Raw genomic sequence first — 72,089 nt, forward strand, 5'->3', positions numbered from 1 at the left:
TCAATGGTTGTATTTATATATATATATATTTGTTAATTTATTTATTTATTACTTTTTTTAAAGATTATAAAATTTTATACTTCAAGGTGATGGTGGAGAAAACAAGTGGGTTAAAAAATAATGATTAAAACATTAAATATATGTAAATTTGAAGATAATTTCTTATATTTTTTAATTTATCTATCTTTTTTACCAAGCATCTGATTCCAAATACTTTTGCGGAGATTAAAAAAAAAAAACTGTATATATAAAATAGAAAATTTTAATTTCTTTGATTGAAACTAATAGAGATGAATATAAGTTTATTGGTGTCTATCAATGATAGAAACTAATAGAAGTCTATTATTGATATTATGTGATAAACGTTGACAAAAGTCTATGAATATCTATCAGTATTTTTTCTTTTTTTACTGTTTATGTAAATAGTTTTATATTTTTCTTTCTGTGAAAATTTCTCTATTATTGTACTATTTAAAATTTTTTTTCTTATAAAAAGTATTTTCTCTTACTTTTGAAATTCAAAAGACGTTTTATTTCCTAACGATAAAATGATAAGATAAAGAGTTGATTGACTATAGAATTTTATTATATTCATAAATATTTTGATTCATTTTCCTCTATTTAAAAATAGTCATTTCTTTGTAAAATATGTCATATATTTAAAATTTAGCAAAAAAAAAATTCAAATATTTCTCTTTTTTTTTCGTATCAAATTTTCAAGTGCACACCATTCAACTTTGTCGCAGTTTTATGAGATAAATTAAAAAAAAATCCTTTTTTTTTTTCAAAAGCTCCCTGCATGGAAGATAATGAAAAAGAATTTCCAATAATTACTTAAAAAAAATTCTCCAGTAAAAATTAAATACTAACAATCCCCAACAAAGCAATAAGCCAATAATATTATAATCTCAAAATTTTTTTGTTGGGCTAATGGAGTGGTAATTCCAAAAACAAAATACTACTACAACAACAATAATATTAATATTATTTAAAAATAATAATAATATTAATATTACTTATATTATTTACAAAAATAGGTAAATTTATTAATTAAAAATTTAAAAAGAAAAAATTGGCATAGAGAAAAAAAGCATATAAATCATTAATGATTTACTAAGAAAAAAAAAAGAAGTATAAAGGATTATTTTTAAATATAGAAAAATAACCCAACTTATTTATAATTATAATAAAATATCATTGTTTTTTCGTGATACTGATACACATCTATTATCAAGCATCTATCACTAATAGACAATGACATTTTGCAATGTTTAAATATATTTTTAATAATTTTGTTATTTAAAACAATTACTTAAATATAAAACTAACACAAACGTATATCTCTTTAATTGGTCTGAATTTGAAATATTATTTTCCCTCTCTTTCCCTTTTTCTCTTTCAAACGCTACAACTAAAAAATTATTCTAATAACAACGATGATGGCAATTTTAATCGTGTTATTATAATAATAATGAAATTAAGATGTGCTTTTCCTTTCATATTCCTTTATGTAGACAATTCCTTCAAGGCTTGGCAAACCCATAATTTTCTTTTCTTATACCTAAAATATAATATATAATATTTGGTCATAATAATTACCATCATATACTTTCAAAATAGAATAATAAAGTTTACCTTTTTTTTTATTGTTTTTTGAATAAAATGTATATATATATATATATAATAAAAAGAACCGTCTACCCACTATTAAATTTCATTTGTATTTTAATATTTACGTCTTCTCCAGCGGATTCCAACCAAAACGCAAAATATTTTATATACTTTTTAATTCAAATAAACTATTATATCACTTACGAGAAATATTTTAATATACTACAATATATAATTTCATTTCTCACTCTCTCTTATTATATTATTCCTCTTAAAAGTTTAAATCTTATTTTACGAACCTACACCATAAACTTTAAATTTTATATTTTTTTCACCTTAAAAAGTTTTTTATTAGATTATTTTCAAATATAATAAAATGAATAGAAATATTTATAAATATAATAAAATATCACAGTCTATCGATGATAAATATTAATAAACATCTATGAATATCCATAAGTGATAAGAGATAGATATTTATCAGTGTTGATAAATGATAGCAGACTATTAATTTCTATTTATGTTTATTACTTATAAAAATAATATTTTATTATAATTTGAAAACGTTTTCAACCGTTTACTATTTAAAACAATTTTTTTTTATATATATATATTACTAAGGCTTTACATTCACATAAAACTTATTTTAAAGCGTGAAATTGAAATTTTAAAGTCAATCTACAAATTTTATGTAAATCTAACACCAAATACATATAAATCAAATACGATGTTGTGGCAAAATAGTTGATAAATCAAGTAACTTAATAAACAAAATTAAGAGAACAGTTAGAGAGACACGAGGATAGACAACACAATTTAGTGTAGTGTCACCTATTGATTTGGAGGTTATATGTTCGAGGGAAAGAAACTTCACTAGATAAAGAGTCTAATGATTGGAAAAAAAAAAAAAAAAAAAAAAAAAACTCAACTAATGGACTCACTCTTCTGCAATTCACTAACAGGGCTTATCACTTTCAACTTAGGCTCTCCTTAAATTTGAGTTTCCTCTCACTTTCACATGCACAATTCTAATATGTGTTGAACAAAATTTCCTAAATACAACATCAACTATTCATCAGGAGTTCTCACTTACTCTCTAAGTGATTTACTAAACTCACAAGGTAACTAACCAACCTAGCCTAATCGATCCTTGGTAACACACCTAACAACAAAGTATATCAAGTAAAAAGCAATAGATAAGAGAGTTGATACTTGAATAAACTCAAAACCTTTACTGCACACACTTTTTATTTCGAGAGACCTAAACCTAAAATGAAACAGAAGACACAATATAGATCATAAAGTAAAGAGAATATTCTCTGCAAAAAAAAAAAAAAAAAAAAAAAGAAAAAAGAAAAAAAAAGAAAACATATCATCAAAGCCAGGCGGTCAAGAAAAAAAAATTTAAAACAGAATCAACAAGATACAACACAAGTTTGTCAGCAGAAAATATCACATAAAACAAGACACATTGCCAAATTTTGTTGATAATAAAATCAGTCAATCATACTACTACCACACAATTAATTTCATGTTAATTATTATTTTAAATGGTTGTTTTCAAGTTTAGGAAAATGAACCAAAATATTTACAAATATAACAAAATTTTATATCTGACCGCAATAGACCACAAACTATATGTGTCTATTTGTGCCATGATAGACACGGATAATACTCTATCACGATCTATCATGATTTATCGAGGTCTATCGCAGATAGATGGTAATATTTTGTTATTATTTGTAAATATTTTTAATAGTTTTGTCATTTAAAATAATTTTTTTATTTTAATTTTTTTTTGTTTTTTTTGTTTATACATGAAGAGTGGAGAACATTTAATCTTTGACACGTTTTTTTTTTTTTTAGAAAAAAACTTTGGTACATATTTTAACTAAATAATTTTTACTAGGAACAAATACTTTTTTTTCTTTCTTTTGAGCTCACTAACAACAAATACTTGTTAATATACTATTTGTGAACAAAGAGTCCGCTAATTTGAAATTAAGCTACAGACATTTACCTCCTTTATTTGAACACTCATACTATGTTCTTGATTTAGTGTTCAAAGGAAAAGAAAATTTAAAATAAAAAAAATAAATAATAAACCTAACCTGTCCCCTTTTTCTCTAGAAATAATTTATTAAAAGAATAATTACAAAGAATAAAATAATATTTTTTATTCAAAACCCATACAGTAAGACAAAGTATTTAATAAATAGCGTAATATATAATATACAAATTAAATTATATATCATCCTTAAAATGGATGGTTAGATCTCATTTTTATAATTGTTAAAATTAAAAAAAATTGATGGCTAAAGTGAGTTTAGCACAACAATTATTGACATGAGTGTTTCTTTGTACGGATGACCCTTTTAGAAGTGTCTTTATGATTGATGACCCGCTTCTCATAAACTATGAATCTAATCTTTTGCTTACGTCAATGCACTATCGCATTTTATAACTTATCACGTTGTGGATGATCATGTTTATTGTAGTCTTAATGCGATGACCATCTCTATTTTTCTAAAAAAACAATAGATTATTAGAAAAATGGAAAAAACACAATAGAAAAATAAAAATCAAGATAAAATGGTCATCTATTAAGGCTACGATATAGTATATAGTCAACCTTAACACGATACGTTGATTAGATTTTACATATTTGTGGGAGATGAGTCATTAATCATAAAAAGACACATGAATGGGTCATCTGTACGAAAGACTCTTGTCATGATCTTTCTTCCTAGAGTTCAAAGGTTATATTCCGAAACCCTATAGTTATTGAATTGAAAAAAAAAACTAAAAAAAGATTGAATTATTTTATATATTTTAAATCTCAATTTGGAGAGTCTCAATTAGCTTAGGCAAAAAGATTTCCCAAGCTCAAGTGAAGAAAAAGAAAGTTATATAATTAAAGAAATTACAAAGGGAAAAATAAGATCTCTGTTTTTTGTCTTAAATTCTGATCTCTGCTATCAAAGCACAAACCAGAGCAGAAGTAGAGCACTCTCAGTCTTTGTATTTTCATTTTGCAGGTCAAATCCAAATCCCCCATTTATGGAACCTTTTAATTTCTTATCTTTTCAAATTGCTTATTTATTTATTTATTTTAATTTCATTCGTTCTTATTCCATGGCGAATTGAGATGGAAAAGAAATTGGGTTTTGTTTTAATTACAGAAAAGTCCACAAAGATTTATGGAGGGAGGACAAGAGGATGCCGGAAATGGGATTACAACGGCGGCTGGATCAAATCCTCCGAGATCCGAGACAGCAGCTCCACCACCGGAAGGTGGTGGTCCGGCAGGTTCTGCAGCGGCGTCGGTTAAGAAGAAAAGGGGGAGACCGAGGAAGTATGGGCCGGACGGAAAGTTGAATGTGGCGGCACTGTCGCCGAAGCCGATATCGGCGTCCGCACCGGCACCGGCGGCAGTGATTGATTTCTCGGCGGAGAAACGTGGAAAAGTGCGGCCGGCGAGTTCCTTGACCAAAACCAAATATGAAGTGGAGAATTTAGGTAATGAAATTTGACTTCAACAGCGTTTAGTTTGTGTGGACCTTTAATATATAGAGAGAAAGAAAACCTATGTTGATTCAAAATTTTGTATGATCACTAACAATTATTAGATATAAATTGGAAGTTTATTTGTGAATTATTGATTAAAGTTCACTCAATCCCTTGATGTTAATGAAAAAGTCTCCCTGTCTTGATGCTAATTCTTTTTAAAAGTTGTCTTGATGTTAATTAATTAGTGGTAATTGAAAGTCCAAATAGATGAGTTAGTTAATGTGAATGATTAATTAGTTCTAACGATATGAGGTATGATTAACATATATCGATTTCGTTGAGAAATTGATTTTTTTTTACAGTACATGAAATGGAAGAATCGAAATCTCTCATTTCGAAATTGAAGCACAAACATTATGCTAATTTCGAAATATGTATTCAAGACGGTTTGAATACATTATTTATAAAAAGTAAATCTAGATCGAACCTTCAATAAATAATATATATTCAATTTTACTTGAATTTTGAATGTTTATTACTAACAATAGTAACATTTAAAACGTTCTAGTTTAAAATTAAAGGTATAATAATATAATTTTAAAAATATCTAGTCAATTTAAAACCAGGGTTGAAACAAAAAGAAAAAAAAACACTAAAAATATGATTTTATTCTACTTTTGTGACTATTGACTGTGGTTATTTTTTCTTCTTATTATAGGTGAATGGGTACCTTGTTCTGTAGGTGCTAATTTTACACCCCACATCATCACAGTCAACACTGGCGAGGTAATTTTGCTTGAATTTTATATATTTTTTAGCTCAATGTTTAATTAGATTAGTATTCTAGGTTTCGATTCAGCGACAAGATGTTTTGTGTGATATTTTTAGGACGTTACGATGAAGATTCTCTCATTTTCTCAACAAGGGCCTCGAGCAATTTGCATTTTATCTGCTAACGGTGTGATTTCAAGCGTCACGCTTCGTCAGCCTGACTCCTCTGGAGGAACATTAACATACGAGGTTTTATGTTTAATATTTCCCTTTTGATGCATATATAATTGAAAAGAATTAAGATATATTTGAGAGTGATTTAAAAATGGTTAAAATCAGTTTTGTCATTTTTAATATCACTCTAAACTATAATTTTAATAATTCAAAACAAATATTGATGATCTAAAAATTTTATTTGAAATTGTAAATTTAAATATTAAATTAAGGGATAATTGCAAATATAGCAATCAGACTCTATAGTTGATCTAGCACAATGCAAAAAAATTTGCAGGTATAACAAAATCTAGGTCCAATTCTTGGAGTCTATAGTAGTAAACATTCTATTATAAGAATCAATCAGTAGTCTATCAATCAATAGTCTCTTGGAGCTCTCATAGTCTATATAGTAAGAGACTATCAACAATAGAGTTTATCATTTATAGATTTTGTTATACTTAATTATTAGTCCTAAAGATATTGTCTATTGCAACTATCCCTAGGTTAAGGCTAAATTATATAAAATACCCCTACACTTTGTATTTTGTATTGAAAATACTTTTGAACTTTAAAAAATTTTAAAAATAGCCTTAACTTTCAAAATTTTTTTTTTTTTTTTTTTTTTTTTTTTTTTGGTTGAAAAAAAAAGCCCTTATCCTTAGTTTTAGATGTTAATGGATAGTGTTTTGTATAAAAAAATACTCTTAAACTTTTAAATATTTCAAAAATACTCTTAAACTTTTAAATATTTCAAAAATACTCTTAAACTTAAAAAAAATTAAAAAAATATTCCTAGTGTTAGTATATGAATTAAAATCGACTGTTTTACTATATTTTCTTTTTTTTTTTTTTTCTCCTAACTCTTCTTCAATACACTCTTGCTTTTTTGTTAACCATTGGACATTTGTTTATCTAAAAGAAAAAATAAATAAAACTTCTCATTTGAGTTGAGGGATATGAACTATAATGGTAGGAGCATTTTTATTTATGAAATTTTATAGTTATTTTTACATTGAAGTTTGACTATTTCTGTTCAATACTAATGGTAAGGATGTCTTTGAACTATTTCACAAAGTTAAGGCTATTTTTCAAAACTTTTAAAAGTTCAGAGTATTTTTTATACAAATTACAAAATTTAAGTGTATTTTTTTTTTAATTTAATCTAAATTAATTTTGAGTAATTAAATATATATTTGGAACTTATATTTGAACCTATAATTTTAACAATTTGAAAATCACTGTCATTTACAGGGGCGTTTTGAAATCCTTTCATTGTCGGGATCGTTCATGCCGAGCGACAGCGTAGGAACAAAGAGCAGAATCGGTGGAATGAGTGTTTCCTTAGCAAGTCCAGACGGACGAGTTGTTGGTGGTGGAGTTGCTGGTTTGTTAGTAGCTGCTAGTCCAGTTCAAGTACATGCCTCTTCTTTGTCTATTCATTGTTTCAAACTTCATGCAAAACCAAATTTGTTATTTGAGTTTATATCGATTACTTTGTAAAATGCAGGTGGTTGTAGGAAGCTTTATATCTGGAAACCAACAGGAGCAAAAGCCAAAGAAGTCGAAACACGACGTCATATTACCCGTTTCTGCTTTTCCAATCTCTAGTGTTGAACAGAAATCATACAAGACGACAACGACGACGACAACATCTTCGCTTCGTGCTGAAACTTGGACACCTAATTTAGTTCCAGATTTAAGAAGTCAGCCTACGGATATCAATGTATCATTAACTAGTGGTTAGTAAATATTAGTGTTGTATTGTTCGACCGTCGATGACCACATCGTTGTCGAGCTTCAATTTGAGTAGACGTCATTGTTTGTTCTTACATTGATCGATGATTGACTATTTTTTCTTTTTTTCTACAACTAGCAATTAGTTTGTATTCTTGTTTTGACATATTACTTTAGTTTTAGATAGTACTTGAGATTTATTATTGTCTAGGCTTCGACTATGTTATATAGTGTAGAATATATAGTTTGATCCGCAAAGTTCTAAATTCAATCTTCTTTTCATTTGATGGATTCAGATTTATGTTTCCCTTTTCTTTAGATGTTCCAAACTTCTATGCCTCAAATTCGTTTACTTATGACATTTAAAATATGCTTGCAAAATGAAATGATTGTTTTTATCTGTTATATAACAACAAATTATTGGTTTAACTAAATAATGAAATAAAATAAATCGACCTTTTCTTCGTCATAGGTCGACATATTTTGTCCATTAAAAAAATTTCATATATGGATAACACATTCTATTATATATGGATTGAAATAAAGGTTATCGATACGACATAGAGTATTCATGTTACACACAATGTGTCAGCACTTACAAGAACAACCATAAAATAAAAGAATACAAACATAGAAAAATAATATAGAATTTGGTAACCCAGTTCAGTGGTATACCATCTACATCAGTGGAACAACGTGGTCGTATAAAGATACTTGTACTAATAAAAAGTCAAGCAATTATAACGTTGTAGCAAATACAACGACACACAAAATGCTCGACTCAGTGAATGTTTACTTAGGCTCCCTTAAATGTGAGACTCTTTCTCAAACGTAATCATTCCACCTTTTTGTGAATGCACCTTCATTTGAAGAACTTAGGCTCTCACTAAGTTTGAGAACTCCTTCACGAGTAATAATGTCTTAGACTCTCCCTAAGATAGAGAATCCTTTCTCAAGTATTGAAGTCTTAGGCTCGCTTTAAGACCTAAACAATATTTTGTTAGCAAAAGCTTGAACGATGAATTACAACTTCAAAGTAAGCCCTCTCTCTTTCCTAGAGTTATTTAAACTTAAGCTTAAGGTAAATGAATTAAAGGGAAAAGTCAATATTATTGACCAAAGATTAACCCTAACTAGGTACCTAATTTTTTTCAAGTAAATCACATATGGTAAGAAAAATTTATAAGTATAACAAGGAAGAACTAAGTATTCATGTCACCCACCGTTTGGTTCACTAATTATTAAAGAGATTTATTACCTCGTTATTCGCATAAACTCACATATCTCACTTTATTATTCGTATCAACTCTTTCAATGCGCACCAAATGCCCTCCAAGAGTCCAAGTAAGAAATTAAAATAAATCATGTATTGTTTGGCAATGGATACCCGAGAGCAACTATGTGAGAATTTCACCAAAATTGTGAGATAAATTTCAAGATTAAATTGTGGGTTATTAAGGGAACTTCATGGTGAAATATTTGGGCTGGAAATTAAATGTGATATAGCAGGTAAATGGGCTGAAGCAGGAGCGGGAAGTCTCTCATTTGCTGAAAAGTGGGCTGGGCAGCTGGTATAAAGGCTGAAGGTAAAGGAAGTCGGTTCTCTCAATTTTGTCATGCAAAGGCAGATTTTCTTCGACCATCTTACAGAGAGAAATGAAAGAGGAAGAAGCCCTAAGGGTATTGTGAAGAGGTATGGTCGGGAAGGTCGAAATATTTAAGGAAAACAGCAAGGTGTTCAAAATTTGGCAGAAACAGGGACGTTCTAATTTGAAGTAGATTTGTGATTATTGAGGGATTTTCGAAGCTCCAAACTCTGAGGTTAGTGATTCTCTGCCGAATAGGGCAGTGTTCGTAATCATAACGTTGGGTAGCGCAGGTTTGAGGTTATTTGGTCTAGAATTGATGAATTTAGAGCTATTTTCGGTAAGCAGAATCTGTCGCGAACAGGGGTAGAACCGAAAAGAAGATCGATCGAGTTCTCTCCAACCAGTCGTGCAATTGAAAAATTTCCTCCATGAAAGTTGAAGAGGATTGGGTGAGGAAGACCACTGATGGCTGCTGAAGGAAAAAGTGATCGGAAAGGCCATCAATTTGGAAGGAAACAGTAGGTTGCGACAGTTTTAGCAAAAACAGAGCAATCGGGAAAACTATGGGAATTTGGGGCTATCCGAGGTAATTTGTGGACTTTAAACCTATGGTTAATTTAGTTTAGAGGTAGTTAAAAGAGCTTTATGGAAGAAATTTGGGTGGTTTGTGGGGCTGGATTGAATGAAATCAGAGTTCAAATAATGGTAGAAGCTGGCCGAAAACACAATGATCTTACAAAGGCCTTAAGCTGTCCCTATTGACAAATTCTTTAATTTTGAACTATTTAAGTGCTACTAAGCCAAGATTGAGATCCAATTAGTATCTTAGAGAGGTTATGACACTAAAAGTGAATTAAGAGGGACCTTAGGCTACATTTGAATTACTTTAGGGGCTAAAGTGCAAAAACCCTAAAATGTGAAAGAATCGGGGTTTAAGGAAAAAATAAGTGGAAATAGTTATTCTTAAGGGAAGAATCATTTGAGTTTAGTTTATGTTTGATTTAGGAAATAACTAAGAGCTCGTAACACTGATTGTAGGTTAAATCAAGGTTGGAAAAATTAGGAATTACCGAAGAGAAGCATATATACTGTGAGTGGTTTACTTTTAATGTTTTAAATTATAAATCTACTTATGTATATGATGTGATTGGTGGAGTGATATGTTTTACTGTGATATGTTTCCAAGAATGCATTGAATATGATTTTTGAATTCGTATTGATTATATATGAATTGGGTTTATTAAATAGTGGTTTGGAACTTTATTTTATGTTGATGTGGTTTATATGGTTTATAAACGAACTTGTTGTTGTTGCATTTGATGAAGCATTGAATAGTGTGTGAGATACTTTCTGTGATTGGTATTTATATAAGTTTGTGGAACGAGGTTTCATAACCCTAGACTTGGAGACCGTAGCTAGTAGGGGATCTTCGTGAGCTTGTGGTGGTGAGTTTGATGATTTCTAAAAAAAAAGAGGTAACCCTGGTTTGGTAATGAATAGGTAATTACCCGATTGAGAGAGTTAATTTCCGTAGCACCAGATAGATTGGTAGTGTAAAAAGTACAGGTTGTTGAGATGGTTGGTACCCCAAGGATGGTAGGAGATTTCTGGGGCTGAAATATGGCTGAACCCAGGAAGGAACCTAAGCCTGTGGTATGAGCTCTGCGTATATGTATGACCCTAGAATTGATGGAAACGTGGATTCAGGTTTGAAATATGTTTTCAATAACCCAAGATGATTTGTCAAAGTATCTGTTTCTGAATTATGATCATGGAAACTTCTAAACTTATGGGTTTGAAAAGTTGTGGGGTTTATGATTGCTCTCAAATGATTTAAATGACTAAATTATCCTTATGTGATTTTCAAGAGTATGTGTGATTTGAATGCATCAAAGATTTTTGAAGCTTATAATTTTCCCACAAATGATTTATAAAAGAGAAAACCTATGTTATTATAAATTTACCGCTTTCCAGCTCATTCCTTCTTTATGTCCCCCAGGGGGCAAAGGAGTTCCGGGTGCCACAAGAAATCGAAGTGTACCATTGCATCAAGTCATTCATATAGTTCAAGTTTTGTAGTCTGTATATGTATGTATGGTTGAACTGAGTTTCAATTGGGATGATATAGATTGGGGAAAGCGTGTAATAGAAGTGTAATTACTAGTGATGGCTCGTTGTAAAGTAAATTCATTTAATTTGTGCATTGTCTCAGAAAAACTACATGTCTTACTGATGATTCTCATAACGAGCTGCATGTGTCGAGCTAAAATCATTTGATTATGACTATGTTCATAAGTGTTTTAAGATGAGTTTTCAGGTTTAATCAGGACTATATCACGAGAGTGTTGATGTTTACTATCTTCACATCTCTTTTCAGGTAAAGAGGGTTATCTGGGTTGGGGTGTGACATTCAAGATCAATGATAATTCAAATTCAAAGTTGTAACATTCGGCTACCACGAAAATCAAAACGCTTCAACAAAACGAAAAGCGACAACCTTAGCAAAACAACATCTTGCAATTAGACCGGCATAATGGAAAAGAAAACATCCCTAATCAAAATCTGCTGCATATAAAAAAGGAAAGGATATAGAAAAATGACCCTACACAATTTTCCAGATACGAAAAAATAAACTGTAAGTTTGGCTGAAGGGATTGAATCTCAATGCGGAAGAAATTTATCATTTTGCCCTAATTTTGTTAATAGAAAAATTACATAAAAGAAACATAAAAAATTAGGCCAAACATACTTAACAGTAATTAATTAGGAAAGATGAATTACAATCTTTGTAGAACACATTCTCAAAGACCTTTTTCCAATCTTCTAGATCCATTGCACGGTTAAATCAAGAGCAAGACATGACTACCGATCTTCTCTGCTATTCTCTTTGGAACAAGGAAGCTTATGAGAACTTTAGTGTTTTTGGAGGAGGGGAAGGAAAAACCAGAGAACTCTTCTTTGTTCCTTTTTTTATTTATTTTTTTTATATGAGAGTGAGAGAGCTATTTTGTATCTCGTAGTCTTCTAAGATTCAAAATAAAATGTGAAGGGAGTTAAATTCCTTCACGTCACTAACCACTACCCTGTACTGCATTGGAGTTGACTGATTAATCTATTTAATTTGGAATTTAAATTAAATTAAATTAACAGTTAATCAATTTAACATTTATTTAATATTTAATTAAATATCAAATATTTAATTAATTTTAATATTGCTCGTCTTTTCCTCACGAGTCAAATCAGTTGAGTCAGTTGAATCTGAGTCTTTATTTTCAGAAGAGACAGTCCTAGAGTCCTTTATTTGAATTCCTTTTTCTTTTATAAATAAAAAAACCACAAATTCGATCTGTCTAGTTCTTTTCAAAAGATTGGAACACTTATTGCATTGTCGGGCTATATCGACTCATCCAAGAAAGGACCGAAGAAATACGAGAATTTCTTTATATCTTGATTGGGATGGGTCACATCGAACAATTGACATTAAAATTTGTGCTTTCTGGAGGTAACCAAGCGAAAAAAAATTTCGTTGTTTTTTATTTTTCTTTTTCCTTAGAATTAATTAGGTTATGTTAATGTAGGTTTAGATTTCGATTAGTTTAGTTTAATTACAATTCGAAAAAAAAAGAAAAAAAGGGCACAATATTGCAATGCTACAATCACAACGTTGAGTAGATCTGCAACAGGGGGAGGCGTGTTTTGTTGGGGTTGATGTCCTAAATCTCGTAGGGTCTTATAGTTTGTAAACATTATTGAACAAACTCGTTGTGTATTTAATAAAATATATGATATTTTATTCATTGTCTATAAAATATATGATATTTTAGTTGCATTAACCACAAACCAATAAACTAACATCCAAGGTTATCTTTGTAACTTAAACATGTATGTAGAGACATATGGGTGGATCATGTTTAAGTGATAACCTAAATAGTTTGTTGTAGATGGATAAGACTAGGTACCTTATCCTGGTGACACTACGAGTATGGCTCGCTTTGTAGGGGTTACAATTATTGTAAAGTTCTATAAATGATCTGATCCTGATCATTCACATATAGATATGTGAGCGGGAATATTCTATACAAAGGAGTTTGTATAAGACAGGACCGTGAAATGTTTAGTCTCATTATATAACGTCGTTCATAATAGAGACTTACATTTCACCAGCATGACGATAAGTAACATGACCTGAATCCTAAGTGAGTTGTGAACTGCTGCTTATGAGGGCGGTCATTTGATTTGTATGGGTAAGAGTGGCCAGATTGCCGACTCAACAAGCCTACCATTTTGGGGATCCATCTGATTGGGGAGCTGAGAACACAACTACACAAGATGAAATTCACTCCTTTCCTGAGGCAGGGGTAAATAGATAAATTACTCCCTTAAGGGTTGATTATGGGTCTTGAACAATGTGGCACCACACCCTCTCTTGGCCTGAGAGGGGTTTAGTCATAGTTGAACTATGATCTATTGTTCATTAGATGAATCAGTGGTACTTAAGGAGTTAGATGTAACTATAGGGGCAAAACGGTAATTTGGCCTAGCTGTACTTACGAGCAATTTGTAAGGGCCATCGTACTGTTGATTGGTTATATCTAATGAACACAGAAATATATTTGTAGTGCGAAGAGTGCAGTTGTTGATCTTTAGTGGAGTGCCCGACAATTAACAGATGGTGAATAATTTAATTAAAGAGTATAATTAATTATTCATGTACGTTGGAGCTTCGAGCTACAGGTCCATGAAGTCCCCTTGGTAGCTCAATAGGATTAATTGAGAATCAATTTTTGGATTAATTTGAATTGTTCAAATTAATAGAGGGATTTAATTATAAATGATATAATTAAGTTGATTCAATTATATGTGATATAATTGTTATAATGTATTTGATACGTTATAATTTAATGACAGGAAATAAATATTTGAATGAAATTCAAAAACAGTTTGTATGAATCAGATTCATAGTTGTTAAATTTAATATAAATGTGATTTATATTAAATGCCATATAAGACAGAAAAGAAACTATAGTTTATATTGTATGTGATACAATATTAAAACTATAGGTTATATGTTATATTTGATGTAACATATATATATATATATATATATAATATGATAAGTAGTTAGTTATCATATTTATATTTATATTAATTATTATTTTAATAATAAGGGAGGGAGTTACAACTCATTTCTCCTTCTTTTCTCTCCACCCATGTAAGTGGGTGGTGGTTAATTTTGGCATGTTGAAAAAAAAAAAAATTTCTTCTTCTTGCTAAAGATTTTTTATTTTGACGATGAGAAAACAACAGAAGAGTTTTGTATGTTTTTGAGATTTTGAGAACATTCTCATTCCTTCCTCCTTACCATTAAGTTTTTTCTCTCAAATGTAAAATAGCCAGAACCCACCACTCCTGGGTTCTCACCCTGAGAATACCGAGGAAACCTTGGTGGTTGTGTTCGAACTTGTTCGAGTTATTTCTTGGAGAAAGTCTTCAAGTGGTTCGTGTTTTGTTCGAGGGAAATCTTGAAGAAAGGTCTTCAAAGGTGAGGTTTCTAAAACCCTTTCATTAGCATGCTGTAATTTTTAAATAAATGCATATCTTGTTTCTTGTTTACTATAAAATTTATATGAAATGAAAAATGTGTTTTGGTCGATCTTGCTTCCGCTCAAGATTCTCTTCTCATAGAGTTCTTTTAATTGGTATCAGAGTCAGGTTGTATGTTTCTGATTCCAAAATCCATTCTTTTATTGAATCGTTTTTACAGTAATGGTGGGTTTATTTTTTGCATTTTGTTTCATGTGTTGAATGGTTGTGAATGTGGCTTTGTAGATTGATGTTTTCGGGATAGAACTCTCTGTTTTAAGGATTTCTTTGTTTACAAATTTGGTTTGTAAAGGCCGTGCATTTTTTGGGCATTAATCTTGCTATAGAGTCTGTAATTGGTAAGTTTGAGTTGCTCATGCTGTTCCCGGGAAGCTTCAAAGAAGGGTTGTAGAGCACTGTTTCAATGGAGAAGACGAAGCAGTTATACGAGATCGTGTAGCTTTTACTAAGCGATCTTGTAGCTTTTGCTACACGATCGTGTAGCATTTGCTAAATGATCGCATTTTCTAGACGATCGTGTAGTTAATGCTGCAAGATTGTGTAGACTTTCCTACACGACCGTGTAGCTTTTGCTACAAAATTGTATAGACTTTGCTACACATGTAAAATCCAAACCCTAATTACTTTAAGTAAGAGTAAGTAATGTGATTCTTCCAATGAGCTAAATGAAGCCATGCCTTAGGACGGTAGAAGAAGGAAGCAAGAAGAAGTAGGCTTTTAGGTAGCTAAGTGTAAAAGTAGGACAAAACTTGGCAAGGCTAAGGAAGGTCATGCTTGATGATGGAATGCATAATAAGTATATAAATGAGACCATACCATCTAATAAGGTGTAGTGCTGAAGTAATATTGTGAGTGAAGTTAGAAAAAGGAGTTTTGCTAAATCCTAGCCTTCATCACCAATAGTGGGCCAGGTGGCACAAGGAGGGTTCATGCTGGATTTTGGGCGGTAATATAAGCAAGAAAGTCGAATTCATTGGGTTGGTTTGGACAAACTACTTAGGCTATTTGTGTAATTACAGTGGAATTCAAAAGCTCTGTGAGTCTATTTTCTGTGGCTGGGCTGCTGGAAGGAAAACTCGCTGTAATAAGGCCGGAGAGGCAAAATGAAGACGAAGGGTTCGTTTCTAGGGTGAATCTAGGCCATTAGTGAAGAATTGAATCTCCAGGATGAATTACGAAGCGTTTTGAGCTAAAAATTTGAGGTAATATTGTTCACTCAGTTATGAACAACTTTGTAGAATGGAACTTTTTAAGATGAGGCCTGGAAATCGAGTTATATAATTTTGAATTTTGAACTGGAAATTGTTGAACAAGCAGACAGCTACTTGAATTGGAGCCAACGATGAAGTTTTGAGCTTAAATTTTAAGGTAATGTTGCTAACTCAATTCTAAAAATATTTGTAGAAGGAAGTTTCTTCAAAAGAGGTCTGGATTTTGAGTTATGAATTTTTAAAGTTGCAACAGAGAATCTGTGCATAAGCAGACAGCTGCTTGGGAGGAACAAGCAAACAACTCACCGTGGAGATTATAGTGAGATTTTGTGATGAGGATCTCGCTAATGAAGGAAATCTCGCTAATTTTGTGATGGGGATCTCGCTCTAGAAGGGAATCTCGCTAGAATTTGGGCTGAATCTCGCTAGAAATTGGGCTGAGTATCGCTGGTAAGGAAGTATTGCTAGGAAAAGCTTGATCTCGCTCATGAGTAGAATCTCGCTCATGAGGAGAATCTCGCTCATGAGGATCTCGCTCATGAGGAGAATCTCGCTAGTAAAGCTATCTTTGATGATGAAAGTGGCATTAGTAAATGAACTATTTGAGGTATTTTGCTAAGAATTCTAAATAGTTTAACCGGGAATTATGTCCTTTCAGGCCAAGAAGAGCTAGGAGAGGCATATAACCCATTAAGAGGCCAACGAGCTGTGAGTGTCCATGTGATGATTTACTGTTTTAATGATTTAGAAACTAAGATTTCTTGAAGATATTTCCCATGCTAAGTGTTTCAATGAATTGCCAAGCAACATGTTTGTGAAACTGTTTCTCATTCTAAGTAAAACATGTTTTCCATGGAATTGACATGATTTAGATTTGTTATCTTGTCCAAATACTTTCAGTATGTTTAAGTAACTCCATTTTTATGATGAACCAGTATGATGGATGAACTAGTATGATGATTTGAGCACTAAGTTTTAGTGTTCAACTAAATGTTTATGACTAGTTATATGACGGATAATGAAGGACAATGAGAAGGTATCCTAAGGTTACTGAAGGACAATGAGAAGGTATCCTAAGGATACTGAAGGACAATGAGAAGGTATCCTAGTCAAGTACCTAAGGTATGATGGTACTCAGTTATAACCACGTGCACTTAGGTAATATGACGCGAGGGATTGAGCAAAAGGGTTCTCCCCAACTAAGGTTGGCATTGAGAGTTAGATCTGATAGTTCACTCTCAACTAAGGATAAAGGTAGTCATATCTTCTTCTAAGCTAGAAGGATAGTTTGGAATTGCTAATGCTTATGAATGTTTATCAACACATGATGTTACTAATGTATGAGTTTTCCAAGTATGTTTCCCATATCTAACGCATGCTAATAGTTTTACAAGCTAGTTCAACATGATTTAAGCCAACTTATTTTACAAAGTATGAAGCATGTGTTAGGGTTAAAGCTAAGGTCATATGAAGCTTGATGTACTATGCTTTAAATACCTAAGATTATCAAAGTACATACGTTAGTATTCCTAAATATACTGAAAGGGATACTGAAGGTAGGAAAAGTATCTAAAGAGTTCTCTATGCTATATTTGAGAACTATTCTTTAAATGCTTTTCGAGAACTTGATAGCTTGAGTGAGCCGGATACCAAAGGTAAGGAAGGAATCTGAATAAATGTACCTAAGGTGTTGACGGTACATAGAAAACTCCATGAGCACGTAGACAGGTCTGAATGAGAGGCCGAGGTATGGGTCTCTTAGCCGATAACAGAAGTTGGGATCTAGAGCGATGTATGCTCATTCTCAACTGAGGAATAATGATGTTAATGGTGGTTTTAAAGGTTTTACGTACATGTTTACTTGGTATACTTTAGTTTCAGTATTATGTTCTCAAGATTTCGGTTTTAAGCATGAGATTTATATTTTTATTAAGTCATTCACTGGGCTTCTAGCTCACGTTTTCGAATATTTTTCTTTTTCAGGTAGCGGTCAGTTCCGAAAGGATTATTTTGCTACTGCTCTGCCACTCAAAGAAATAGGTTGAAGGAAGCATAATTGAAGACCTGTATTAGTTAGTACACATGTGTCTGTCTAGTGACTAGTATTCTTGATGAGGCTCACTAGGTTGTATTATCTATGTATAAACAATGCTAAACTCTGTAATGTAAATGTGTTAAGTTCTAAGTTATTATGTATGTATTCAGGGTTTGAGCAAGGTTTAACAGATAAGATAGGAAGTAAGTGACAGCAAGGGTTGGTAACTGCTGCAGTCACCATTCCATCCAGGTTAGGAGGGTAATCTAGTACGGGGTGTGAGAACACGATCGTGTAGCTTTTGCTACAAGATTGCACAATCTATTGCTACACGATCATTGCAAGTTGGTTCGTTGAAGGGCGGTATGGTTTGAGCGGTTCAAGGCCTAGTTCACCTGTTTCGAACCAAATGACTCAAGATTATGTAATAGATAGCCTTTTATTTTATTTTTATTTTTTTAGAGGTCCTATCCTGGTCCATCAACTGTTAGTATAAATATACATGTGATGTATGTTTTATATTATATGTCATAATGTATGTCATATAGTTTTAAAACCCACCATAGATTATGCATTTATATTCATGCATCATTTTATATTATTGATGCATTGTGAATGTGATGAAATAATGGTATATATTGCGATGGTGGTGTATGCGTTGCACATGCAAGTTTTCCTAGTAAAATTCAAGTATAAATCCTACTGGGTTGCCTGGTAAGCCCAGGGTCGAACACGGGGACTACTGAGACAATTTGCGATGGTAAGTTTTGATTCCTTTACGGTGACAAAAACAATAAGTTGGTTGGTATGTTTGTTTAACGTATAAATCCTATGCGGCGGAATTGAGTAAAGAGTAATGACAACGAAGGTTACAATGAGTATGCGGGGAACGGGTCGAGAAGGGTTTTAGCTAACACTCCCTAAGATTGCGTTCAAGTTATGCGATCATGCTACACACACACAACAACATGTCATTTCTCGATGCAAATGCCATAGTTCCTAATTTTAGGACGCATGCGATGTATACGATAATGTTTATAGGGCTTATGTTTAAGCCTCTATTCTTGTCTATGCGATGATGAATGATACACACATACATAAGTCGATCGCATACTATCATATCCTATTTCTAGGGTGCATGCGATGCATGATAGCAAACAGAACTGACCGGTACATGGGTTTAACTGAAACTCAAGTCATCATGCCAGATAATGGTTTAGAGGATCTGTTGTCTTTTAATCAAGAAATGAACGATGTGGACAAAGACCAATGAATTAAAGCCATGGACCTTGAAGTGGAATCTATGTATTTCAATTCTGTCTGGGATCTTATAGATTAACTAGAAGGGGTAAAACCCATCGGTTGCAAATGGATCTACAAGAGAAAATGAGACCAAGCTGGTAAGGTACAAACCTACAAAGATATACTAGTGGCAAAAGGGTTTACCCAAAGAGAGGGGTTAGATTTTGAAGAAACCTTCTCTCCAGTTGCCATGATAAAGTTTATTAGAATACTCTTGTCCATAGCCACATTTTATGATTATGAAATATGGCAAATGGATGTCAAGACAGCTTTTCTGAATGGCTATCTTAAAGAGAGTATCTATATGTCTCAACCAGAAGGGTTTATACAGCAGGGTCAAGAGCAAAAAGTTTGCAGGCTAAATCGATCCATTTATGGATTAAAACAAGCTTCTAGATCCTGGAATATGAGATTTGACGCTGCGATCAAATCTTATGGCTTTGAACAACATATTGACGAATCCTGTGTCTACAAGAAAATCGTCAACAAAATTGTCGCTTTTTTGGTGTTGTATGTTGATGATATTGTATGTTGATGATATTCTACTCATTGGGAATGAGGTAGAATATCTAGCTGACGTTAAGAGATGGCTGGCTTCACAATTCCAAATGAAAGATTTGGGAGAAGCACAGTATGTTCTTGGAATCCAAATAGTTCGAAATCGCAAGAACGGAACATTGGCATTATCTCAAGCAAGATGTTGTCTAGGTATAAAATGCAAAATTCCAAGAAAGGATCTTTACCTTTCAGGCATGGAATTCACTTGTCTAAGGAATAGAGTCCTAAGACACCTCAAAAGGTTGAGAAGATGAATCGAATTCCATATGCATCTGCAGTTGAGAGTTTGATGTATGCAATGCTGTGTACATGTCCTGACATATGCTATGCTGTAGGAATTGTCAGCAGATTTCAGTCCAATTCTAGTCATGACCATTGGACTGCTGTTAAAAATTTCTCAAGTATCTTCGGAGAACGAGAGATTATATGCTCGTGTATGGTCCTAAGGATTTGATCCTCACTAAATACATTGATTCTGACTTTCAGACTGATATTGATTCGAGGAAATCAACTTCGAAATCAGTATTCACTCTGAATGGAGGAGCAGTTGTGTGGAGAAGCATCAAGCAGAGCTGTATTGCAGACTCCACAATGGAAGCTGAGTATGTAGCTACAAGCGAAGCAATAAAAGAAGTAGTATGGCTCAGAAAGTTCCTGACAGATCTGTGAGTAGTTCCTAACATGCACCTACCTGTCACTCTCTATTGTGACAATAGTGGAGCAGTTGCAAATTCAAAGGAACCACGAAGCCATAAAAGAGGAAAGTATATCGAATGGAAGTACCATCTCATCAGGGAGATTGTACACAGAGGAGACGTCATTGTCACTCAGATTGCTTCCCAAGACAACTTAGTTGATCCATTTACAAAGGCCCTCTCGGCTAAAGTGTTCGAGGGTCACCTAGTAGGACTAGGTCTACGAGTTTTGAATCACTAAGGCAAGTGGGAGAATTGATGGGTATTGTGATGTCCTAGTTTATTGTATTTGTATATTTTATTCTCTCCATGTAAACTCAACATTGTATATATTTGTATATATTGATCCACTGGAGTTTTAGTCCAAGTGGGAGTATTGTTGGGTTTTATGTCCTAAAACTCGCAGTTTGTAAAATGATAAACATTTTCTATTATCAATATACTTGTTATTGATCTCATAAATTGTATGAAAGTCTAAATCCAATAAACTAAGATCCATGACTATTGTATGAGTCTTAAACTTTATGTGGAGACATAAGAGTGGATCGGGTTCGAGTAAATAGTCAAAATGATCTATGGTACATGAATGAGGTTGGGTACCTTATTCTGGTAACGCCATTGGATGCGGCCTACATTGTAGTTGTTACAAAGAGTTGTAAAGTGCTACATACGATGTGATCCTAATTCGTACATGTTATGACATGAGGAGTGGGGGCATCCTATGCAATGAGTTTGCATAAGATCAGGACCAAGAAATAAGTCACTCTTACTTCATAACGCTGTTTATTGTTTAAGACTGACTATTTCACCTAGATGATCTAGATAACTCGACCTTAATCCTGAGCTAACTATGAAGTTCTGTTTATTCAGGATTTCCCTTAGATTTGCATATTTGAGGGTTGGCTTAACAGCGCCGGCTCAATAAGACTCTCATTTCAGGTGTAAGACTGGATAGATAGCTGGGGACATAGGGTGCAAGACGGAGTTCACGCCTACCCGATTAAGGGATAGAAGAAAGGTTGTTCTCTCAAGTACTGAATCTGGGTCTTGAACAAGGAGCCCCACCTTCTCACTGGACTGAGAGAATTTGCTTTGGTAATTGGATCAAAAACCAGTTGTTCATTAGAGGATCAGTAGGGACTTGAGGAATAAGACGTAATCTCGGGGGTAAAACAGATATTTGACCCAATCGTTATTACGAACAACCTGTGAAGGGTCGACTTGCTGATTATGGTTAAATCATGTAGACATAATATATCTATAGTGAGGGGAGTGCAACTATGGGCTTTAGTGGAGTGACCCATTAGTTAACGAATGGAGATTAATTTGGTCTAATGAGTTTAGTCAATTAATCTCGGATCGTTAGAGCCCATGATCTGTAGGTCCGCGAGGTCCCCCTACTAGCTCATAACGGACTAGCTCTAGAATAGTGTGATAAGTTAATTTGAAAAGTTCAAATTAGAATTAAGGGAATTAGTAATTATATGAGATATAATTATGTTTAATTTTAGAATTAAACGGAATAGGAGAATTTATATATTTAAATATGATTTAAATATATAAAGATGGATATGTGTTAAAATTAATTTAATATTTGATATTAAATTAATTAAATTTTAGTGAATAATTAATTTATGAAATTAATTAATTTTTCATTTTTAAAATCAAATAGATTTTTTAAATCAAAATTTGATTTTTAGATAAAATTGGAAAAATTGAAAAATAAAAACACAAAATAGAAAAATGGATTTTTCCATTATCCATCACCAAGTAGCTCACAAATTTTGCATTGTCTTGGCCTTGTCTTCTCCAAGCATGAGCTGCAATTCATGCAACTCTTCTCTTTGCATGTTGATCTGCAATATAATGAGAAGATTAGAGAGAAAATCGGGGATGCAATCAAAACTGGTTTGAAGAAAGATTCTTCAAAGGTCGCAACAATGAGCTTTTCTCCTTCATCCCTTGATTCAAGCTTGTTTTGAGTCCCAAAACTCAATCTAGAGCACCAAGAGAATTGGTGGGGAAGATCTTGAGGTGGTCTACAACAAGATATGGAGAAGATAGCAGCTGGAGATGAAGCTTTGAAGAAGTTCTACAAGAAGTATGTCTTGAAACTCACTTTTTCTGCAAAAGCATGCTTTATATTTTGCCAAAATTAGTGAATTTGAATGTTTAGATGATCCTTGTGCTTCCGCTGCTATTGATACAATCCTACAGTCTTATACTAAGGAAATTCAAAACTTGCCCTCTGGCTCTTCCTTTGCATTGACCAGCTTCTCAGAATATAATTTACTTGCACCTCTAACCTTGGTAGCAACATTCTCTTCAAAACTTGTCATTTCTTCTAAGAGATGTTTTCTAAGTTTAATTCTGGCAAGCCTCTGCTCAAAACTTTTTACTCATTGCAGAGAACTTTGCTTTTAGCTTTTTATAATGCGATCGTTCAATACGATTCAAGGCTTTGCGACTCATTATTAGATTTAAGCGTTAAACCTGGTTACGCTCTTCGTTTTGGCTTGGCCCCACGGGTGTCATGCGGACATCCAACTTTGGTTGCATGCCATATTCAATTTAACTCTTGTCTTAGCTAATTTTAGCTTGCGTCAGATAGAGGAGTTGTTATTAAGCGTTGATTCTGGTCACCTACTTTTATTTTGGCTTACCTGCACGGGTGTCATGCGAAGTATCCAACTACGGGTAGGTACCTTTCACAACTTTAACTCTTATCAGCTTGGGTCTCCTCTTTGTGCTGACAGTGGAGTTTTTATGATGATTTTTTTTTTAATAATCATTGCAATGTTAAAAAAAATGGATGCATTTGCCTGACCACTCCCATCCCTAAATTTAGAGAGTGGCAGGGTCCTTGCCAAAAAGCTAAAGAAAAATTTGTTCGGAGATGCGATAAAAGAGGTTTGGGCAGAGGTTTGCACATAATAAAACTTGAGACTATCAGACTTTGAAGAAGCTACTAAAGCAGGGTGAGCCATGCGATGTTTAGTTAGTGGATGTAGTGAATTTACATAAGTATCATCATGGATGTTAATTTATCAACGCAAAAGAAAGCAAGTAGTCAAAAGAGAATTTCAAAAGGATAACGCATGAAAGATAACAAGAAAAGAAAGATACGAGCAAAATATCAATTGCGTCAATAACTAGAATTCATGCAGAGGAAGTAGCCATGTGTTGAATGATGGAGAGGCTACTTCTTTCGAAATAACACACCGAGAGGAAATTATTATCGCATCGAAAAGGAGCGAAGCAACACCACATCCAAGAAAAGCAACCACAAATCCAAAATGACAATGTTCAAATAAATCAATTAAGAAGTTAACTAGGAAAGTAAAGTAAAGATAGAATAGACATCCCTGGAGGAATTGAAGTGCAGTCACCACAAGGACTCTTCCATGCAGGGGATCAAACTCGCCTGCTTAGGTCAGGGAGCTCGTTGTCTCGACCACTAGAGCTTCCAGCATTCATTGGCCGCATGGTGGTTACCATACTCCTAAGACTGCTTTCGGGTGTAGCACCTTCACTCAAATATTGTTTGCAACTTGGTCGTAGAAGCCATAATACACCTAAGATCAAAAGGAGTGCTTGCGAAAACACAAAACTTAACAAACTATTAGCTGCCAAGTCCCTGGCAATGGCACCAAAAACTTGTTGGGAGGAAAATGTAATCTCTTGATATGCATTGATGGTCATGCGTTAATACTGAAGAATATGCAATATGCGTTAATCGTGTATGCGATGACCATGCGTCCTATAAAAAATTTTCTTGCTCTCTCACAAGGTTTTTGGGGATGATCCGAGGTTGAACACAGGGACTTGTAACTAAATGATGTTTGTAAAGTCATGTGTTTGAGGCATTGAATAAAAAACAAAAAGAAAGAAGTTAATGAACTATGCACTACTCCTACTCCTAACTAAATAGACTGAGCAATGGAAGTTTGACTATGAGAATTGGTAGAGATGCGACAACTGTTAACGTGTAATAAGATGCATGGAGAAGGAGAATTGTGGAGTGGATAAATTCACCGTGTCATTAAGCTTGGTCGCAAGGGTAATCCCAGTTCGCCACACTAACGCATCGCACACCTCTTGGTGATCAACCACATGCTTATATCTCTATAACGCATGGTTGCATTGAGCATAAGATTATTCCCATCTCTAGGAACACTGCTTACTTTGCTTAGTGAGTTCCATTACTTACTCTCTCGGGTAGTTAGTTATTGCTACTCAACTCATAGATAGGTATTGTGATAGCCTCGCACTAAGCAAAGAGGATTGACTCACTACACTTGCACAATGCACACCTCTCGATAGTTTGCTACATGCATCATATCTCTATGCTGCATGACTGAGTATGCGATAACTCTTGCGATCAACACTTAACTCATGTGATGAATGTAAAAGATGATAAAGAAGAAGAAGATGATGAAGATGGCATTGAAGGAACTAAAGAGATGCATTGATTACAATATGTATTAATGTCCATTATTGGGAGAATCCAAAGTCAGTTATTGTAATCGAAGAATAAAATAAAAATTTGTTTCATTTTGAAAAAAGTTCGAAAATTCTCAATCGATGTGAAAACGTAACGATCGCCTAATTTGAGAGCCTATACGATAGTTGCTTATCGTCTAAACGATCACACACTAGCGCCTAAACGATCGTACGCCCGTCCCTAAATGATCGCTTAGCTTTCCTAAACGATTGCATAGCATGCCGCGTTTTCTAAGCGATCGTCTACCATTTATTAAACGATCGCTTAGTAAAACCTACACGATCGTGTAGCTTTTTCTAAACGATAAGCACACAGCTATACGATAGCTCTTTCTCTCCCACTTGCTTATCGTCTACACGATTTATTTTGTTTCCGACCTCTATCAAATTCACCAATGACCACACTTTGGATTCTCACTCCGAGAATACCAAGGTCTCCAATTGGTGGTGGCGTCCCCGCTGCTTTCTTTTCGTGTTGCTGCCGTTCGTGTAGACGATCATGCTGCTACAGCCAACTGGTTTGCTAGGTGATAGAGTTCGCGTAGAGGTTCTTCCGCTACATCTGAGTTCAACATTTGAAGAGGATCTTCAACTGGTATGAGAACTCTTTCCTTTGTATTTTTATTGTTCGAAGCATGCCTTTAATTAGTGTGAATTAGCATAACTGTCTGTTAGAATATATGTGTTGTATTTCAGTCATAATGAAATCAAAAAGATTCAAACGCGTTCGTGGATTCTCTTCGTTAAGAGTTCCTTCAGTCATCGTAGTAGTAGTAGTAATAATCACAATAAGAAGAAGAACGAGAAGAAGAAGAAGAGACTGGTGGAGAATAATAAAAAAAATAATATTTAGCATCGCATTAGTATTAATAAGAGGTGTTATAAAAGGAATAGTATTAATAATAGCAAGATAGTAATATTGATAGTATATAATAGTAGTAATAAAACTCCAAACATTTGTTAAAGGAATAATATTAAGTACGTAAAATCAAAAGGTTGTTTATCATTAAATTTTAATTTTAATTTAGCTTACTAATAATAATGAACTACAAATTACAAAAGTTGTGTGCATATATTACTACCATAATACTATTGAACTTAGATAAGTTTTATTATACAAATGGGTTACAAGCCTTTGTTACGTGGCTTGACGATGGTCTTACTTCACAATTCAATACATAAACAATAATGTAGTTTCAAAATTTTCCATTGTGGAACAAGTATGACAATGGAAGTCAATGTTCTCCTCCAAAACTTGCAATGGCCTTTTTTTTTAAATACCACAAGTATATCATATAAGTCGTGACGAGGATCAAATTAGCTCCTCTAGCACCATAAATACATTTATTATACGAAAAAATGCCATGAAAATTAAAGATGTGAAACTATTGTTAACAACTAATAATTTTTTTTTTAATTTTTTTACCAACAATGAAATTGACATTTATAAATAAAGAAATACATGGAACAAAAAATAATTTCAAAATTCATATGCATGTGGTCGACCAATTTATTAACTTTGTTTAGAAATGAGAAATAAATTGTTGTCGTGTTTAAAACATCCTACGAGGCAAGAACTTGCTCATTATCCATCCACCGACGAGAGTAGGATGTGACGTTGCTTTGTAAAGCTAGCCTCATGCAGTTTCCTCCGATCTAAAGGCAATGCGCTCTAGGCTTTCGTCAAGAATGCAATGTACTCCAACTCCCATCTTGAAATGGGCGAGCAAGTAGAACTCGTCCAATTTCTGTCATGTAGAAGACACCTCCAACCACCTTAAAGCCCCCACATGGGTTACAAGCCTTTGTTACATGGCTCAGCGATGGTCTTGCTTCCAACTTCAATACATAAACAATTATGTAGTTTGAAAATTTTCCAATGTGGGACAAGTATGATAATGGAATTCAATGTTCTCCTCCCAAACTTGCAATGGCTTTTTTTTTTTAAAAAAACAACACAAGTATATTGTATAAGTCGTCATGAGAATAAAATTATCTCCTTTGGTGCCATAAATACATTTATTATATGAAAAAATGGCATGGAAAGTAAAGATGTGAAACTTTTGTTAACAACTATTTTTATTTCTTTTACCAATAATGAAATTGACCTTTATAAATAAAGAAATACATGGAACAAAAAATGATTTCAAAAGTCATATGCATGTGGTTGACCAATTTATTAAATTTGTTTGTTTAGAAAGAAGAAAAAAATGGTTGTCGTGTTTAGAACATCCTACGAGGCAATATTGGGCTTTAGAAGAACTTGCTCGTTATCCATCCACTGGCGAGATTAGGAGGTGATGTTACTCTGTAAAGCCAGCCTGACGCAGTTTCCTCTAATCTAAAGGCAATGCACTCAAGGCTTTCGTTAAGAATGCAATTTCCAACTCCCGTCTTGAAATGAGCGAGCAAGTAGAACTCTTCCAAGTCCCATCCAAGTAGATGGAACAAACCTCCAACCACCTTAAAGCCCCTACATGGGTTACAAACATTTGTTACTTGGCTCAGCGATGGTCTTGCTTCACACTTCAATACATAAACAATTATGTAGTTCGAAAATTTTCCAATGTGAGACAAGTAAGACAATGGAATTCAATGTTCTCCTTCCAAACTTGCAATGGCTTTTTTTAGAAAAACAACACAAGTATATCGTATAAGTCTTCATGAGAATAAAATAATATCATTTGGCACCATAAATACATTTATTATATGAAAAAAATGCCATGGAGAGTAAATATGTAAAACTTTTGTTAACAAATAGTGATTTTTTTTTTACCAATAATGAAATTGATCTTTATAAAGAAAGAAATACATGGAACACAAAATAATTTGAAAATTCATATGCATGAGGTCGACCGATTTTTAACTTTGTTTGTTTAGAAACGAGAAAAAAATGGTTGTCGTGTTTGCTCCGTAAAGCTAGCCTCACACAGTTTCCTCCGATCTAAAGGAAATGCACTCTAGGCTTTCGTCAAGAATGCAATATCCAACTCCCGTCTTGAAATAGGTGAGCAAATAGAACTCTTCCAATTACCGTCCAAGTAGAAGGAACAAACCTCTAACTACCTTTAAGCCCCCACATGGGTTACAAGCCTTTGTTACATGGCTCGGTGATGGTCTTGCTTCACACTTCAATACATAAACAATTATGTAGTTTGGAAATTTTCTAATGTGAGACAAGTATGACAATGGAAGTCAATGTTCTTCTCCAAAACTTGCAATGACTCTTTTTAAAAAAACACCACAAGTATATCGTATAAGTCTTCACGAGAACAAAATTATCTCCTTTATCACCATAAATACATTTATTATATGAAAAATTCCATGGAAAGTAAAGATGTGAAACTATTGTTAACAACTAGTGATTTTTTATTGTTTTTTACCAATAATGAAATTGACCTTTATAAATAAAGAAATACATGGAACAAAAAATAATTTCAAAATTCATATGCATGAGGTCGATCGATTTATTAACTTTGTTTGTTTAGAAAGGAGAAAAAAATGGTTTTGGTGTTTAGAACATCGTACGAGGCAATATTGGGCCTTAGAAGAACTTGTTCGTTATCCATCCACTGATGAGAGTAGGAGGTGACGTTTCTCTGTAAAGCCAACCTCACGCAGTTTCCTTCGATCTAAAGGCAATGCACTCTTGGCTTTCATCAAGAATGCAATGTCCAACTTGTTGGGATTGGTGTCCTAATTCTCCCGAAGTTTCGTTGTTTTGTAAAGATACACATTGTTTAATGAATAAAATAAGTATTATTTAATTCTGGCAGTTACTCATATCCAATAAACAAAGGTCCTTGGTTAGCTTATGTGAACTTAAGCATGTATATGTGATATACAAGTGGATCATGACTTAAGTGATAACATAAATAGGTCTGTAGTATAAGGATTAAAGTGGGATACTTGATCCTGGTGACACTATGGATACGACCCGCTTTATAGAGGTTTGCAAGTGTTGTAAACTACTACAAATGGTAGATCCTAACCATTCATGTGGAGACGTGCGAGCGGGGGTGTTCTATATAAAGAGTTTGTATAAGACCTGGACCACGAGATGACTAGACTCTTTATATAACGTTGTTGATACTAGAGACTTACATCTCACCTAAACGACCATATGTGACACGACCTCAATCCTGAGTGTTTTGGGAACTCCTGCTTTTGAGGGCGGTCCTTTGATTAGTATGGGTGAGAGTGGCTAGATTGGCAACTCAACATGCCTACCTTTTTAGGGACTTGTCTGATCTGGAAGCTGGGAACTCAATCCACAAGATGGAATTCGCTCCTTTCCCAAAGCAGGGATAAGTAGAGAGATTGCTCCCTCGAGGGCTGATTCCGGGGCTTGAACATAGTGGCCACAACTTCTCTTTGGAAGAGAAGACTCAGTCATAGTTCGACTATGACTTATGTTGATTAGAGGGATCAATGGTACTTAAGGAGACAGATGTAACTACAGGGGCATAACGGTTATTGGTCGAGTTGTACTTACGAGCGATCTGTGAAGAGTTGTCGCACTGTTGATTGTTAAGATGGACACATAATATATTTGTGGTAAGGAGAGTTCAACTGTCGGTCTTTAGTGGAGTGCCTGGCAGTTAACGGATGGTGGATCCCGTGACTATAGAGTTTAGCCAGTTATTCACGTACCGTTGGAGCTTTGAGCTACAGCTCCATAAGGTCCCCTTGGTAGCTCAATGGATTTAGTTGAGGATCAGTTCTTGGTGTTGATTTGAAATGTTAAAAATAACAAGAGGTTTTTGATTATATATGATATAATCGGTATGATGTATGAGATACATCTAGTGGAGGATTGATGTAAATGAGATTTACATTAAGTACCATGGAATAGAAAAAGAACTATGGTTTATATGTTTCATTTGATGAAATATTAAAACTATAGGTTATAAATATAGTATGATAAGTTGGTTATCATTTATATTTATAATAATATTAATTATTGGATAATTAATTCTTTTTCTTTAAATAACCAATTGAGTGGGTGGTTATTGGATTCTTGATAACCGTGAGATAAAATTAAATTGGTTTTCCTAATTTTAGTAAGATTTTACAAATGATTGAAAAGTTGGTCAAAAAACGTTTTAGAGATTTCTCTCGGCGCAAAAAGGATTTCACGGTAGTCGTTAAGTAAATATGAATTTACTAAACAATGGTTAGGGCGAGCTAAACGATCGCTTGCCCAAAGTAAATGATTGTGTAGTGTCTGTAGGTGACAGATCGAGCTAAACGATGAGCTAAACGATCGCATAGCTTTATCTAAACGATTGAGCATCGACCTATATGATAGGTCTCCGCCATCTCCCACTTGCCCAGTAGTGTATACGATTCGGCAAAAAGGATTTCACGGTAGTCGTTAAGTAAATATGAATTTACTAAACAATGGTTAGGGCGAGCTAAACGATCGCTTGCCCAAAGTAAATGATTGTGTAGTGTCTGTAGGTGACAGATCGAGCTAAACGATGAGCTAAACGATCGCATAGCTTTATCTAAACGATTGAGCATCGACCTATATGATAGGTCTCCGCCATCTCCCACTTGCCCAGTAGTGTATACGATTCGTGTTTCCTTCTTCGTCTGCCTCATACCAAGTCCGAACAGAACCCACCCTCTGGATTCTCACATCGAGAATACCAAGGTAGCCTTGTTGGTGGTGTCATACTCAACTCGACATCGTCGAGGTGCTCTAGAGGCCGTTCGTGCTGTTGCTGAGGAGTTTGTGGCTGAGGCGATCGTTGAGGACAAGCGCAAAGTGTTCATGCTGTGTTCGTGCGGTGTTGTGGTTGTGTAGATCGAGCGTTCGAGATTGCTGTTGTTCGAGCGATCGTGCACAAAGAAGCGTGGAGACGCATCTTCAAATGTTTGTAGAGTTTCCTCTTTATTCATTTGAGTTTTTTTTCATGCTGTAATTTCCATATTAATTGTATAACCGCTTGTTTGAAGTCGACTGTAAATGTAATGTTCATTCATGATTATGATTTGGAATAATCTAGTTTTCGCTGCTCATGGAAATCTCGAATCCGATTTCCTTCACAACTCTCGTCTTGAAATGGGCGAGCAAGAAGAACTCTTCCAATTCCCATCTAAGTAGAAGGAACACACCTCCAACCACCTTAAAGCCCCCATATGGGTTACAGGCCTTTGTTACATGGCTCGGCGATGATCTTGCTTCACACTTCAATACATAAACAATTATGTAGTTTGAAAATTTTCCAATGTGAGACAAGTATGATAATGGAAGTCAATGTTCTCCTCCCAAACTTGCAATGGCTTTTTTTTTTTTTGTTTTTTTTAAAAAAAGACCACAAGTATATCGTATAAGCCGTAACGAGAATAAAATTATCTTCTTTATCGCCATAAATACATTTATTATATGAAAAAATTGCCATGGAAAGTAAAGATGTGAAACTATTGTTAACAACAAGTGATTTTTTTAAATTTTTTTTACCAATAATCAAATTGACCTTTATAAATAAAGAAATATATGGAACAAAAAATAAGATGAAAATTCAAATACATGAGGTCGACCGATTTATTAACTTTGTTTGTTTAGAAAGGAGAAAAAAATGGTTGTCGTGTTAGAACATCCTACGAGGCAATATTGGGCTTTAGAAGAACTTGCTTGTTATCCATCCACTGACGAGAGTAGGAGGTGACGTTGCTCTGTAGAGCCAGCCTCACGCAGTTTCCTCCGATCTAAAGGCAATGTACTCTAGGCTTTCGTCCAGAATGCAATGTCCAACTCCCGTCTTGAAATGGGTGAGTAAGTAGAACTCTTCCAATTCCCGTCCATGTAGAAGGAACACACCTTCAACCACGTTAAAGCCCCCACATGGGTTACAAGCCTTTGCTACATGGCTTTGCGATGGTCTTGCTTCACACTTAAATACATAAACAATTATGTAGTTTGAAAATTTTCTCATGTGAGACAAGTATGACAATGGATGTCACACCCCACCCCGAGCCCACACTTCTGAGCCCGAGGAGAGGCGTGAGGGACCGCAGATACCACCCTTTTGTGATATCTACTGTCCAGTTGAACCTCTTTAACATACACTCAGTAAACTTTAAGTCAAGGAGGCAAACAACAACTGATTAAGTAGGCCCATTTTATATTACAACAATGTAACATTTATACAACTCCAAGACTTAACTACAAAGTTTACATCAATAACTATAAAACCCTCCGGAAGTGTAACTGTGGCTTGTGGCAGACCTTGACCTTAGCAGTACCTTGGAACTCCTCACCTTTCGCTACCTGGGAAGAAAAACATGAAATAACAGAATGAGCTTCACAAAGCTCAATGAGTGGTAAGCAACTTCTAGAGTCTATTTCAACTCATAAATAACAAGCATATCATAAATACAAGATTACATTCAAACCTTAGCCTTGAATAAGTCTGTTGTCAACTCTATCTACACGCACGGTAAATAGCTAAACTGATAACTACTTAGAATGAGTCTATTCTCTACCTACACATACGGTAGATAGTTAACTGTTATTAAATACAACGCTTGCTCTTTCCGTTCCCTTTGTCTCCTATATGCACATAGCTCCCCGCTCATGGGTTCAGAAGCTAGGTCCATTGGCCCTTTGACCATCCCATATGAGGATCCTCCCACAAGCTCAAGAACTAGACCTCTCGGTCCCCTGACCATCTCGTGAGGTTTTGCTTACGGGCTCAGGAACTAGGTCTATTGACCCCCTGACCATCCCGATCACATAATCTCATTCTCATGCTAGATACTCATTCATAACATAAACATGTACAATTTACTCTAAAAGATATGATTAAAACTTAAGGAAAGTACCACTCACCTTGGTAAGGATAGGAATCTTTCTCTCAAGAAGTTACTTGATCACCTTGGGCTCCCTTTTGAACCCTAAGATCCAGATTCAACTTAAAGCTCAGATTACTCATAGTTCTAGGCTTTATATCGAGATACTTTCTTCTACAAATATTCTCTAAAATGTCTCAGGAAGCTTACCTCAAAATATTAGCTCATAAATTCTTGTGGTTTGGCCGGAAACATCAAACATCAAGGCTGGCCCAAGCTTACCCGACAGCTCAACCCTTCGGTATTTTCCTCATTCTCTAGCTCGATTCCTTTAAGATTCTTCTCCGGCAGCCCTGCCCTAAAAACTAGACTCTCGTAGCTTTCAGGTGACTTTAGAATTACATCAAACGCACGAGTATTTTGGGAGAACTTTTCTTCCCAAGTTGATGCTACTTCCAGACCTTTCTGTTCGACAACATCTTCCTCACTTGGAACCTCTTGACCAACGCATGGTCTTACTACCAACACATGCGTTCCTCCATCAACGCATAGTCTCCTCCCGATCAACCTTCATACACTCTTCTGAATGTCCTTTGAGGAGAATTTGAGTTATGGTCTGAAGTCCTTGGCCCTATTTATAGGCGTCCAAGATTGCTCTAAGGCCGACACCCCCTACTTGGCCGCATGTCCAAGTGTCTTTTCCTTACACTATTATCGCAATCTTGCGTCAGCATAAGCCAAGGTGTCTTGCTCTCCTTTTACCAACGCATAGCCCTCAATTTTTCATGTCTTCTTGTGCATCCACCTTATTTTCTTAAGGTTTATGATTTCCTCCTAACAAGCCACATGTCCGGATGACGACCTTGAATGCGTCCATCCTCCCTCATGTGCGTTCGTCCAACTTCATATGCGGTCATCTAGCCATAAATGCACCTATCCAATTGCTGCAACATTCCTATGTCCGGATACCACCAATTGGCGCATGCATCCACATGTCTCAATGTCTTTCACTCATAGCACATCACCAACGCATAACAACCTTTGGGTCGACTTGGTTCTCAAGTCAACACCTCAAGGCATAGCTCATCATCGCATCTCTTATGACCAACGCAACCAACATCATGAACCTTGTTACCGCAAGCCTTAGCAACGCAAGGACAAATCACATGCGTCCATCTTAGCTCGTTCCATCGCCTAGCTCATACTTTAGCAAGGCCGCCGCATCCATCGTATGCATCGCATCCATCACCGCATGCCATCGCATCCATCGTGTAGCATCACCGCATGCCTCTATCGCCGCATGCCTCCATCGCATACTACCAATGCATTCCTTCGGCCGCATACACGCATACCATCGGCCGCATACCATAGGTCGCATCACCGCATGCCCTCGGCCGCATCATCATATGCCCTCGGCCACATCACCGCATGCCCTCAGCCGCATCATTGCATGCGTTGTTCTAACCTCTCAAGACATTGGTTGCCGCATGCATTGTTCTAACCTCTCAAGACATTGGCTGTCGCATGCATTTCTTTTGGCCACACGTGGGCTTCCTTCAACGCCCCAAATAACCTCTAAAAGCTTCATGGCTAACGCATGGCAACTTTTGGCAATGCCTCTTGCCAATATTTAGGCCAATCATGCGTCCAACCTTACAAACGCATGGTTTCCTTCTCAACTTATGCGTTAATGTCTCCTAACTCTTAACGCATGGGTCCTTTTGACCTTATGATAACTTGTAGAAATACAAGTAATTTATACTGCCTTATCTAGATATTGCAGTCAAAAGAGAATAAATATGCACCAATTGTATGAAAATTAGCTTAGAAATACAATAATTCTGAATTATCATAATTACACCCACTAAGATCATTAAGATGGAAGAAAAGGATATTTCTACTCTGTTTTGCAGGAAACCAAGTCACTGCTTGCGATTAAGGCTCAAGAAAAACTGACCAACGCATCTCTGTCACATTGCGCCCATCAATCAACAATGAAAAGACGATTAACGCAATGACGGCGTAATGCGACAGTCGATCCAGAGCTAACTTTTAACCGCATGTTGTAATAAAAACAACACCGCATGCGAACACTCGATCGAAAGATGCAATTGAGCAATGCAAATGCGGAGGATTGTGCCATGTGTACGCCAAACGGTTGTGTAGATTTGACGGTCTGATTGCATAACAGAAGGAATAATATCCCTCCATCTTTGGAATTTCCATAACAACAAGTAGGGACCACAAGGCCGGAGTCAAAGATCTTCACCTATAAATACCCCATAGAATTCACAGAAAAAAAGGCCACTTGATACGGGGCTAATTGCTGCAATTATATTGAGAAAAAGGCTGAGCTGGGTGTTAAACTGAAGAAATCCCGGAAGAAGAAAAGACAAGGCCGAGAGGTGAGTCTCAGTGTTAATCTGCCAGATCCCCACCGCAAAGCTTTATACTCAGATCCCTGCTACTGGTTGAGCAAGCTTGAGAGGGAAGCTCATCCTTCCACACGATCCATCCATTCCGGCAAGCAAATCTCCATCCAAATCGGTGCTGAGATGTTGACACTTATTTATATTTGTTTCTATCTCTTTTCATCATTGTATCTCATCTTCTTTATCTCTTCATTCACACCCATGTATCAGACGTTAAATAGATATATTGAATGTCTCGATCATTTTCATTACCACTTCTCTGTCTATTTTTGTTCCTCCGTTTATCGTTTTCTTCATGAAGTGTTCTTAATCCCCTAGTAGACAATATGAATTAAACGAGTACTAGATCTGTGTTAAAGAGATAATTGCGTTTAGCTAAGGCATGCTAGACGACATCTTCACCTGTGAGAGCAGAAGTGAAGATGTCATTCTGATCTATCGAGAGAAGGTCATAAGAATGTGTTAACTAGAGCGAGTAGTACTTCCAGAGATGGAAGCAACCTTGCGTTCATTACGCTCGTCTCTGTTTCACCACAGACATGTGGGAACGTGGCTGATCACTGAAAGGTGTACGCTAAGGGAAAAACGGAACTGTACTTATAACTTTAACGCAATTAAGGAACTTGCGATGTTTACATTAGTTATCTTTCTCTTTCTGCTTCGTACATAAGACTTGCCATCACATCACATGATCTGTGTATAATCTTCACAGCCAGCCTTGCCCTCAGTATTTTGTATCATGCCGCCTGTATCTTGTACCATCTTAGCTTAGGTTTACTACATTTTATTTTATTACCGCATTTTTATTGCTTTTCTTTACTTTATCGCAACTTTATATACTTGTACACAAATACTTTTATTAAATTGAAAAACCTGGTCACATGTATCATAAACATAATGCAATAACCTCAAACAGTCCTTGTGTTCGACCTCGGATCACACCGAGAAACTTGCGGTGGAAGTATACTTGGTTCCAATGTAAGGAAACTTGTGACAACGCACAACATACTTCAAGAGCATCCATTAATAATGCATATCTAGAAGTAGTATTGCATGAATTGAGTCAAGTCAGGTCATTAGTGCATATCAATGGACTTGTATCTTATGTGTGCATCACTGTATAGCTCAATTCTTTGTCCAACACCTTACACTTAGCCAAATTTCATCAATTAAAGCTTAACTCAAAACTACTCAAGGAAAATCTATTCAACACTTAGAAATTTCCTTCACTTCAAATAGAATTTAACTTCTAGTTAGTTAACTCCTTTTAACACCTGCTTAAGTAGGAATAATGAAATCCGGGTTTCACAATGGAAGTCAATGTTCTCCTCCCAAACTTGCAAGGGCTTTTCTTTTCTTTTTTTTTTTTTTTAAAAAACACCACAAGTGTATCGTAGAAGTCGTCACGAGAATAAAATTATCTCCTCTAGCGCCATAAATACATTTACTACATGAAAAAAATGCCATGAAAATTAAAGATGTGAAACTATTGTTAACAACTAGTGATTTATTTATTTTTTTTACCAATAATGAAATTGACGTTTATAGAAAAAGAAATACATGGAACTAAAAATAAGTTGAAAATTCAAATGCATGAGGTTAACCGATTTATTAACTTTGTTTATTTAGAAAGGAGAAAAAAATGGTTGTCATGTTTAGAACATTCTACAAGCCAATATTGACCTAAAAGCAATGCACTCTAGGATTTCGTCAAGAATGCAATGTCGTCCAACTACCGTCTTAAAATGGGCGAGCAAGTAGAAATAGAAATATTCCAAGTCCCATCCAAGTAGAAGGAACAAACCTCCAACCACCTTAAAGCCCCCACAAGGTTACAAGCCTTTGTTACACGGCTCCACGATGGTCTTGCTTCACACTTCAATACATAAACAATGATGTAGTTTGAAAATTTTCCAATGTGGGATAAGTATGACAATGGAAGTTAATGTTCTCCTCCCAAACTTGGAATGGCTTTTTTTTTTTCTTTTTTAAAAACACAAGTATATCGTATAAGTCGTCACGAGAATAAAATTATCTCCTTTGTCACAATAAATATATTTATTATATGAAAAAATTCCATGGAAAGTAAAGATGTGAAACTATTGTTAACAACTTAAATTTGTTTGTTTGGAATGAAAAACAATTGTTGTCGTGTTTAGAACATCCTACGAGGCAATATTGGGCTTTAGAAGAACTTGCTCATTATCCATCCACTGACGAGAGTAGGAGGTGACGTTGCTCTGTAAAGCCAGCTGTGAAACCCGGATTTTCATTATTCTTACTTCAACAGGTGTTAAAAGGAATTAACTAAGTGAAAGTTAAATCCTATGTTGAAGTGAAAGGAAATTTCTAAGTGTTGAATAGAATTTCCTTGAGTAGTTTTGAGTTAAGCTTTAATTGGTGAAATTTGACTAAGTATTTGACAATGCGTTAGTATGTGCCATGCGTTGGCCATTAGACTTTGAGGGGTTATTTGGGAGGTTAGTAGTGCATGCAGCAGCCAAGGTCTTGAAGAGGTTAGAACAACGCATGCGGCAGCCTCAAGTTGTGCATCCAAGGGCGCTGGACGTTGGATGTGATGGATGCGATGGATAGAGGCATGCGGCGATGGAGGCAGGCACGATAGATACGTTGGACACGATGGTATGCATCTATGCGGTTGGAGGTCAGATCAATGCATAGGGTTTGACAGCTGCGTTAGATGCAGTGGACACGATGGTATGCATCCATACGGCTGAAGGCATGCAGCTGAAAGAGATGCGTTGGAAGGGTAGGCGGTGATACAAGGGTATGCGATGATGCGGTGCGAAGCATGCGCTGGAGGACGGCATGCGGCGATAGAGGCAGACGCGATGGTCGCGTTGGACGCGATAGATGCGTTGGACTAGGCGACCGTCCTATGCATTGATGACATGCGACCGTCCTATGCGTTGATGCCATCGACCGTCCTATGCGTTGATGCCATGAGACCATACGATGCATTGGAAGTAGGCGATGGCATGCACGATGGATACGTTGGACGCGGCGACTTTGCTAAGGCATAGGCCATGCGGTGGGAAGAGTTAGGGTGGATGCATAGTGGTTTGCCTTGCGTTGTTAAGGCTTGCGGTGACAAAGTAAGTGAGTTGGGTTGCGTTGTAGAAGATGCGATGGTGTTGAGTTGAAAACCAAGTCGAGCCAAGGGTTGCTATGCATTGATGATATACTATGCATTGATGGTATACTATGCGTTGATGGCATACTATGCGTTAATGGTATACTATGCATTGATATTCGAGGCTAGCAGTATGCGTTGAAAAGGGGTGTTGGTCATCATCCTAGTTGAATGCATATTGAGTTGGATGGACGCATATGAAGGATGAGTGCATATGGAGAATGAACGCATATGGAGGACGTCATCAGACATGTGGCTTGCTAGGAAGGAGTCTTAGGCCTTAAGAAAATGAGGTGGGTGCACGAGTAGCCATGCAAAGTTAAGCCTCACGCGTTGGAAATGGGGGAGAAAGACACTTAAGGTTACGTTGATCAAAAGTTGCGTTGATGGTGTGAGGTGAAGACACCTCAAGAAGTAGGTGGAGAAGGCTGGAAATTGGCAGATGCTAAGGAAAACACTTGGATATGGCCAAGTAGGAGGTGTCGGCCTTAGAACAATCTTGGACGCATATAAATAGGGCCAAGGACTTCAGATGAGAACTCAAATTCTCTTCAAAGGACATAACGAAGAGTGTATTGGGAGGAGGCTATGCGTTGGTAGCAAGACCATGCGTTGGTCAAGAGGTTCCAAGAGGGGAGATGCTGTCGGGCAGAAAGAACAGGAAGTAGCATCAACTTGGAAAGAGGAGTTCTCCCAGAATACTCGTGCGTTTGAAGTGATTCTAAAGCCATCTGAAAGCTACGTGAGTCTAGTTTTCAATGTAGGTCTTTCGGAGAAGAAGCTTCAAGGAATCGGGCTGGAGAATGAGGAAACGACAGAGGGGTCGAGCTGTCGGGTAAGCTGGGCCAGTCTTGATGTTTTGATGTTTCCGGCCAAACCACGAGAAGTTATGAGCTAAGATTTTGTGGTAAGCTTCCTGAGACATTTTAGAGAATATTTGTAGAAGGAAGTAGCCCGAGATAAAGCCTAGAACTATGAGTAGTCTGAGCTTTAAGTTTAATCTGGAATTTAGGGTTCAAAAGAGGAGCCCGAGGAGATCAAGGAACTTCTAGAGAGAAAGGTTCCTAAACGATCAAGGTGAGTGTTAAGACATAAGAATGAGATGAAAGAATAGAATGCGATGATGCCATAAACTTTATGTGCATAAAATTTATCTTCTTATGTCATACAACGCTTAAGATGCGGTGATTCTAAATAGGCATGTGGATTGTGATGAATGATGGATAATACAAGCTCATGTTATCATAAACTCAATGACTTGGAATGGGAATGGAATGTGGATGCTGTGTTATGCTTATTCAGACACACTCCATTTATGTGATACTACTTCTAGATATGCGTTATTTATGAGAATCTTGTAGTATACTATGTGTTGTCACAAGTTTCCTTGTGTTTGAACCAAGTATAATTCCACCGCAAGTTTCTCGGTGTGATCTGAGGTCGAACACAGGGATTGTTTTAGGTTAATCACGTTATACTTGTGATATATGTGACCGGGGGTTTTTCAATTTAATAAATGGTGGTTTGTACATGCAATAACGTAAATTGTGCAGTAAAGTAAAGATAAGCGATAAAAATGCGATAATGAAGTAAATTGCGATAAAAGTAAAGTGCGGTAAAATAAACCTAAGCTATGATGATACAAGATACAGGTTACATAATACAAGATACCGAGGTTGAGACTGTGAAGAATATACAAAGATCGTATTATGCGGTGGCAAGGCTTATGTGCAAAGCAGAAATAGAAAGGATAATGAATATAAACATCGCAAGTTCCTTAATTGTGTTAAAGATATAAGTATGGTTCTGCTTTTCCTTGGCGTACACCTCTCGGTGATCGGCCAGGTTTCCCACATCTCTGTGGTGAAACAGGGATGAACGTAGTGAACACAAGGTTGCTTCCATCTCTGGAAGTACTTCTCGCTTTAGTTAACGCATTCTTCTAACCTTCTCTCGACATATCAGAATGGCATTTTCACTTCTGCTCTCACAGGTGAAGATGCCGTCTAGCATGCTTTAGCTAAACATCTTTATTTCTTTAGCACAGGTTAAGTTACTTATTTAATTCATTTTAATTACCAAGGGATTAAGAAAACATCGTGGAGAAAGCGATTAATGGAGCAACGGAAATAGATAGAAATGTGGAAATGAGAATGATCATGACAATTAATTATAAAATAAAGTGTCTGATACATGGTTGTGAATGATTTAGACTAAGAAGATGAAGTACAATTGATGAATAAGAGTTAGAACCAGATACAGAAGAGTGCCAATGTCTTGACACCGATCTGGATGGAGAGGTTGCTTACCGGCGTAGATGGAGTGAATGGAAGGATGAGCTTCCCTCTCAGGCTTGCTTAACCGATAGAGTTGATCTAGGTACAGAGCTTCACGACGGGGATTTGGAATGATTCGCCCTGAGACTCACCTCTCGGCCTTGCCTCTTTTCTTCCCGGATCTTCTCCGATCAGCACTCCGATCAGCCTCTCTCTTAATAGCCTCGTATCAATTATCCCCCGTATCAAGTATATCTTTCAGTGAATTCTTTGAGGGTATCTATAGATGAAAGCTTTGACTCTCTGACTTGTGGTCCCCACTTTATTGTTATGGAAATTCCGAAAATGGTGGAATAAATATTCCTTCTGTTATTCAATCAATCCGTCGAAATTGCACAACGGTTAGTTGTACACATGTCAAAATCCTCCGCGATTGTGTTGCTCATTTGCATCTTTCGATCGTGTGCTCGTATGCGGTTGAAGTTCAACTCTGGATCGATTGTCGCATGCGCCGTTATTGTGTTGATCATCTATTCATTCCTGAATGATGGGCACAATGCGACGTAGATGCGTAATCTTTTTCTCTTGAGCCATGAACGTATACGGTGACTTGATTTCCTGCAAAACAGACTTGAAATATTCTTTTCTACCATCGCAATGATGCTAGTGGGTGTATTGATGACAATTTATAATTATTGTATTTCTTAACCAATTTCCATACAATTGACGCAACTTTCCTCTTTTTTAACTGCAATATCTAAATAAAGCAGTATAAATAACTTGTATTTCTACAAGTTATCAGTGAGTGGTACTTTTCTTTAAGTCTTAAAGCATATCTTTTAGAGTAAATTGCATATATTTTAGAGTAAATTGTATATGCTTATGTTATGAATGAGTATCTAGCTTGAGAATGAGATTATGTGATCGGGATGGTTAGGGGGTCAATAGACCTAGTTTTTGAGCCCGTAAGCAAAACCTCATGGGATGGTTAGGGGACATGAGAAGTCTAGTTCTTGAGCCTGTGGGAGGATCCTCGTTTGGGATGGTCAGAGGGCCGACGGGTCTAGCTTCTGAGCCCATGAGCGGAAAGCTATGTGCACATAGGAGACAAAGGGAACGTAAAGAGTAAGCATTGTATTTAGTAACAGTTATCTATCTACCGTGTGTGTAGGTAGACAGCATACTCATTCTAAGTAGTTATCAGTTTAGCTATCTACCGTGCGCGTAGATAGAGTTGAGAACAGACTCATTGAAGGCAGAGGTTTGAATGTAACCTCATATTTGTGATATGCTTGTTTTTATGAGTTGAATTAAACTCTAGAAGTTACTTACCACTCACTGAGCTTTGTGAAGCTCATTCTGTTATTTCATGTTTTCTTCCCAGATAGTGAAAGGTGAGGAGTTCCAGGGTGCTGATAAGGTCAAAGTCTGCCACATGCCACAGTTACACTTCCGGAGGGTTTTACAGTGGTTATTGTAAACTTTGTAATTAAGTCTTGGAGTTGTATAAGTGATACATTGTTGTAATAAAATGGGCCTACCTAATCCGTTGTTGTTTGCCTCCTTGACTTAATCAGTTGGTTGTTGTTCATTGGTATCAGAGTTACTTCCGCAAATACATTTATTATCTCCTTTGGTGCCATAAATACATTTATTATACGGAAAAAAAAAAAATGCCTTGGAAAGTAAAGATGTGAAACTATTATTAACAACAAGTGATTTTTTATAAATAAAGAAATACATAGAAGAAAAAATAATTTCAAAATTCACATTCATGAGGTCGATTGATTTATTAAATTTGTTTATTTAGAAAGAATAAAAAGATGGTTGTCATGTTTAGTAGAAGATATGCTTGAGCACAAGCATATATCAAAATTTGGGGGTGTGATAACTTGTAGAAATACAAGTTATTTATACTACTTTATTTAGATATTGTGGTTAAAAGAGAGGAAAGTTGCGTCAATTGTATGAAAATAGGTTAAGAACTACAATAATTATAAATTTTCGTCAATACACCCACTAACACCATTGCGATGGTAGAAAAGAATCTTTCAAGTCTGTTTTGCAAGAAATCTAGTCACCGTATGCGTTCATGGCTCAAGAAAAAAAGATTAACGCATCTACGTCGCATTGCGCCCATCATTCAGGAATGAATAGACGATCAACGCAATGACGGCGCATGCGACAATCGATCAAGAGCTGAATTTCAACCACATGCGGTAATAAAAATAACACCGCATGCGAGCACACGATCGAAAGATGCAAATGAGCAACGCAATCGTGGAGGATTTTGACACGTGTACAACTAACCGTTGTGCATTTTCGACGGACTGATTACATAACAGAAGGAATATTTATTCCACCAACAATAAAGTGGGGACCACAAGATGATCGGTGTGACATGCATCCATTGACGAGAGTAGGAGGTGATGTTGCTTTGTAAAGCCGGCAAGAGGTAGGGTGTGACATGCATCCATTGACGAGAGTAGGAGGTGATGTTGCTTTGTAAAGCCGGCCTCACGCAGTTTCCTCCGATCTAAAGGCACTAGGCTTTCGTCAAGAATGCAATGTCCAACTCCCGTCTTGAAATAGGCGAGCAAGTAGAACTCTTCCAAGTCGCATCTCCAAGTAGAAGGAACATACCTACAACAACCTTAAAGCCCCCACATGGGTTACATGCCCTTGTTACATTGCTCAGCAATGGTCTTTCTTCACACTTTAATACATTAACAATGATGTAGTTTGAAAATTTTCCATTGTGGGATAAGTATGACAATGGAAGTAAATGTTCTCCTTCCAAACTTGGAATGACTTTTTTTTTTATTAAAAAACACCACAAGTATATCGTATAAGTCGTCGAAAGAATAAAATAATATCATTTGGTGCCATAAATACATTTATTGTATGAAAAAAAATGCAACGGAAAGTAAAGATGTGAAACTATTGTTAACAACTGGTGATTTTTTATTTTTTTTTACAAATAATGAAATTGACCTTTATAAACAAAGAAATACATGGAACAAAAAATAATTTCAAAATTAACATTCATGAGGTCGACCGATTTATTAAATTTGTTTGTTTAGAAGAAATAAAAAATTGTTGTTGTGTTTAGAACATCATATGACGAGAGTAGGAGGTGACGTTGCTCTGTAAAGCCAGCCTCACGTAGTTTCCTCCGATCTAAAGGCAATGCACTCTAGGCTTTGGTCAAGAATGAAATGTCCAACTCCCGTCTTGAAATGGGCGATCAAGTAGAACTCTTCCAAGTCTCATCAAAGTAGTAGGAACAAACTCCAACCACCTTAAAGCCCCCACATGGGTTACAAGCCTTTGCTACATAGCTCAACGATGGTCTTTCTTGACACTTCAATACATAAACAATTATGTAATTTGATAATTTTCCAATGTGGGCCAAGTATGACAATGGAAGTTAATGTTCTCCTCCCAAACTTGCAATGGCTTTTTGAAAAAAAACACCACAAGTATATCGTATAAGTCGTCACAAGATTAAAATAATATCATTTGGCGCCATAAATATATTTATTATATCAAAAAACAATGCAATGGAAAGTAAAGATGTGAAACTATTGTTAACAACTGGTGATTTTTTATTTTTTTTTTACAAATAATGAAATTGACCTTTATAAACAAAGAAATACATGGAACAAAAAATAATTTCAAAATTCACTTTCATGAGGGTCGACCGATTTATTAAATTTGTTTGTTTAGAAGAAAAAGAAAAATCGTTGTCGTGTTTCGAACATCCTACGAGCCAATATTGGGCTTTAGAAGAACTTGCTCGTTATCCGTCCACTAACGAGAGTAGGAGGTGACGTTGCTCTGTAAAGCCAGCCTCACGCAGTTTCCTCCGATCTAAAGGCAATGCACTCTAGGCTTTTATCAAGAATGAAATGTCCAACTCCCGTCTTGAAATGGGCGATCAAGTAGAACTCTTCCAAGTCCCATCCAAGTAGAAGGAACAAACCTCCAACCACCTTAAAGCTCCCACATGGGTTACAAGCCTTTGTTACATGGCTCGACAATGGCCTTTCTTCACACTTCAATACATCAACAATTATGTAGTTTGATAATTTTTCAATGTGGGACAAGTATGACAACGGAAGTTAATGTTCTCCTCCCAAATTTGCAATGGCTTTTTGAGAAAAAAAACACCACAAGTATATCGTATAAGTCGTCGCAAGAATAAAATTATATCCTTTGGCGCCATAAATACATTTATTATATGAAAAAAAAAATGAAATGGAAAGTAAAGATGTGACTATTGTTAACAACGGTTGATTTTTTATTTTTTTTACAAATAATGAAATTGACTTTTATAAACAAAGAAATACGTAAAACAAAAAATAATTTCAAAATTCACATTCATGAGGTCGACTGATTTATTAAATTTTTTTGTTTAGAAGAAAAATAAAAATCGTTATCGTGTTTCGAACATCCTATGAGGCAATATTGGGCTTTAGAAGAACTTGCTCGTTATCCGTCCACTGACGAGAGTAGGAGGTGACGTTGCTCTGTAAAGCCAGCCTCACACAGTTTCCTCCGATCTAAAGGCAATGCACTCTAGGATTTCGTCAAGAATGCAATGTCCAACACCCGTCTTGAAATGGGCGATCAAGTAGAACTCTTCCAAGTCCCATCAAAGTAGAAGGAACAAACCTCCAACCACCTTAAAGCCCCCACATGGGTTACAAGCCTTTGTTACATGGCTCGGCAATGGCCTTTCTTCACACTTCAATACATCAACAATTATGTAGTTTGATCATTTTCCAATGTGGGACAAGTATGAGAACGAAAGTTAATGTTCATCTCCCAAACTTGCAATGGCTTTTTGAGAAAAAAAAAACACCCCAAGTATATCGTATAAGTCGTCGCACGAATAAAATTATATCCTTTGGCGCCATAAATATATTTATTATATGAAAAAAAAATGCAACGGAAAGTAAAGATGTGACTATTGTTAACAACTGTTGATTTTTTATTTTTTTTTTACAAATAATGAAATAGACCTTTATAAACAAAGAAATACATGGAATAAAAAATAATTTCAAAATTCACGTTCATGAGGTTGACCGATTTTTTAAATTTGTTTGTTTAGAAGAAAAAGAAAACTTGTTGTCGTGTTTCGAACATCCTACAAGGCAATATTGGGCTTTAGAAGAACTTGCTCGTTATCCGTCCACTGACGAGAGTAGGAGGTGACGGTTCTCTGTAAAGCCAGCCTCACGCAGTTTCCTCTGATCTAAAGGCAATGCACTCTAGGCTTTCGTCAAGAATGCAATGTCCAACTCCCGTCTTGTAATGGGCGATCAAGTAGAACTCTTCCAAGTCCCATCAAAGTAGAAGGAACAAACCTCCAACCACCTTAAAGCCCCCACATGGGTTACAAGCCTTTGCTACATGGCTCGTCGATGGCCTTTCTTCACTCTTCAATACATAAACAATTATGTAGTTTGATAATTTTCCAATGTGTGACAAGTATGACAATGGAAGTTAATGTTCTCCTCTCAAACTTGCAATGGCTTTTTTTTAAAACAAAACACCTCAAGTATCATATAAGTCGTCACAAGAATAAAATTATGTCCTTTGGCGCCATAAATACATTTATTATATGATGAAAAAAATGCCATGGAAAGTAAAGATGTGAAACTATTGTTAACAACTGGTGATTTTTTTATTTTTTTTACCAATAATGAAATTGACCTTTATAAATAAATAAATACATGGAACAACAAATAATTTGAACATTCATATGCCTGAGGATGAACGATTTATTATCTTTGTTTGTTTAGAAAGGAGAAAAAATGGTTGTCGCGTTTAGAACATCCTACAAGGCAATATTGGGCTTTAGTAGAACTTACTTGTTATCCGTCCACTGACGAGAGTAGGAGATGGTGTGGCTCTGTAAAGCCAGCCTCATGTAGTTTCCTCCGATCTAAAGGAAATGCACTCTAGGCTTTCGTCAAGAATGCAATGTCCAACTCCCATCTTGAAATGGGCGAGCAAGTAGAACTCTTCCAAGTCCCATCCAAGTAGAAGGAACAAACCTCCAACCACCTTAAAGCCCCCACATGGGTTACAAGCCTTTGCTACATGGCTCGGCGATGGTCTTTCTTCACACTTCAATACATAATAAATTTCGTAGATTGATAATTTTCCAATGTGAGACAAGTATGACAATGGAAGTTAATGTTCTCCTCCCAAACTTGCAATAGCTTTTTTTAAAAAAACACCTCAAGTATATCGTATAATTGGTCACAAGAATAAATTTATCTCCTTTGGCGCCATAAATACATTTATTATATGAAAAAAAAAATTCCATGGAAAGTAAAGATGTGAAACTATTGTTAACAACAGGTGTTCAAGTAATTACTGCCATGGAAAGTAAAGATGTGAAACTAAGGTTGTGTCTCCTCCTCTAGGACACATCGACACTGTATAGAGTCTGGGCCTTGTTTGTATAGAAACGGTTCGTCCCAGAAATAAAACTTACAGTCATGGATTAGCCGTTTCTTTTGTTGGGAATTGAAGTTTTCAGGGAACTGCTTGGGTGTCAAGTAATTAACTATATCAGCATACCAAGGTTCCCTACCTTCAATTCTAACCAGGCTCTCATCAGGGAATGCGTCCTTGATGTCGTTTTCCTGAACTTGCATTTCTTGATTTTCAAGTTTGGACAAGTGTTCAGCCACCAGATTTTCTATTCCCTTTCTATCTTGGATGTCAATGTCAAATTCCTGTAGTAGTAGAACCCTTCTTATTAGTCTCGGCTTTGCGTCCTTCTTGCTCATCAAGAACTTGATGGCTGAGTGGTCGATATGGTGGCTGATGCACCAACTAAGTAAGAACAAAATTTTTCAATACCGAATACTACAACCAACATCTCTTTCTCGGTAGTTTTATAGTGTTCCTGAGAGTCGTTTAATATTTTGGATTCATAGGAGATGGGATGTATCAAGTTTCTCCTCTTCTGCCTTAACATAGTTCCCACTGCGACATCACTCAGGTCACACATAAGACTGAAACGCTGCGTCCATTCCGGTGCTATTAACACTGGGGCTATTGTCAACGCATACTTCAAGGTTTCGAACGCTTTAGTGCAGTCTTCGTTAAAAACATAGGGTCGGTCTGCCTCCAATAATGCGCTCAGAGATCGCACAATCTGAGAAAAGCTTCTGATGAACCGTCTATAGAAACCGACGTGTCCTAGAAAACTTCTTAGCATTTTGACTATCGCTGGTGGTGGAAGTTTTGCTATTACATCAATCTTGGCTCCATCCACTTCCAAGCTAGCCTTGGATACTTTATGCCCCAAAACAATTCCTTTTGTCACCATGAAGTGACATTTTTCCCAATTCAGTACTAAGTTTATTTCCTCGCACCGAACGAGGATGACTTCTAAGTTATCCAGGCATGACTGGAATGAGTCTCCAAAGACTGAAAAGTCATCCATGAAGACTTCCACTGTCTTATCCAGGAAGTCAGAGAAAATGGCCATCATACAGCGTGAAATGTCCCTGGTGCATTGCATAGCCCAAAGGGCATGTGTCTGAATGCGAAAGTGCCAAAGGGACAAGTGAACGTGGTCTTCTCTTGATCTTCTGGATCTATTAAAATCTGGTTGTAACCAGAATGACCATCGAGAAAACAATAAAACTCTTTACCTGCAAATCTATCAAGCATCTGATCGATGAAAGGAAGAGGAAAGTGGTCCTTTTTAGTTGCTGCGTTGAGTTTCCGATAATCCATACAAATTCGCCATCTTGAGATAGTTCTTGAAGGAATGAGTTCATTGTTGCTGTTTACTATCATGGTCATTCCCCCTTTCTTGGGAACGTATTGAACTGGACTAACCCAACTTTTGTCGGATATCGGATAAATAACTCCCACGTCCAACCATTTAAGAATCTCCTTTTTGATCACTTCTTTCATAATGGGGTTAAGCCTTCTTTGAGGCTCGATTGACCCCGTCTTCCCTTCCTCTAGCCTAATTTTGTGCATACAATAGGATGGACTTATTCCACGAATATCTGCAAGCGTCCACCCTATTGCGCGTTTATGTTTCTTCAACATTTGCAAGAGTGAATCTTCATTAGGCTTTGTGAGATTAGCGGAAATGATAACAGGCAATGTATTATTAGTTCCAAGAAAAGCGTATTTCAAATGTCCGGGTAACTATTTTAATTTGAGTTCAAGTGGTTGTTCGAGTGAAGGACGCGTTGGTTTTGTCTGCCGCTCACTCAGACTTGGCGGCTCGGATTCCTTCAGGGTTCCCTCCAACACGAGAACTTCACAAACTCGAGTCTCTTCTTTAGTCAATTCAATATTGTTTAGCTGACAATCATAACTGTCTGGGAATTTTAATGCGTTGAGCACATTAAATTTCACCTCTTCATTATCCATGCGCATGGTTAGCTTAGCTTTATGCACGTCAATCAGAACTTTCCCAGTAGCCAAGAAAGGGCATCCAAGGATGATTGAAACCTCCCTATCTGCTTCATAATCCATAATAATGAAGTCTGTTGGGAATATGAGATTGTCAACCTTCACCAAAACATCTTCAATCTTCCCTTCCGGGTACTTAATTGTCCTATCAGCGAGTTGAAGGGTGACAGAAGTAGGTTATGCCTCGCCAATCCTCAATTTTTTTAAAAATTGAAAGGGGCATGAGATTGATGCTCGCTCCTAGGTCGCACAACGCATGACCCACATATAATCCTCCAATTGAACAAGGAACTATGAAGCTCCTTAGGTCTTTCTGCTTCTATGGTAGCTTGTTGCTTACTAACGCGTTGCATTCCTGCGTTAGTGCTATTACTTCTTTCTCATCTTTTTCGTCAAAATGTCCTTAAAAAACTTCACGTATGTTGGCATCTACTCCAAAGCTTCTATGAGTGGAATGTTGATTTGCAGCTGCTTTAGGAGCTCGAGAAAGCGCTTGAACTGATGTTCATCATTCTTCTTCATCAGACGCTTGGGGAATGGTGCGTTCAGAGGCACCTTCTGTTTTCCCACGTTAGACGTGCTGGTTTCCGAATGGCTTGTATTTTCTGGTGTTCTCTCTTCCTGATCCGTTGAACATGTAATGCGTTCTTTTGAAGGACAATTGTTTCTTGGATTCATCTTTCTTTCTGCAAGGGCTCTTCCACTCTCCAACGTCACTGTGTGACATTGCTCTTTCTCGTTATTATTCCCAAGTGTCTCTGTATTGCTAGGTAGAATGTCTGGCTGCCTACTTTTCAACTTGCTTGCAATCTGCCCCACCTGGATTTCTAGGTTTCTGATTGATGATGCCTGGCTCTTCAGCATTGCATCGTTCTGGGCTATATATTCCTTCAATAGATTTTCCAGCGGAGTTCCAGAACTCGATGCGTGGCCACCTCTATTGAAGGGCTGTTGATGCTGTTGATACATTTGTTGATGCGTTTGTTGAAAGACAGGCGGTGGTGCTCTTGCTGATTTCCTCCTGTCCACGAAAAATTCAGATGGTTTCTCCATCCAGGGTTATAAGTATTAGAAAATGGGTTATTCTTGATGAAACATACTGACTGAGGGTTTTGAGGACACTCAGCGTATGAGTGAAAATCTCCGAATCCCACACAGGTTACCATGGGTTGCCCAAACGCCTCCACTTGATTCACCTTCTGCTGGTTTGGTGCGTTACTTAGCATTATGTTCTATAGAAGGCTAGTCATGGTAGCCACTTGAGCAGAAATCGTGGCTATCACGTTGGAATCAACAGAGTTAATGTTCTGAGATCTTCTTCTCCTGTCATTTCTTCCATCGTATGTGTCATATACCCATTCCATGTTATGTTTGGCAATGCGGTCTAAATATTTATTTAGCTTTAGTATAGAATTCGTCCATCAGTCCTCCAGCTGCCATCTGTGATGCCCTGTTTAGTCCGCCATAAAACGTCTCCATCTGAATAGTCAAAGGTAGTCCGTGGTTGGGGAAGTTCTTGACCAATCCCTTGAAATGCTCCCATGCAGCGCTCAAGGTCTCAGTGTTTTTCTGTTCAAAGTTCATGATTTCCTGACGCCTCCTCGCATTGGTGGTAGGTGGGAAGTATTTCTGCATAAACTTTTCCACCAACTTTTCCCATGTGGTGATTTCCCCAGGCTCTAATGAACTCACCCATTGCTTTGCGTCGCCTCGCAAAGAATAGGGAAACAAGGAGAGCCTGATTGCCTCTGGTGTGATTTAAGGAATCACAAAGGAATTCCACGTTTCTAGGAAACGCTTCATATGGGCATGAGGATCTTCGCCACGGCTACTCCCAAATTTCCCAACAGTCTGGAGCATTTGGAGCATAACAGATTTCATTTCAAACCTGGTTCCATCAGGCGTTGGATATATGATTCCTAGAGAGAAATCATATAGCACAGGGGACGCGTATTCTCTCATAGGACGCGTGCTGTTGTTTGCCATCAGGATTGGGTTCTGTGCAACGTGAGCCAGTTGCTGAGCTAGTTTCTGATTTTGTTGTTCTTCTGCCATTGCTCTTTCCCTTTCTTACTGTTTGGTAACTGTTGCATCAACCTTCGACGACGGTTGGATCGATTCCTATGCCGGAAGGTCCGTTTAATCTCGGGGTCGTATCTGACCTCAAGAGTGTTCTCTCTATTCATACACGTTCACAAGCCTAGGCGTAGCTTGTAATACTTCCCTTAATTGAAGTGTCCCTACAACAAATACAAACAGAATTTCTGGTTAGTTCTTGTTGCTGAATCCCTAACAACGGTGCCAAAAACTTGTTCGCTTGCTATCGTGAGATGCTTTAGGAATGTATAAAGTAAAACAGATTGGAAGAATAAAGTCTAAGTGTTGCGTTCTGCTTTGATGCATTTAGATGAATGCAACGCGTTGGGGCGTTAGTATTATGCACAGAAGGCACACAACTTCTTATAATAACGTTCAAGTTTTCCTAGATTAAACCTAAGTATAAATCTAATCTAGGTTCCTAGCAAGTCCAGGGTCGATCACAGGGATTCAATTTCACTAACACAGATTATGTGTTGTACTTATAGTAGGAGGTTTTTCCTAAATAAATGTGAAATGTATTATTTACACTAACATGCTATGCCTGTGCAAGACAATACAATAGAGTTAAGTGGAAAATGAAGGATCATGTGAAAATGGAATTTAAGTAGGTGGACGCACCGGTTAAAGATAATTGCACACAACTGATGTAATGTGGATGAAATGGGATGGGTTGCTTATCTTTCTGTTCATGCGTTAGACATCATTCAACACTTCTCAATGCAAATAACATACAAGCCTATCTCTAAGGAGCATGCGTCTAACATAGAATGCAAGAAACACCAGTAAGTCTATCTCTAGCTATACTAGGCGTTTTATTTAATGCGGCTTAGCTATTCTTTCGAACAACTAAGTAAAGAAGCTTTCACCAAGTTGTCAAGTTGGTTTAGGCGTTGGAACAGAATTATACATGAAGTACTAATGCTTTCAACATAAATAGAAGATAAACAATAGCAAAAGTGATGATCAAATATATGAATTTATAAAGGATCAATGAGTCTTTACAAAGAACTATATTCAATCAAAATGAAATGGAAATGATATTAAGAGAGAAATTGAGTCAAGCCAAAGAATACAATCTCTTGTAGTTCTTTGGCTCAATCTTGTTGTGTACAATCACTTTAAAGAGCCAAGGACAGAGTATCTTTCTCAAGAATAAATTTCTCCACTCCCTGACCGGTGGTGGTGGTGGTTCTTAGCTCCTTCGATCATCTTACACCTCAGTACGACTTGTATAAACTAAAACTAAGTCTACAATTTACAGAGAGTATGGAGCTTCTATTTCTCTGAACCCTTAATTCTAGAGGGTCTTCAAGTATTTCTAGGCGTTGGTCTCGTCCACTTGGAGGATGGGCTGCATTTAAGTCCATGCCCTTGTCAGCATTAAACTCCATGTCCTGGTTGGCTGCCTGACCTCTGGAAGCTTTTCAGACGCCGCCTGTTGCAGGTGCCCATGCTTGCAAGTGGTGATGTGACACAATCAGCCTAGAGCAATGAATCTTCTATGCATTGAATTCCCTCTAACGCATGGCTCATGTGTTAGCGCGTTTCCTGCGGCACTTGTCTAATGTGTTATTGTCAGTTATTGCGTTGAAATCCTGCAAAGTAGTGCGTTAGTGCCGCGATTTTAGTGATAAACTTCTTTTACATGAAATTGCTATTGTTTAAGTAAATCTATGTATTTCTATTAAAAATGAGGAGAGTTTATCATTAAAAACCCTAATTGTTCTAACTTAAGAGCAAAGATAACTTGTATTTTTACAAGTAATCAACCACCCCCAAATTTGAACAATGCTTGTTCTCAAGCATTCTAAAATAATTCTTTGCTATCTCCTCTACCTTAGATGTGTAAATTTCACCTCTCATCATATTAGTCTCGAGCTGAAATAAGAGTTGGGAAAATATAACTTAGATTGACGTTTTTCTTCAAAGGACTGATATTTAGTTTCCGATGCGGCAGGCTTCTCATCGTAACTCCTTTCATTTCTCAAAACATTTCAATCTTGTCTAAACCAGCAATGCGTTAGATGCTATTTCTTTTGAAAAACAAATGCTGGATAAAAAGAAAACGGTTATGTACTTGTTTACCAATGCGTTGCTCCAGGTATCCCACTTTCGTTTTGGCTTGCCCCCACGGGTGTCATGCGAGCATCCAACTACGGGTGAGAACCCTTTACAACTAAACTCATATCTAATATTCATTCCTTTTTCAAAGTATAGTTTTTTTCTTCAGACTAGATAGAGGAGTTTTATGGGATGCGTTGGTCTAGGATACTTAACTTCGTTGGTCTAGGAGTTTTATGGGATGCGTTGGTCTAGTTTTATGGGATGCGTTGGTCTAGGATGCCTGCGTTAGTCCTCAAGTAAACTTAATCTTTTTAATAGAAGTTCAAGCCTTGTCATTTTCCTAACGCCTATCTTATTCTTATGAGTTCATATAGTTGATATCATTGAGGTTAAGTTAAGCAAAAGACTTAGAAAATAATCAAAGAACAAAAATAAAGTATGCTAAGGACAAACGCAAGGATCAAAGTGATAATAACTTCTCATTCATTTTTCATATTTTAACATAGATTGCATAAACACAACAAAAAGATGCAAAAGGACAATTAAACCAAAATTACAAAATAATTTTAACCCAACAACCTAAGGTTCTACTGTGCTGGCGTATCATCTCTACCTTCTTCTTCGGGGTTCTCGTCCATGAAGCGCAAGAGATTTCTGAGATGGGCTGGTAACGGAGGCAAGGCAAACATACCCACCAATACCTGATTGATATACTGCATTGTGTAGACAAATTGGTCTTGCATGCGTCTTGTCTGTTGCTTCAAGTAATCCCTTAATACACGATTTTGTTGTTGAAGATCTTCAATTGATGCGGCCAACGGTCGAAGTTGATCACTGATGAATGTTTTCAACTTCTCCAAGTCTATGTAGGTTGATAATTTTCCAATTTGGGACAAGCATGACAATGGAAGTTAATGTTCTCCTCCCAAACTTGCAACGACTTTTTTTAAAAAAACACCACAAGTATATCGTATAAGTCGTCACAGGAATAAAATTATCTCCTTTGGTGCCATAAATACATTTATTATATGAAAAAAAAAATGCCATGGAAAGTAAAGATGTGAAACTATTGTTAACAACTAGTGATTTTTTATTTTTTTTACCAATAATGAAACTGACCTTTATAAATAAAGAAATACATGGAACAACAAATAATTTGAAAATTCATATGCCTGAGGACGAACGATTTATAAAGTTTGTTTGTTTAGAAAGGAGAAAAAAATGGTTGTCGTGTTTAGAACATCCTACAAGGCAATATTGGGATTTAGAAGAACTTGCTCGTTATCCGTCCACTGATGAGGGTAGGAGGTGATGTTGTTCTGTAAAGCCGGCCTCACGCAGTTTCCTCCGATATAAAGGAAATGCACTCTAAGCTTCCGTCAAGAATGCAATGTCCAACTCCTGTGTTGAAATGGGTGAGCAAGTTGAACTCTTCCAAGTCCCATCCAAGTAGAAGGAATAAACCTCCAACCACCTTAAGCCCCCACATGGGTTACAAGCCTTTGTTACATGGCTCGACGATGGCCTTTCTTCACACTTCAATACATCAACAATTACGTAGTTTTATAATTTTAAAATGTGGGACAAGTATGACAATGGAAGTTAATGTTCTCCTCCCAAACTTGCAATGGCTTTCTTTAAAAAAACACCACAAATATCATATAAGTCGTCACAAGAATAAAATTATCTCATTTGGCGGCATAAATAAATTTATTATATGAAAAAAAATGCAATGGAAAGTAAAGATGTGAAACTAATTTTAATAACGGGTGATTTTTTATTTTTTTTTACCAATAATGAAATTGACCTTTATAAATAAAGAAATACATGGAACAACAAATAATTTGAAAATTCATATGCATGAGGTCGAACGATTTATTAAATTTGTTTCTTTAGAAAGGAGAAAAAAATGGTTGTCGCATTTAGAACATCCTACAAGGAAAGAACTTGCTCGTTTCCGTACACTGACGAGAATAGGAGGTGACGTTGCTCTGTAAAGCCACCCTCACGCAGTTTCCTCTGATCTAGAGGCAATGCACTCTAAGATTTCGTCAAGAATGCAATGTCCAACTCCCGTCTTGAAATGGTCGAGCAAGTAGAACTCTTCCAAGTCCCATCCAAGTAGAAGGAACAAACCTTCAACCACCTTAAAGCTCCCACATGGGTTACATGCCTTTGCTACATGGCTCAACGATGGTCTTTCTTCACACTTCAATACATAAGCAATTATGTAGTTTGATAGTTTTCCAATTTGGGACAAGTATGACATTGGAAGTTAATGTTCTCCTCCCAAACTTGCAATGGCTGTTTTTAAAAAAAAACACCACAAGTATATCGTATAAGTTGTCACAAGAATAAAATTATCTCCTTTGGCGCCATAGATGCATTTATTATATGCAAAAAAAATGCCATGGAAAGTTTGGAAGGAGAACATTATTATATGAAAGTAAAGATGTGAAACTATTGTTAACAACTGGTGATTTATTATTATTTTTTTTTACCAATAATGATATTGACCTTTATAAATAAAGAAATGCATGGAATAACAAATAATTTGAAATTTCTTATGCATGAGGTCGAACGATTTATTAACTTTGTTTGTTTAGAAAGGAGAAAAAAATGGTTGTCAGGTTTAGAACATCCTTATGTATACTGTATGTTAAGCTATAGTTTGGGAAATGTTATAGTACAAAGAATGTCTTCTCCTAAGTATGGATAGAAAGGACATCCTAAGTAGTGCTCTCGGTCAAGTCGAGAAGTCTAGTTGACACAAATATCGATTTCACAGCTAGATGTAATTCAAAGGTATGATAACTGAAAAAGAATGTTCCAATGGTATTGCTGGGAAATGGAAAAGGACCACCCTAGTAATAAATGAATATTATGACTCAGTGGAGAATGGAAGAGTCACCAGAGGGTGTGACAAGTGAACTATGAGGACTAAGTTGTTCATACATATTAGTATTACTTAATATGAACAGAGTTAATATCAAAGTAGTGCAGTGGAAGAGTAGTAAAAAGGAGAAAAGAAGAAAGAAAAGAAGAAGGTTGTAAAGTTTACGATCAATGGATGTTATGAAACTCTGGTTATAAGTAAGTCCGATCAAATTTCGAGGATGAAATTTCTTTTAGGGGGAAGAATTTGTAAAACCCAAACCCTAATTACTTCAAGGAAGAGTAAGTAATGTGATATCTTCTAATGAGCTAAATGAAGCCATGTCTTAGGAAGGGTAGAAGATGGAAGCAAGAAGAAATAGGCTCTTAGGTAGCTAAGGGTAAAAGTAGGACAAAACTCGGCTAGGCTAAGGAAGGTCATGCTTGATGATGGAATACATAATAAGCATATGAATGAGACCATGCCATCTAATGAGGTATGGTACTAAAGTAATATTGTGAGTGAAGTTAGCTAAAGGAAATTTGCTAAATCCTGGCCCTTCATCACCAATAGTGGGCCAGGTGGCACAAGGAGGGTTCATGCTGGATTTTGGGCGGCAATATAATTAAGAAGGTCGAGTTCATTGGGTCGGTTTGGACAAACTACTTAGGCTATTTGTGTAATTTCAGTGGCATTCGAAAGCTTTGTGTGTCTATTTTCTGTGGCTGGGCTATTGGAAAGAAAACTCACCGGAATAAGGCCGGAGGGGCAAAATAAAGATGAATGGTTCGTTTCTCGGGTGAATCTAGGCCATCAGTGAAAAATTGAAGCTCCAGGACGAATTACGAAGCGTTTTGAGCTAAAATTTGAGGAATATAAAAAACCTTGTAGAATGAAACTTTTTAAGATGAGGCCTGAAAATCGAGTTATATAATTTTGAAGTTTGAACTGGAAATTGTTGAACAAGCAGGCAACTGCTTGAATTGGGGCCAATGATGAAGTTTTGAATCTCTAGATTAAACAACGAGAAATTTTGAGCTGAAATTTTAAGGCAATGTTGCTAACTCAATTCTAAACATGTTTGTAGAAGAAAGTATCTTCAAAAGAGAGCTAGATTTTGAGTTATGAATTTTTGAAGTTGTAACAGAGAAGCTGTGCATAAGCAGACAGCTGCTTGGGAAGAACAAGCAAACAACTCATATGGAGAAAGAGGATCTCGCTAATGAAGGAAATCTCGCTAATTTTGTGATGAGAATCTCACTCTAGAAGGAAATCTCGCTAGAAATTGGGTTGAATCTCGTTGGTAAGGTTAGTATCGCTAGGATGATAGTTTGCCAGGAAAAGCTTGATCTCGGTCATGAGGATCTCAGTCATGAGGAGGATTTTGCTAGTAAAGCTTTCTTTGTTGATGAAAGTTCCTTTAGTAAATGAACTATTTGAGGTATTTTGCTAAGAATTTTGAGTAGTTTAATTGGGAATTATGTCCTTTCAGGCCAAGAAGAGCTAGGAGAGGCGTATAACCCGTTAAGAGGCCAACGAACTGTGAGTGACTATGTGATGAATTAATGTTTTAATAATTTAGAAACTATGATTTCCTTGAAGTTAATTCTCATGCTAAGTGTTAGAAACTATGATTGACATGATTTAAATATGTTATCTTGTCCAAATACTTTTAGCATGTCTTAGTAACTCCATTTTCATGATGTTTACTAGTGTATGGGTTTTCCAAGTATGTTTTCCATGTCTAACGCATGCTAGTGGTTTTTACAAGCTGGTTCAGTATGTTTTAAGCCAACTTATTTCACAAAGTATGAAGCATGTGTTAGGGTTAAAGCTAAGGTTGAATGAAGCTTGATGTACTATGTTTTAAATACCTAAGGTTGTCAAAGTACATGCGTTGGTATTTCTAAACAAAATGAAAAGGGGATACTGAAGGTAAGGAAGGTATCCTAAAGAGTTTTCTATGCTATATTTGAAAACTATTCTTTTAATGCTCTTTGAAAACTTGATAGCTTAAGTGAGCCGGATACTGAAGGTAAGGAAGGTATCTGAATAAATGTACCGAAGGTGTTGACGGTACATAGAAAACACCACGTGCACGTTGGTAATACGACGTTGAGGGGTTGAGCAAAAAGGGTTCTCCCTGACTAAGTTTAACGTTGAGGGATTGAGCAAAAGGGTTCTCCCCGACTAATGTTGATGTTGAGAGATTGAGCAAAAGGGTTCTCCCCAACTAAGGTTGACGTTGAGAGATTGAGCAAAAGGGTTCTCCCCGACTAAGGTTGACGTTGAGGGATTGAGCAAAAGGGTTCTCCCCGACTAAGGTTGATGTTGAGGGTTAGATCTAGTAGTTCACTCTAAACTAAGGATAAAGTGAGGTCGAAGTATGGGTCTCCTAGGCTATATACTAGCAAAGGGAGGCCGAGGTATGGGTCTCTTGGCCGGTAATGGACGTTGGGAGCTAGAGCGATGTATGCTTGTTCTCAACTAAGGAATAATGATGCTTAATGATGGTTTTAAAGGTTTTGTGTACATGTTTTCTTTGTATATTTTTGTTCCAATATTATGTTTTCGAGCTTTCAGTTTAAGCATGGAATTTATGTTTTTATTAAGTCACTCACTAGGCTTCTAGCTCACTTTTTCAAATGTTCTCATTTTTAGGTAGCGGTCAGTTCCCAAAAGACTTTTCTGCTGCTGCTCTACCAATCAAAGAAACAAGTTGAAGGATATGTAATTGAAAACCTGTATTAGTTAGTACACATATGTCTGTCTAAGTGACTAGTATTCTAGATAGGGCTCACTAAGTTGTAATATTCATGTATGAACAATGCTGCGAAACCTTGCGATGTAAATGTGTTAAGTTCCAAGTTAATATATTCGTATATTGATGATATGTATGTATTCAGGGTTTGAGTAAAAGTTAATAGGTTTTTTAGGCAGTACGTGCCAGCAAAAGGGTTGGTAACTGCTGTAGTCACCATTCCATCCAAGTTAAGAGGGTAATCTGGAGTGGGGTGTGACAAATAGTCTTAGAACATAAAGATTGTTTTCCACTTTAGCAAAACAAATATTAATACCATTATTTGAAATAAACACTTTATTTACATAGAATTGAATACAATAGTTTTGTTTTAATAATCACTTTACATAAATTAAGTTCCTTTTCAAACCAGGAACAACATATATATTTTCAAGTAAAACATATTTGTTCTACGAAGTCAACTGGAGTCCTCCCACTGCCACAACTGAGACGACGTGCCTAGTTCCAACAAGCATCGTCATCTCTCCAGCTTCCAGTTGCCGCCAGGAACTAATTCCCTGAAATAAAGAACAAATATGGTTAGTGGTGCCTAAATCAATTATCCAGGCATAATCATCATTCTCCACTAAACAAGTCTCTAATACAAGTAAATCATATTTACCTTGCTTCACCTTATTCTTTTCTGCCAAGTATTTGGGATAGTTTCTCTTCCAATGTCCCTCCTGGTTGCAATGGAAACAAATTCTCAGTCTTAGCCTTTTTGCCCTTTCCGGCAGCAGCTAGTAGGCATAAACTTTGTTCTAGAATACGGTTTGTAGTAGTTACGAGTACCTATTTATGATACACTCTCTTTTATTTCCTAGCTTGACATTCTCCACATGTACTTCCATTATAGCTACCGATATTTGGAAGCCCAATCACAAAATTTCTCATCACAACCTTCGGTATAGTTTTAACACTGAGATGCTCAAGTCATTTATACCATGGAACAAATTCATCTAAATTCATCTTACTTAGGCACAAGACAACTTTGCTTTAAGTCAGTAGGGGTCCATAGATAGCAGTTGTTAGATGAACGTTTTTCAGTCATGACAAAAGTTTTAGCACTATTCGTGACAACACAACAATCTTTGGAGAAATTCACATTCAGCCCCTAATCACACTATTGGCTTATACTAATAAGATTTGCTTTCAAGCCTTCGACCAACATTACATCATTAAGAACATGCCCTAGATATTTTAATTTTCCTTTGCCAATAATCTTCCCTGTAGCTCCATCACTAAATGTGACATGACCAGATCCAACCACCTTAATGTCAGGAATATAGCTCTTTTCACCTATCATGTGCCAGAAGCAGCCACTATTAAAAAACCAATCACCTTTAGTTAAGGAACAAAGAGATCTAAGAAAAACATTACAACAATTTGGGTTTGATTTTACTTTCTAGACTTGCTTAACCGTAGGAAAACCTAATCTTCTATTGTAGACATGCTTAAAGATCCTAGTATGGTTTGTACATTTATGATATGTACCCATGCAATTTGTAGCAATAGGGTCTAATACGACCCATTTTTTGATAGAAATGACACGTCCATCACATTCTATTTTAATAATTTTTGTTTTGAGGTTGACTAAGGATAGAAAATTCAATCTGAGAGATTTTCCAAGACTTTTTCTCTCTAACAAAAACAATTTTATGTTTCCCTTTCTCTAAATACTATTTTCCTTTTGAGAAGCTGGGACTAGAGAATTCAATACCACGAAAATCCCTAGATGGTTTACTTTTAGAAATAATTTGTTCAAGATGATCAGTTCCTAAATTAAGCATCCTTACAAATTTGCATATTGATTCTTTCTCAGCTTTGACTTTATTGTGTTCACGCTTCAAATCAGAGATAACAGTCATGAGTTGAGTATTGTCAACAATAAGAGATTATATTCATCCCTTTTGAACATCTAGAGCCTTAGCATCCTCACATCATTTTTTCCACAGAACATGATATATAGAAGCAATTGATGAGTCACAGGATCCACCATCACCACTAATAGCAATGAATTCATCAATGAGTTGTTTGTCCTTAAAGCTTTCAAATGAAATGCAACTAACAAAGGCTTTGACATCTTTTTTCCTAATCACTGAAAAGGTCATCACATAACTCTTGTTCTATCTATTCAAATAAGTTGGGCATCTGACTGATAGTGGCCAAATCTGTCACATTCTATGCATCCAAAAAACTTATCTTTATTTATATCAGTTCCCCCTTAGTTGTCAATGTCCCTTTTTGCATGTTGAGATCTTTGATAGTTAGACCCGAAATTGTTACAATTCGTAGAAATTCTTCGAGAGTAAAGTCCAAACTTCTTCTCAAATTTTTTCATAGCATGGGAAAACTGTTTTGATAATAACGATGTTGCATCAGCCAAATTTTCTTCAGGTTCCTCTCCAGATACAAAAGGGTGTTTGTTAATTGAAGATTGCAAAGAAATTCTGTTGTTTCTCTTTTCATGTCTGTCATTAAGTGACATTTCAAAGGTAAGTAATAATCCAAAGAGATCATCAACTTTTATAGTGGAAATATTCTAAGCTTCTTCTATGATAGTGACCTTCATGTTGAATCTCTTTAGTAGAGATCTAAGAATTTTTCAAACAAGCTGTTCTTTGAAGATCTTTTCTCCTGGGAAAAAAGAATCATTTTCAATATCAAGAAATCAATGACATTGATCTCAGCAAAAGTCTCATCATTTTGCATTTTTAGAGTTTCAAATTTTGTAGCCAACAATTGCAGACTTGACATCTTAACTTTGGATGTTCCTTCGTAAGAAATAGCAAGAATATTTCAGGCTTCTTTAGCAGACATACAGGTGTTAACTAGGAGAAGATGTTTTTGTTGAGGTTGATGCCCTAAACTCTCGTTGGGTCCTGTAGTTTGTAAATACCTGTATTGAACCAATGCTTGTGATGTAATAATATGAGATATTTTTTTCATTGTTGTTTATGAAACATGAGATATTTTGATTGCTTTACCACAAAACAATAAACTAAGATCCCTGGTCGTCGTTGTAACTTAAGCATGTATGTGGAGACATACAAGTCGATCATACCTTAAATGATTACAAAAATGGTCTGTAGTATATGGATATAGAAGGGAAACTTTATCCTGGTGACACTACAGATGTGTCCCGCTTTGTAGATAGTTACAAATGTTGTGACGTGCTACAGATGGTCTGATCCTGATCATTCATGTGGAGACATGCGAGTGGGGGTGTCCTATAAAAAAGAGTTTGTATAAGACCAGACCACAAAGTGTTTAGTCTCGTTATATAATGCCATTCATGACAGAGACTTCAATTCACTAGGATGACCATAGGTAACATGACCTTAATCCTGAGTGAGATGGGAACTCTTGCCTTTGAGGGCGGTCCTTTGATTTGCATGGGTAGGAGTGGCCAGATTACCGACTTAAACCTATCGCTTTGGGGATTCGTTTGATTGGGGAGCTGAGAACTCAGTTACACAAGATGGAATTCACTCCTTCCCCAAACTAGGGGTAAGTAGATCGATTGCTCCCTTAAGGGTTGATTTAGGGACTTGAACGCTGTGGCGCCACACACCTTTTCAGGCCCGAGAGGTGTCTACTCATAGTAGGACTATGATGTATTGTTCATTAGAGGGATTAGTGGTACATAAGGAGTTAGATGTACAGGGGAAAACGGTAAATTGGCCCAACTGTACTTACGAGCATCTGTGAGAGGTTATCATACTGTTCACTGGTTATATCCGATGGACACATAAATATATCTATGGTGAGAAGAGTGCAACTGTCAGTCTTTATTGGAGTGTTCGAAAGTTAACGGATGGTGAATCTCATGACTAAATAGTTTAGTCAGCTATTCACGTATCGTTGGAGCTTCAAGTTACAGGTCCATAAGGTCCCCTTGGTAGCTCAATGGATTCAAGTTGAGAATCAGTTTTTGGGTCAGTTTGAAGTGTTCAAATTGACAAAAGGGAGTTTGATTATATATGATATGATTAAACTGGTTCAATTATATGTGATATGGTTAACATGATGTATGGGATACAATAATTGGAGGAATTTGATGTAAATATAATTTATATCAAGTAAAGGAGAAAACGACTATGGTTTAAATGTTGCATATGATGTGATATTAAAACTATAGGTTATAAATATAATATGATAAGTTAGTTATTATATTTATTTATAATTAAAACAATTATGAGATAATTGTTGGTGGTTTCTCCTTAACCGTGCGTGAAAGTGGGAGGTTATATTCAGTTTTCTTAACTGAAGGATAAAATGAAAACTGTTTTCATTTTGTAAGAATCGCTAGAATCGCTTCATTCAAAGTACACTGCCAATTGTTTAGCTCACGAGAGACTACACGACAACTTCAAGTGTTTGTCTAAATGATTGTGTACACACACATTTGTCTAAACGATCGTATAATCTTTTACTAAACAATCGCGTGCCTGAGCGATATTCTGTCTCTCATCCCTTTATATTTATTTATAGAAGCATGTCGTAATTTGTTAGAAGATGTATAACTAGCTTGTATATTTATTTATAGAAGTATGAACGATCTTGCTTCCACTCATAGGTGCTCTTTGATAAGAGTTACTTCAATTGGTATCGGAGCCAAGTTCTAATATTCCAAATCCATTGATGTATAGAATAGAATTTACTTTCTTGGTGGGTGTAAGCATGTTTGCATTCTGTTTACGTGTTTAATATGTTTGTGGATGTGGATTAATGGATTTTTTTAGGATGATTTCCTCTGGTTATTAGTTCTTTTACATTAAAAGTTAATTGTAAAGGCCCCTGCGTTTTTGGGCATATTAACTTGCTATCAAGTCTGTAAATTCAAAGTGTTTGAGTTAGTGTGAGTCGCTCGTGATGAAGCTTCAAGGCAAGGAGTTGCATTATACTTCAAGGAAGAAGAAGACCAAGCGTTGGTCAAATTGTGTAAATGATGGGTAAGTAATCGTTGAGTATGGGATACTCGGCAACAAAGTGAAAGTGCACACACTAAATGATCATGTAGCTCAGCAAGCTTCATTGCTTGGTCACTGACTACACGATCGTGTAGTAAAAGTTACATCAGAGCTTGTTCTTCGATCGTCTAGACGTTCATGCCTCACAGCATAGTCGTCGTCTAAACGATCATTTAGACTTGCGTGTTTAAATTTAGTGCGCGCTTGTTCGGTTGAAACTTAATTTTGCAAAAACTTGTTGAATGAATTTTAATTGCGACGGACGGAACGTAATGCGTAATACAAAGCAATGTAATACCACCACAAAGATGGAGAAAATGGAGAATGGATGGTGATGTGTGGAGTGATGGTATGGATGATGATGTGTGGATGATGTGTATGCGCTTCACGTGAATAAATGCGATACTACATTCTAAAATAATGTATGCGGTGATGCTAATATGTGTTCATAGTATGTGTTCATGTAGTACGCACGTGTCACAAGTTTTCTTGTGTTGGAACCAAGTATAATTCAAACGCAAGTTTCTCAGAGTGATCTGAGGTCGAACACGGGGATTGCGATGATCAATGTGATATATGCGACCGTAATCAAAATAATAATGACTTGGTTTGGAAAGATAAAATGCGATGAAAAAGTAAAGTGCAGTGATAAACTAAAATACGATGATAAATAGAATGCGGTTACAAGTAAATAAATAAACAATTAAATTAAAAAATTGAGGACCGTCTGTGAAGATGTGCAAGTATCTGATGGAATGCGATGACAAGTCTTGTGAAATGTGTCAGAAAGAGAATGGGTTGGGGGAAAGGACATCGCAAGTTCGTCAATCCTGTTGAGGATGCAACTAAGGTTCCGCTTTCCCTTGGCTTACACCTCTCAGTGATCGGCCACGTTCCCATATGTCTATGGTGAATTAGGGATGAACGTTGTGAATGCAAGGTTGTTTCCATCTTTGGAAATACTTCTCACTTTAGTTAATGCATTCTTCCAAACTTCCCTCAAGAGGTGGAATAACATCTTCACTTCTGCTCTCACAGGTGAAGATGTCGTTGAGCATGCGTTAGCTAAACTCAGCTAATTCTTCAACAAGGATTAGCTTACTTGCTTAATCCTTCCCTCTTACCCTGGGGAATTAGTTACACATGGTGAAGGAACTGGATGATGAATGTATGGTGAATAATAGAGAGATGACGATGAATATGATAATGATATTAAAAGATAATGATAAAGCGTTTGTTATAGATGGATGAATAAAAGATTAGAAATGAACACAGTTGATGAATAAAAAATAAGAACAAATAAGGAAAGCATGTCAATGTCTTGACACGGATCCCGATCGGAGACGATTTGCTTGTCGGAGTGTAGGAGGAATGTGGTGGAGAACTTCCTTCTCAGGCTTGTTTTCCAGGTAGAACTAATCTCTACATAGAGCTTCTCTTTGAGAATGTGAATGAATTTCTTGCTCCCGAGACATCCCTTTCGGTCTTGTCTCATCTTTCTCCCGGATTTTCTCTAAGTTGTCTCTTCAGACCAGCCTTCTTCCTTCGTTAGTGGTCCCGCTCTGAAAAGCTGCTTTTTTTTGCCATGGCTTGGTGGAAACGTCCGCTCTGCTCTATATTCAATTTGTCAGATCGTACAACAGAAAAGCTGTACAATTTTAGAAATCCCTGTGAATGCATCGCTCTTTTCATCTATGATCGATCGCCGCATGCGGTGTAAATGCATTGATCTTTTTATCCAGGATCGATTGCCGCATGCGGTGAAAATGCGTTGATCTTTCCATCCCTGATCGATCGTCGCATGCGCTGTAATTACGTTGCTCTTTTTCGTTCTCGATTGACCGTCGCATGCAGTGCGAATGTGTTACTCTTTTTTTCCTCGAGCGATCGTCACATGCGATGACCTGTTTCCTGCAAAACAAAGACTTGGACATTCTATTTTGCCATTGCAATAGGGTTAACGGGTGTGCTTCCGACACTATACAATTTTTTCGTTTCTAAGCCAATTTCTATAAGTTCGACGTAACTTTTTCCTTCTTTTTGCAAGTTGGTATAAATAACTTATATTTCTACAAGTTATCACACCCCCAAATTTAGATATATGCTTGTCCTCAAGCATATCCTCTTCTAAGGCAATTCAGCTCAAATCCTATCCTAACTTTGTGTCGATCGACTACTCCGAATGCTCCACCTCTACATAATTTCTCAAAATTACTGATTCCTTCTATCCTTTCAACATTTCTTCAGCATGCTCTACTTTATTCTTGCCTAAGACAAACCTCAGCTCAAAGTTTTCTTCTTATTTTGAAAAGAATGTTTTTCCTATTTTTGTAAAAACAACGAAGTGTGCCTTTTATGCGGTGGCCTGGTTTGTGTCTTCCTATGGAGAGCATTGACCATGGTTACACCCTTCGTTTTGGCTTGCTCCAATGGGTGTCATGTGAGCATCCAACTTCGGTTGTGTACCAAGCTCAACTTCAACTCTTGATCCCTAGCCAAGTTTTAACTTTAGCTGGTCAATGAAGTTGTCTCTTTTATTCTTATTTTATTTTTTGTATTGCGTCGATCTTGGTAACCTACCTTCGTTTTGGCTTGCTCCCACGAGTTTCATGCAAACATCCAACTACGAGTAGGTTCCTCTCACGACTTAACTCTTATCAGGTTGGAATTTTCCCTTGGGCTGACAACGGAGGTTTTTTTTTTTTTTTGAAGATGAATGCATTTGCCTAATATGAATGCATCTGATTGATCACATCTGCTCAGACCTTCCCCACCCCCAAATTTAGAGAGTCGCAAGGTCCTCATTGCATTTTTTTGGACGGAAAAGATAAAACACTTAGTCAAAATTTTGAAAAGAAGGTTTAAGCAGAGTGTTGTAATAGAGAAGGTAAAATAGAGCTATTGCGATTAATTGTCTAATTGTTAGGCAAAAAATGAAATGTATAAAGAAATTGCGCTAAGGTTATGCATAATACTCATCGTGGCAGCGCAAACAAACAACGCAAAAGAAAAAAAGGAATTATCGCAATAAATTGACAAATGATGATATAAATAAAGAGGCCAAGACATAAGGAAAGAATAATCACTCAGTTATATAAAAATTATCTAAGTACACAGAGAATTATAATGATCGAAAACATAAAATTGTAAGCATGTACAGAAGAATACCAAGGTAAAGCTATCTATAAAAAAAATTTGAATGACCACAAAAAGAATCCATGTGAAGGAGAAGGTGGTACATTCCCAAATTTAACTTTGCGGCTGGGGCTCTTGGTGAGGAGGGCATTGTGGAGGAGCTTTTTACGGTGCTTCTTGAAAGAACAGAGGTTGCTGCAGATGTTGAGGCACTACGGGACCATGCAAATATTTGGTCAAGAAATTGAAGTATTCGTGGTTGCGTTCAGCCATCTGTCTTTGATTCAGGCGAAGGGTAAAAATGTTGTGTTGAATGTTAACCATTGCCTAACGAAGCTCTGCGTTGCTCTCTCGCAACTCCATCAATGAATGGTGGAGGAAGGATAGCTCTTGAGATAAAAAGCCCTGCATGTCTTCGAGGGCAGCAGCTAAGGATGCGGTGGGAGGTGGTAATGTCGATGTCTCACCAACATCGATTTGGGGTTGAATGGAAGTGCCTGCTCCCAAACCGTTTGGGTCATCAACATGCGGCAATGTTTGAGAGGAAAAGTGGGGTAGAGATGGGTGGCAGATGGAAGCTGCTAGTGATGCGGGGTTGGAGTCGGGTGCAAGGAGAAAATTGGTAAATTGTTCGGGAAGAGGGGAAAGGGGTTCCGTTGTTGGGCTTGGTGGACGGATGACTAAGGGTAGGGGGTCCAAAGGTAAATTGGTTTGCTTCTGCGATGAACTTCCTTGGATGATTTCCTTCCCTTTGTCATTGCGGCGCCGTTTCTTGGGTCTTGGTGGTTGTGGTGCATTTAAATCGATGAGGGGCTGCTTCGGTGGAGGCTCGAGGCAATGTGGCGAATCCTTGAGAAGGATTCTCAGGATTTTTGTGCTGATGATGCCGTGCACTTTTGGCATGGGTTCTTATTCAATGCCCACGCCCACATATAGGCATAGGCTAGAAACTGTCTATGGAAAGAAGTACTGGGCTCTCACGTGGCCAACATAACCTCGAATTTTCTTTGCAAGAAGTTGGCCCACATCAATCGAAATGTCTCCCGCAATGCAATATGCGGCCATGACTCTATCCCTTGAAATGGTTTTATCATGTGACGTTAGGATGAGCCATCTCTTCACCAAGTAGACCTAAAGGTGTGCTTCAGGCAGCAAAGGGTTAGAGGCGAGGGTTTTGATGCCAGTTAAGGATACCATCCACTTGGTGCCCAATTGTGTTAATACGTTTAGCGCATCCTCCATATCTTCTTCGGTAGGATCATCAATCAATTTGTTACCCGGTGCTTCCGAGAAATTCTTCAACTAGTAGAGTTGGTTGACGTCCTCTACGCTGAATGGCATTACCCTCTCGTCGACGATCACCGCATCTTCGGTGTCGTGGAGCTGGCGATGGTAGAAGGCCCTCACCACTGATGGAATTACAATGGATGGGCATTGGCAGAAAGACTCCCACCCATGCTCCACCACAATGCTAATGATGAGATCTGGTAGTGGCACCGGCACAGGAAAGAAGCCCATTTCCATCAACCAATTGTCATTTTCCTTCTTGGTTTTTGGGTGCCTCTTAGCCGGCGCAAGCTCGCTGCTTTCCACCTTTGCTTTGCCTTTTTCCTTAGCGGACGCAAGGCAGGATTGTCTTTGATGCATTCCTGTGCCTTGCGTTGCTCTTGTTTTTCCTTTTCCCATTCTTCCATTTCTTTTCTTTTCCGCTCTCTCATGCGCTGATTGTTTGCTTTGCGGCACAACTCTTTTTCCTCCTTTGCTTTCTTCTCTGCCTCCTCTTCTTCTCTCATTTCCTTTTCAAATTTCTCAGAGGTGAGCGAAATGCACTACTCATCCTCGAGCTTTCTTTTCTCCTCTTCTTCTGCCCTTGTGTTATCACGGCGAACCTCCTCATCATGAAGCCTTCTGGCCAAATTGGCTGATGCGATGATTTGGCGTGCCCGTGCCATTTTCTCTTCCTTCTCCTCTAATTTTCTCTTCTTTCTTCCTTTTCCTTCTCTTTGCGTTCTTGAACTATTGGGTCTCTTGTGGACCCTTACGTCGCATTCTCCTTACGACGTCGCATTCTCCTTGCAATGTCGCATTAAAGGGGAGATGTCAGGATCTTTCTTATTGTCCGAACCTCAGAGTTAAGCCTCCAACACAACTAGTCTGGATTGCGGCCATGAAACTTGTTGTTGCGTTGATGGTTTAAATTGCGCTGACACCCCCACTTCCACCCTTGTGGTGGTTGATTCTCCATCAACATCCATACTTTTCGCCCTTTTTCTCTTTTCTTCCTCTTTCCTCAGGCGCTTCTCTTCTCACCTGCACTGCTTTCTTTCACTTTTCCGTTTTTTCTTCTTCTCTTTCTCCAGCCAGGCTACTTCGTCTTCTTCTGCCCGTTTCTCTTCAACTCTTCTCTCCTTCTTCTTTTCTTCAGGCTTCTTCGTCCGCTTCTTCGCCTCCATAACCTCCAAGATAGCCCTTATGGGTCCCACATTGGAGTCTGTTGGGGCAGTCTCCTTAGGATCCGAGATGGTGAGGGCCATCCTCCGCGAAGCTAAAGCTAACTCCTCCTCTGTCAGTAGCGGTTGGTTTACTACTCTGGCCTCCGTCAACCCCCCATCTTTCTCCAAATGGCTCAGGATACTTCCGAACACCTCCTTGTCATCTTTTCTTTTCAGTTCACTTTCGGTTGAAGGTATTGGGAGTGCCACCTCAGGTCTGGTGGCAGGGGCACTCTCCGTACTCGGCCCCTCATGGTGGGTGGACGGTGTAGCGGTTACAGAGGGCTTTCGCCTGGGTTTTTCGGTGATTCTAGGGGTTGGCTTTGGTTGGGCGGCAAGGCGATAGCTGGTGGCGAGGAAAGCTGCCTTCCGCGTGGTGACAGAGGCGTGGGAAGGGGATGATGGCTGGGAAGAGGAATGAGATGATTGTCTGGCCATGAGTTCGGTTAAGGGAAAGAAGTTGGAAATTTTTCTTTTCTTGAAAGAAAGTGTGGACGACTATCAAGGTATGCAGAGAGATTTTGGTAGGGTTTTCGCAAAGGGAATGAAAGTGAACTCCAACAGGCTGAGAAGGGGTGATTTATAGGTTGAGCCTTGATAGGCCCAATGCAATCGGTGCGTTGGCAGGCTTTGGTAATCCAAAAAGTCTGTCGCGCCCCTCCCATTAAGACATAGTAGGAAAGGATGTCCTTTCGTTTTCTATGTAATAATTCACCTCGGGATCTAAAACGATCCTTCGATTACCCTCTTCGTGAATATTTTATCATTTTTTTTTGTTTTTATAGGATGGGCACAATGTTTAGTTGTGAACGCAACACAACCATCACTGCAATGCATATTCGGAGGACGGGTGTAATGTATATATTAGTGCAACACATCTGTTAACGCAACGCAACTTTGGAGGACGGGCGTAAGGTATTTCTACCAATGCAACACATCCGTCAACATAGTGCATATTTGCGGAGGATGGGCGCAATGTATATACTAGCGTAACACATCCGTCAATGCAATGCATCTTTGGTGGACGGGCGCAAAGTGTATCCATTAATGCAAGATACACCCATCGACGCAATGCATACCTGACATTACTATGTATCACCAACATCAAAACGGTTATCCCAAAACCATAATGATAAGACATTGCGGTGTTCACTTAATTAAATCATTCGACAATAAATCAAGATCAACGCATGCTGAAACTGAATTGGAAGTAAATTCGAATAGGCAGGGAAACTAAATCAATAAAGCAATAAACTACTTCCACTAAAGTAATAATAAAATGGTAAATAAAGCGATAAAGATAGTTGATAGAGATGTCATTTAAAAAGGGTCTTCAATGTTATCTCAAACGCATCCCCGTAGGTGATTAGGCTTGTCTGCCCAATGTCACTTTTTGACATTGCTTCTTTCCACTTGGTCCAGGTGCGTCCGAGTTGTTGGGCAGCGTCCTAGGTGTTCTGCTTCTAAGTTCGGCCACAAGCTGCTCGACCTGTACCTCCAATGTCCTGATGGAAGATGCTTGTGATTGCATGATCGCATCGTTCTTTTCTATGTATTGCTTGAGCAGAGCTTCCAAGGATGACGAATTGGGTGAGGTGTTAGATGAAGAAGGTTGGTTGTGCGATTGCCTGTTCTGATAGTTACTCTGGCCATGACCCTGGTGATGAAAAATCGGAGGATTGCCTCGATTCCCGGAATGATTGGTCTGCATGTTTCTTTGGCCCCCCTGGTCGTTGTTTCCTCCCCAACTGAAGTTGGGATGATTCCTCTAACCTGGGTTATATGTGTTGCTGAATGGGTTGTTCTGGTTAGAGTATACTGTCTATTGATTTGACGGGCAGACTTCCACTGAAGAACCACCTCCGCATCGTATACAGCTTACTGTTGCCACTTGCGTTAGCGCATTGGCTTACGCTGCACCTTGGGAGAGAGTTCCTTGATTTATAGCCATTGTTTGGAGGAGCAAGGTGACTACAGCCATCTTGGTGGCCAATGTGGTCATTGTATCAGCTAGAACAATGGCACTTTATGATTTTCTTCGCTCTGGGCCTCTTCCTCCATACCCATCATCTACCCAGTCATCCGTATTTCGCGAGATGCGATCTAAGATGACTTTTGCATCAGTATACATTTTATCCATAAATCCTCCTTTCGCGGAGGCATCTGCAACTGCTTGTGTCGCTCTA

The 72,089-nt window shown here is 36.9% G+C and overlaps 1 protein-coding gene, 1 long non-coding RNA gene, 7 other non-coding genes and 2 pseudogenes across 9 annotated transcripts; 2 read left to right on the plus strand and 9 right to left on the minus strand.

Annotated features, from left to right (window-relative positions):
* The first annotated feature begins 4,418 nt into the window (after positions 1 to 4,418).
* LOC120081986 (AT-hook motif nuclear-localized protein 1-like) lies at positions 4,419 to 8,137 on the plus strand. Its single transcript, XM_039037171.2, has 6 exons — positions 4,419 to 4,649; positions 4,794 to 5,130; positions 5,840 to 5,907; positions 6,010 to 6,141; positions 7,360 to 7,521; positions 7,616 to 8,137. The coding sequence occupies exons 2-6, from the start codon at positions 4,812 to 4,814 to the stop codon at positions 7,850 to 7,852; spliced, it is 918 nt and encodes a 305-aa protein (XP_038893099.1). The 5' UTR covers positions 4,419 to 4,649; positions 4,794 to 4,811; the 3' UTR covers positions 7,853 to 8,137.
* Positions 8,138 to 9,449: 1,312 nt separating this feature from the next.
* LOC120080847 (uncharacterized) lies at positions 9,450 to 11,717 on the plus strand. The gene is made up of 4 exons (XR_016530966.1): positions 9,450 to 9,663; positions 9,777 to 10,017; positions 10,470 to 10,521; positions 11,431 to 11,717. It is a non-coding gene; the product is annotated as an uncharacterized LOC120080847 (long non-coding RNA).
* Positions 11,718 to 26,875: 15,158 nt separating this feature from the next.
* On the minus strand, positions 26,876 to 27,161 carry LOC150034857 (signal recognition particle RNA; annotated as a pseudogene).
* A 384-nt stretch (positions 27,162 to 27,545) lies between these two features.
* Positions 27,546 to 27,848, minus strand: LOC150034858 (signal recognition particle RNA). Its single transcript, XR_016531005.1, has one exon.
* Positions 27,849 to 31,922: 4,074 nt separating this feature from the next.
* Positions 31,923 to 32,224, minus strand: LOC150034859 (signal recognition particle RNA). Its single transcript, XR_016530997.1, has one exon.
* A 12,515-nt stretch (positions 32,225 to 44,739) lies between these two features.
* LOC150034860 (signal recognition particle RNA) lies at positions 44,740 to 45,042 on the minus strand. Its single transcript, XR_016530996.1, has one exon.
* Positions 45,043 to 45,431: 389 nt separating this feature from the next.
* LOC150034861 (signal recognition particle RNA) lies at positions 45,432 to 45,734 on the minus strand. Its single transcript, XR_016530995.1, has one exon.
* Positions 45,735 to 46,126: 392 nt separating this feature from the next.
* Positions 46,127 to 46,429, minus strand: LOC150034862 (signal recognition particle RNA). Its single transcript, XR_016530998.1, has one exon.
* Positions 46,430 to 46,819: 390 nt separating this feature from the next.
* On the minus strand, positions 46,820 to 47,122 carry LOC150034863 (signal recognition particle RNA). Its single transcript, XR_016530994.1, has one exon.
* A 7,723-nt stretch (positions 47,123 to 54,845) lies between these two features.
* Positions 54,846 to 55,147, minus strand: LOC150034864 (signal recognition particle RNA). The gene has a single exon (XR_016531003.1).
* Positions 55,148 to 55,533: 386 nt separating this feature from the next.
* On the minus strand, positions 55,534 to 55,820 carry LOC150034865 (signal recognition particle RNA; annotated as a pseudogene).
* Positions 55,821 to 72,089: the final 16,269 nt, after the last annotated feature.

Source organism: Benincasa hispida, chromosome 7 (assembly GCF_027475165.1).
Source record: "Benincasa hispida cultivar pf3 chromosome 7, pf3_genome.v1.1, whole genome shotgun sequence".
NCBI lineage: Eukaryota > Viridiplantae > Streptophyta > Magnoliopsida > Cucurbitales > Cucurbitaceae > Benincasa > Benincasa hispida.

Excerpts from the sequence above, each read along its gene's own strand:
- LOC120081986 (XM_039037171.2), top strand. The coding sequence starts at position 4,812 with ATGGAGGGAGGACAAGAGGATGCCGGAAATGGGATTACAACGGCGGCT. Across the intron at positions 5,131-5,839 it reads ATATGAAGTGGAGAATTTAG|GTGAATGGGTACCTTGTTCT; the intron begins GTAATGAAATTT and ends TTCTTATTATAG. Across the intron at positions 6,142-7,359 it reads GAGGAACATTAACATACGAG|GGGCGTTTTGAAATCCTTTC; the intron begins GTTTTATGTTTA and ends TGTCATTTACAG.